Here is a 70,214-nt window from a genome sequence, read left to right as displayed (position 1 = left end):
TAGTGTAAGAGAGTGTAAGAGACAGTAGCAGAGTGTAATAGACAGTAACAGAGTGTAAGAGAGTGTTATAGACAGTAGCAGAGTTTAAGAGACAGTAACAGAGTGTAAGAGAGTAACAGAGTGTAAGAGGGTGTAAGAGACAGTAGCAGAGTGTAGGAGAGTGTAAGAGAGTGTAAGAGACAGTAACAGAGTGTAAGAGACAGTAACAGAGTGTAAGAGACAGCAGCAGAGTGTAAGAGAGTGTAAGAGACAGTAACAGAGTGTAAGAGAGTGAAACAGAGTGTAAGAGACAGTAACAGAGTGTACGAGACAGTAACAGAGTGTAAGAGACAGTAACAGAGCGTAAGAGACAGTAGCAGAGTGTAAGAGACAGAAGCAGAGTGAAACAGAGAGTAGCAGAGTGTAAGAGACAGTAGCAGAGTGTAAGAGACAGTAGCAGAGTGTAAGAGAGTGTAAGAGACAGTAACAAAGTGTAGGAGAGTGTAAGAGACAGTAACAGAGTGTAAGAGACAGTAACAGAGTGTAAGAGACAGTAACAGAGTGAAAGAGACAGTAGCAGAGTGAAATAAACAGTAGTAGAGTGTAGTAGAGTGTAGTAGAGTGTAAGAGAGTGTCACATGGCATGTACCGTCCTCTGGGATCACATAGTCCCGAATGATCTCAGCATACTGTGAACGTCTTTGGGGATCTCTTTGCGTAGACATCGAAAACCTGTGTAAGAGACAGTAGCAGAGAGTAAGAGACGGTAACAGAGTAAATGAGACAGTAGCAGAGTGTAAGAGAGTGTAACAGAGTATAGGAGACAGTAACAGAGTATAGGAGACAGTAACAGAGTGTAAGAGAATGTAAGAGACAGTAACAGAGTGTAAGAGAGTGTAACAGAGTGTAAGAGACAGTAACAGAGTGTAAGAGGGTGTAAGAGACAGTAGCAGAGTGTAGGAGAGTGTAAGAGAGTGTAAGAGACAGTAACAGAGTGTAAGAGACAGTAACAGAGTATATGAGACAGCAGCAGAGTGTAAGAGAGTGTAACAGAGTGTAAGAGACAGTAACAGAGTATAGGAGACAGTAACAGAGTGTAAGAGACAGTAACAGAGTGTACGAGACAGTAACAGAGTGTATGACAGTGTAGTAGAGTGTAAGAGACAGTAACAGAGCGTAAGAGATAGTAGCAGAGTGTAAGAGACAGTAGCAGAGTGAAAGAGACAGTAACAGAGTGTAGGAGACAGTAGCAGAGTGTAAGAGACAGTAGCAGAGTGTAAGAGAGTGTAAGAGACAGTAACAGTGTGTAAGAGGGTGTAACAGCGTGTAAGAGAGTGTAACAGAGTGTAAGTGAGTGTAAGAGACAGTAACAGAGTGTAAGAGGGTGTAAGAGACAGTAGCAGAGTGTAGGGGAGGGTAAGAGAGTGTAACAGAGTGTAAGAGACAGTAACAGAGTGTAAGAGACAGTAACAGAGTATCTGAGACAGCAGCAGAGTGTAAGTGAGTGTAACAGAGTATAGGAGACAGTAACAGAGTATAGGAGACAGTAACAGAGTGTAAGAGACAGTAACAGAGTGTACGAGACAGTAAAAGAGTGTAAGATACAGTAACAGAGTGTATGACAGTGTAGTAGAGTGTAAGAGACAGTAACAGAGCGTAGGAGATAGTAGCAGAGTGTAAGAGACAGTAACAGAGTGTAAGAGACAGTAGCAGAGTGTAAGAGACAGTAGCAGAGTGTAAGAGACAGTAACAGAATGTAAGAGACAGTAGCAGAGTGTAAGAGAGTGTAAGAGACAGTAACAGTGTGTAAGAGGGTGTAACAGCATGTAAGAGAGTGTAACAGCGTGTAAGAGAGTGTAACAGAGTGTAAGAGAGTGTAAGAGACAGTAACAGTGTGTAAGATGGTGTAACAGCGTGTAAGAGAGTGCAACAGAGTGTAAGAGAGTGTAAGAGACAGTAACAGAGTGTAAGAGGGTGTAAGAGACAGTAGCAGAGTGTAGGAGAGTGTAAGAGACAGTAACAGAGCGTAAGAGATAGTAGCAGAGTGTAAGAGACAGTAGCAGAGTGAAAGAGACAGTAACAGAGTGTAAGAGGGTGTAAGAGACAGTAGCAGAGTGTAGGAGAGTGTAAGAGAGTGTAAGAGACAGTAACAGAGTGTAAGAGACAGTAACAGAGTATATGAGACAGCAGCAGAGTGTAAGAGAGTGTAACAGAGTATAGGAGACAGTAAAAGAGTTAAAGAGACAGTAACAGAGTGTAAGAGACAGTAACAGAGTGTACGAGACAGTAACAGAGTGTATGACAGTGTAGTAGAGTGTAAGAGACAGTAACAGAACTTAAGAGATAGTAGCAGAGTGTAAGAGACAGTAGCAGAGTGAAAGAGACAGTAACAGAGTGTAGGAGACAGTAGCAGAGTGTAAGAGACAGTAACAGAGTGTAAGAGACAGTAGCAGAGTGTAAGAGAGTGTAAGAGACAGTAACAGTGTGTAAGAGGGTGTAACAGCGTGTAAGAGAGTGTAAGAGAGTGTAAGAGACAGTAACAGAGTGTAAGAGGGTGTAAGAGACAGTAGCAGAGTGTAGGAGAGTGTAAGAGAGTGTAAGAGAGTGTAAGAGACAGTAACAGAGTGTAAGAGACAGTAACAGAGTGTAAGAGACAGCAGCAGAGTGTAAGAGAGTGTAAGAGACAGTAACAGAGTGTAGGAGAGTGTAAGAGACAGTAACAGAGTGTAAGAGACAGTAACAGAGTGTAAGAGACAGCAGCAGAGTGTAAGAGAGTGTAACATAGTGTAAGAGAGTGTAAGAGAGTGTAAGAGACAGTAGCAGAGTGTAAGAGAGTGTAAGAGACAGTAACAGAGTGTAGGAGAGTGTAAGAGACAGTAACAGAGTGTAAGAGACAGTAACAGAGTGTAAGAGACAGCATCAGAGTGTAAGAGAGTGTAACATAGTATAAGAGAGTGTAAGAGACAGAAGCAGAGTGTAATAGACAGTAACAGAGTGTAAGAGAGTGTTATAGACAGTAGCAGAGTGTAAGAGACAGCAGCAAAGTGTAAGAGAGTGTAAGAGACAGTAACAGAGTGTAAGAGAGTGTAACAGAGTGTAAGAGACAGTAACAAAGTGTACGAGACAGTAACAGAGTGTACGAGACAGTAACAGAGTGTAAGAGACAGTAACAGAGTGTACGAGAGTGTAGTAGAGTGTAAGAGACAGTAACATAGCGTAAGAGACAGTAGCAGAGTGTAAGAGACAGAAGCAGGGTGAAACAGAGAATAGCAGAGTGTAAGAGACAGTAACAGAGTGTAAGAGAGTGTAACAGCGTGTAAGAGAGTGTAACAGAGTGTAAGAGAGTGTAAGAGACAGTAACAGAGTGTAACAGAGTTTAAGAGACAGTAACAGAGTGTAAGAGACAGTAACAGATTGTAAGAGACAGTAACAGAGTGTACGAGAGTGTAGTAGAGTGTAAGAGACAGTAACAGAGCATAAGAGACAGTTGCAGAGTGTAAGAGACAGAAGCAGAGTGAAACAGAGAGTAGCAGAGTGTAAGAGACAGTAACAGAGTGTAAGAGAGTGTAACAGCGTGTAAGAGAGTGTAACAGAGTGTAAGAGAGTGTAAGAGACAGTAACAGAGTGTAGGAGAGTGTGAGAGACAGTAACAGAGTGTCAGAGACAGTAACAGAGTGTAAGAGACAGCAGCAGAGTGTAAGAGAGTGTAACATAGTGTAAGATAGTGTAAGAGACAGTAGCAGAGTGTAATAGACAGTAACAGAGTGTAAGAGAGTGTAAGAGACAGTAGCAGAGTGTAATAGACAATAACAGAGTGTAAGAGAGTGTTATAGACAGTAGAAGAGTGTAAGAGACAGTAACAGAGTGTAAGAGACAGTAACAGAGTGTAAGAGACAGTAACAGAGTGTAAGAGACAGTAATAAAGTGAAAGAGACAGTAGCAGAGTGAAAGAAACAGTAGTAGTGTGTAGTAGAGTGTAGTAGAGTGTAAGAGAGTGTCACATGGCATGTACCGTCCTCTAGGATCACATAGTCCCGAATGATCTCAGTATACTGTGAACGTCTTTGGGGATCTCTTCGCGTAGACATCGTAAACCTGTGTAAGAGACAGTAGCAGAGAGTATGAGACGGTAACAGAGTATATGAGACAGTAGCAGAGTGTAAGAGAGTGTAACAGAGTATAGGAGACAGTAACAGAGTATAGGAGACAGTAACAGAGTGTAAGAGAATGTAAGAGACAGTAACAGAGTGTAAGAGAGTGTAACAGAGTGTAAGAGACAGTAACAGAGTGTAAGAGGGTGTAAGAGACAGTAGAAGAGTGTAGGAGAGTGTAAGAGAGTGTAAGAGAGTGTAAGAGACAGTAACAGAGTGTAAGAGACAGTAACAGAGTATATGAGACAGCAGCAGAGTGTAAGAGAGTGTAACAGAGTATAGGAGACAGTAACAGAGTATAGGAGACAGTAACAGAGTATAGGAGACAGTAACAGAGTGTAAGAGACAGTAACAGAGTGTACGAGACAGTAACAGAGTGTAAGATACAGTAACAGAGTGTATGACAGTGTAGTAGAGTGTAAGAGACAGTAACAGAGCGTAAGAGATAGTAGCAGAGTGTAAGAGACAGTAGCAGAGTGAAACAGACAGTAACAGAGTGTAAGAGACAGTAGCAGAGTGTAAGAGAGTGTAAGATACAGTAACAGTGTGTAAGAGGGTGTAACAGCGTGTAAGAGAGTGTAACAGCGTGTAAGCGAGTGTAACAGAGTGTAAGAGAGTGTAAGAGACAGTAACAGAGTGTAAGAGACAGTAACAGAGTATATGAGACAGCAGCAGAGTGTAAGAGAGTGTAACAGAGTATAGGAGACAGTAACAGATTATAGGAGACAGTAACAGAGTGTAAGAGACAGTAACAGAGTGTACGAGACAGTAACAGAGTGTATGACAGTGTAGTAGAGTGTAAGAGACAGTAACAGAGCGTAAGAGATAGTAGCAGAGTGTAAGAGACAGTAGCAGAGTGAAAGAGACAGTAACAGAGTGTAAGAGACAGTAGCAGAGTGTAAGAGACAGTAGCAGAGTGTAAGAGACAGTAGCAGAGTGTAAGAGACAGTAGCAGAGTGCAAGAGAGTGTAAGAGACAGTAACAGTGTGTAAGAGGGTGTAACAGCGTGTAAGAGACAGTAACAGAGTGTAAGAGACAGTAATAAAGTGAAAGAGACAGTAGCAGAGTGAAAGAAACAGTAGTAGTGTGTAGTAGAGTGTAGTAGAGTGTAAGAGAGTGTCACATGGCATGTACCGTCCTCTAGGATCACATAGTCCCGAATGATCTCAGTATACTGTGAACGTCTTTGGGGATCTCTTCGCGTAGACATCGTAAACCTGTGTAAGAGACAGTAGCAGAGAGTATGAGACGGTAACAGAGTATATGAGACAGTAGCAGAGTGTAAGAGAGTGTAACAGAGTATAGGAGACAGTAACAAAGTATAGGAGACAGTAACAGAGTGTAAGAGAATGTAAGAGAAAGTAACAGAGTGTAAGAGAGTGTAACAGAGTGTAAGAGACAGTAACAGAGTGTAAGAGGGTGTAAGAGACAGTAGAAGAGTGTAGGAGAGTGTAAGAGAGTGTAAGAGAGTGTAAGAGACAGTAACAGAGTGTAAGAGACAGTAACAGAGTATATGAGACAGCAGCAGAGTGTAAGAGAGTGTAACAGAGTATAGGAGACAGTAACAGAGTATAGGAGACAGTAACAGAGTATAGGAGACAGTAACAGAGTGTAAGAGACAGTAACAGAGCGTAAGAGATAGTAGCAGAGTGTAAGAGACAGTAGCAGAGTGAAACAGACAGTAACAGAGTGTAAGAGACAGTAGCAGAGTGTAAGAGACAGTAGCAGAGTGTAAGAGAGTGTAAGAGACAGTAACAGTGTGTAAGAGGGTGTAACAGCGTGTAAGAGAGTGTAACAGCGTGTAAGCGAGTGTAACAGAGTGTAAGAGAGTGTAAGAGACAGTAACAGAGTGTAAGAGACAGTAACAGAGTATATGAGACAGCAGCAGAGTGTAAGAGAGTGTAACAGCGTGTAAGAGACAGTAACAGAGTGTAAGAGACAGTAATAAAGTGAAAGAGACAGTAGCAGAGTGAAAGAAACAGTAGTAGTGTGTAGTAGAGTGTAGTAGAGTGTAGTAGAGTGTAAGAGAGTGTCACATGGCATGTACCGTCCTCTAGGATCACATAGTCCCGAATGATCTCAGTATACTGTGAACGTCTTTGGGGATCTCTTCGCGTAGACATCGTAAACCTGTGTAAGAGACAGTAGCAGAGAGTATGAGACGGTAACAGAGTATATGAGACAGTAGCAGAGTGTAAGAGAGTGTAACAGAGTATAGGAGACAGTAACAGAGTATAGGAGACAGTAACAGAGTGTAAGAGAATGTAAGAGACAGTAACAGAGTGTAAGAGAGTGTAACAGAGTGTAAGAGACAGTAACAGAGTGTAAGAGGGTGTAAGAGACAGTAGAAGAGTGTAGGAGAGTGTAAGAGAGTGTAAGAGAGTGTAAGAGACAGTAACAGAGTGTAAGAGACAGTAACAGAGTATATGAGACAGCAGCAGAGTGTAAGAGAGTGTAACAGAGTATAGGAGACAGTAACAGAGTATAGGAGACAGTAACAGAGTATAGGAGACAGTAACAGAGTGTAAGAGACAGTAACAGAGCGTAAGAGATAGTAGCAGAGTGTAAGAGACAGTAGCAGAGTGAAACAGACAGTAACAGAGTGTAAGAGACAGTAGCAGAGTGTAAGAGACAGTAGCAGAGTGTAAGAGAGTGTAAGAGACAGTAACAGTGTGTAAGAGGGTGTAACAGCGTGTAAGAGAGTGTAACAGCGTGTAAGCGAGTGTAACAGAGTGTAAGAGAGTGTAAGAGACAGTAACAGAGTGTAAGAGACAGTAACAGAGTATATGAGACAGCAGCAGAGTGTAAGAGAGTGTAACAGAGTATAGGAGACAGTAACAGAGTATAGGAGACAGTAACAGAGTGTAAGAGATAGTAACAGAGTGTACGAGACAGTAACAGAGTGTATGACAGTGTAGTAGAGTGTAAGAGACAGTAACAGAGCGTAAGAGATAGTAGCAGAGTGTAAGAGACAGTAGCAGAGTGAAAGAGACAGTAACAGAGTGTAAGAGACAGTAGCAGAGTGTAAGAGACAGTAGCAGAGTGTAAGAGACAGTAACAGAGTGTAAGAGACAGTAGCAGAGTGCAAGAGAGTGTAAGAGACAGTAACAGTGTGTAAGAGGGTGTAACAGCGTGTAAGAGAGTGTAACAGAGTGTAAGAGAGTGTAAGAGACAGTAACAGAGTGTAAGAGGGTGTAAGAGACAGTAGCAGAGTGTAGGAGAGTGTAAGAGAGTGTAAGAGACAGTAACAGAGTGTAAGAGATAGCAGCAGAGTGTAAGAGAGTGTAAGAGACAGTAACAGAGTGTAAGAGAGTGTAACAGAGTGTAAGAGACAGTAACAGAGTGTACGCGACACTAACAGAGTGTAAGAGACAGTAACAGAGTGTACGAGAGTGTAGTAGAGTATAAGAGACAGTAACAGAGCGTAAGAGACAGTAGCAGAGTGTAAGAGACAGAAGCAGAGTGAAAGAGAGAGTAGCAGAGTGTAAGAGACAGTAGCAGAGTGTAAGAGACAGTAGCAGAGTGTAAGAGAGTGTAAGAGACAGTAACAGAATGTAAGAGAGTGTAACAGCGTGTAAGAGAGTGTAAGAGAGTGTAAGAGACAGTAACAGAGTGTAGGAGAGTGTAAGAGACAGCAGCAGAGTGTAAGAGAGTGTAACATATTGTAAGAGAGCGTAAGAGACAGTAGCAGAGTGTAAGAGACAGAAGCAGAGTGAAAGAGAGAGTAGCAGAGTGTAAGAGACAGTAGCAGAGTGTAAGAGACAGTAGCAGAGTGTAAGAGAGTGTAAGAGACAGTAACAGAGTGTAGGAGAGTGTAAGAGATAGTAACAGAGTGTAAGAGACAGTAGCAGAGGGTAAGAGACAGCAGCAGAGTGTAAGAGAGTGTAACATAGTGTAAGAGAGTGTAAGAGACAGAAGCAGAGTGTAACAGACAGTAACAGAGTGTAAGAGAGTGTAAGAGACAGTTACAGAGTGGAAGAGAGTGGAAGAGACAGTAGCAGAGTGTAATAGACAGTAACAGAGTGTAAGAGAGTGTTATAGACAGTAACAGAGTGTAAGAGACAGTAACAGAGTGAAAGAGACAGTAGCAGAGTGAAAGAGACAGTAGCAGAGTGAAAGAAACAGCAGTAGAGTGCAGTAGAGTGTAGTAGAGTGTAAGAGAGTGTCACATGGCATATACCGACCTCTAGGATCACATAGTCCCGAATGATCTCAGTATACTGTGAACGTCTTTGGGGATCTCTTCGCGTAGACATCGTAAACCTGTGTAAGAGACAGTAGCAGAGAGTATGAGACGGTAACAGAGTATATGAGACAGTAGCAGAGTGTAAGAGAGTGTAACAGAGTATAGGAGACAGTAACAGAGTATAGGAGACAGTAACAGAGTGTAAGAGAATGTAAGAGACAGTAACAGAGTGTAAGAGAGTGTAACAGAGTGTAAGAGACAGTAACAGAGTGTACGCGACAGTAACAGAGTGTAAGAGACAGTAACAGAGTGTACGAGAGTGTAGTAGAGTGTAAGAGACAGTAACAGAGCGTAAGAGACAGTGGCAGAGTGTAAGACACAGAAGCAGAGTGAAAGAGAGAGTAGCAGAGTGTAAGAGACAGTAACAGAGTGTAAGAGACAGCAGCAGAGTGTAAGAGAGTGTAAGAGACAGTAACAGAGTGTAAGAGAGTGTAACAGAGTGTAAGAGACAGTAACAGAGTGTACGCGACAGTAACAGAGTATATGAGACAGCAGCAGAGTGTAAGAGAGTGTAACAGAGTATAGGAGACAGTAACAGAGTATAGGAGACAGTAACAGAGTGTAAGAGACAGTAACAGAGTGTACGAGACAGTAACAGAGTGTATGACAGTGTAGTAGAGTGTAAGAGACAGTAACAGAGCGTAAGAGATAGTAGCAGAGTGTAAGAGACAGTAGCAGAGTGAAAGAGACAGTAACAGAGTGTAGGAGACAGTAGCAGAGTGTATGACAGTGTAGTAGAGTGTAAGAGACAGTAACAGAGCGTAAGAGATAGTAGCAGAGTGTAAGAGACAGTAGCAGAGTGAAAGAGACAGTAACAGAGTGTAGGAGACAGTAGCAGAGTGTAAGAGACAGTAACAGAGTGTAAGAGACAGTAACAGTGTGTAAGAGGGTGTAACAGCGTGTAAGAGAGTGCAACAGAGTGTAAGAGAGTGTAAGAGACAGTAACAGAGTGTAAGAGGGTGTAATAGACAGTAGCAGAGTGTAGGAGAGTGTAAGAGAGTGTAAGAGACAGTAACAGAGTGTAAGAGACAGTAACAGAGTATATGAGACAGCAGCAGAGTGTAAGAGAGTGTAACAGAGTATAGGAGACAGTAACAGAGTATAGGAGACAGTAACAGAGTGTAAGAGACAGTAACATAGTGTACGAGACAGTAACAGAGTGTATGACAGTGTAGTAGAGTGTAAGAGACAGTAACAGAGCGTAAGAGATAGTAGCAGAGTGTAAGAGACAGTAGCAGAGTGAAAGAGACAGTAACAGAGTGTAGGAGACAGTAGCAGAGTGTAAGAGACAGTAGCAGAGTGTAAGAGTGTAAGAGACAGTAACAGTGTGTAAGAGGGTGTAACAGCGTGTAAGAGAGTGTAACAGAGTGTAAGAGAGTGTAAGAGACAGTAACAGAGTGTAAGAGGGTGTAAGAGACAGTAGCAGAGTGTAAGAGACAGTAACAGAGTGTAAGAGAGTGTAACAGAGTGTAAGAGACAGTAACAGAGTGTACGCGACAGTAACAGAGTGTAAGAGACAGTAGCAGAGTTTAAGAGACAGTAACAGAGTGTAAGAGAGTAACAGAGTGTAAGAGGGTGTAAGAGACAGTAGCAGAGTGTAAGAGAGTGTAAGAGACAGTAACAGAGTGTAAGAGACAGTAACAGAGTGTAAGAGACAGCAGCAGAGTGTAAGAGAGTGTAAGAGACAGTAACAGAGTGTAAGAGAGTGTAACAGAGTGTAAGAGACAGTAACAGAGTGTACGAGACAGTAACAGAGTGTAAGAGACAGTAACAGAGTGTAGGAGAGTGTAGTAGAGTGTAAGAGACAGTAACAGCGCGTAAGAGACAGTAGCAGAGTGTAAGAGACAGAAGCAGAGTGAAACAGAGAGTAGCAGAGTGTAAGAGACAGTGGCAGAGTGTGAGAGACAGTAGCAGAGTGTAAGAGAGTGTAAGAGACAGTAACAGAGTGTAAGAGAGTGTAACAGCATGTAAGAGAGTGTAACAGAGTGTAAGAGAGTGTAAGAGACAGTAACAGAGTGTAGGAGAGTGTAAGAGACAGTAACAGAGTGTAAGAGACAGCAGCAGAGTGTAAGAGAGTGTAACATAGTGTAAGAGAGTGTAAGAGACAGTAGCAGAGTGTAATAGACAGTAACAGAGTATAAGAGAGTGTAAGAGACAGTTACAGAGTGTAAGAGAATGTAAGAGACAGTAGCAGAGTGTAATAGACAGTAACAGAGTGTAAGAGAGTGTTATAAACAGTAGCAGAGTTTAAGAGACAATAGCAGAGTGTAAGAGACAGTAGCAGAGTGTAATAGACTGAAGCAGAGTGTAACATAGTGTAAGAGAGTGTAAGAGACAGTAGCAGAGTGTAATAGACAGTAACAGAGTGTAAGAGAGTGTTATAGACAGTAGCAGAGTTTAAGAGACAGTAACAGAGTGTAAGAGAGTAACAGAGTGTAAGAGGGTGTAAGAGACAGTAGCAGAGTGTAGGAGAGTGTAAGAGAGTGTAAGAGAAAGTAACAGAGTGTAAGAGACAGTAACAGAGTGTAAGAGACAGCAGCAGAGTGTAAGAGAGTGTAAGAGACAGTAACAGAGTGTAAGAGAGTGTAACAGAGTGTAAGAGACAGTAACAGAGTGTACGAGACAGTAACAGAGTGTAAGAGACAGTAACAGAGTGATGGAGAGTGTAGTAGAGTGTAAGAGACAGTAACAGAGCGTAAGAGACAGTAGCAGAGTGTAAGAGACAGAAGCAGAGTGAAACAGAGAGTAGCAGAGTGTAAGAGACAGTGGCAGAGTGTGAGAGACAGTAGCAGAGTGTAAGAGAGTGTAAGAGACAGTAACAGAGTGTAAGAGAGTGTAACAGCGTGTAAGAGAGTGTAACAGAGTGTAAGAGAGTGTAAGAGACAGTAACAGAGTGTAGGAGAGTGTAAGAGACAGTAACAGAGTGTAGGAGACAGTAACAGAGTGTAAGAGACAGCAGCAGAGTGTAAGAGAGTGTAACATAGTGTAAGAGAGTGTAAGAGACAGTAGCAGAGTGTAATAGACAGTAACAGAGTGTAATAAACAGTAACAGAGTGTAAGAGAGTTTTATAGACAGTAACAGAGTGTAAGAGACAGTAACAGAGTGTAAGAGACAGTAATAAAGTGAAAGAGACAGTAGCAGAGTGAAAGAAACAGTAGTAGTGTGTAGTAGAGTGTAGTAGAGTGTAAGAGAGTGTCACATGGCATGTACCGTCCTCTAGGATCACATAGTCCCGAATGATCTCAGTATACTGTGAACGTCTTTGGGGATCTCTTCGCGTAGACATCGTAAACCTGTGTAAGAGACAGTAGCAGAGAGTATGAGACGGTAACAGAGTATATGAGACAGTAGCAGAGTGTAAGAGAGTGTAACAGAGTATAGGAGACAGTAACAGAGTATAGGAGACAGTAACAGAGTGTAAGAGAAAGTAACAGAGTGTACGAGACAGTAACAGAGTGTAAGAGACAGTAGCAGAGTGTAAGAGAGTGTAAGAGACAGTAACAGTGTGTAAGAGGGTGTAACAGCGTGTAAGAGAGTGTAACAGTGTGTAAGAGAGTGTAACAGAGTGTAAGAGAGTGTAAGAGACAGTAACAGAGTGTAAGAGGGTATAAGAGACAGTAGCAGAGTGTAGGAGATTGTAAGAGAGTGTAAGAGACAGTAACAGAGTGTAAGAGACAGTAACAGAGTGTAAGAGACAGTAGCAGAGTGTAAGAGAGTGTAAGAGACAGTAACAGAGTGGAAGAGAGTGTAACAGAGTGTAAGAGACAGTAACAGAGTGTACAAGACAGTAACAGAGCGTACGAGACAGTAACAGAGTGTAGTAGAGTGTAGTAGAGTGTAAGAGACAGTAACAGAGCGTAAGAGACAGTAGCAGAGTGTAAGAGACAGAAGCAGAGTGAAACAGAGAGTAGCAGAGTGTAAGAGACAGTAGCAGAGTGTAAGAGACAGTAGCAGAGTGTAAGAGAGTGTAAGAGACAGTAACAGAGTGTAAGAGAGTGTAACAGCGTGTAAGAGAGTGTAAGAGAGTGTAAGAGAGTGTAAGAGAGTGTAAGAGACAGTAACAGAGTGTAGGAGAGTGTAAGAGACAGTAACAGAGTGTAAGAGACAGTAACAGAGTGTAAGAGACAGTAACAGAGTGTAAGAGACAGCAGCAGAGTGTAAGAGAGTGTAACATAGTGTAAGAGAGTGTAAGAGACAGTAGCAGAGTGCAATAGACAGTAACAGAGTGTAAGAGAGTGTTATAGACAGTAGCAGAGTTTAAGAGACAGTAACAGAGTGAAAGAGACAGTAGCAGAGTGAAATAAACAGTAGTAGAGTGTAGTAGAGTGTAGTAGAGTGTAAGAGAGTGTCACATGGCATGCACCGTCCTCTGGGATCACATAGTCCCGAATGATCTCAGTATACTGTGAACGTCTTTGGGGATCTCTTTGCGTAGACATCGAAAACCTGTGTAAGAGACAGTAGCAGAGAGTAAGAGACGGTAACAGAGTAAATGAGACAGTAGCAGAGTGTAAGAGAGTGTAACAGAGTATAGGAGACAGTAACAGAGTATAGGAGACAGTAACAGAGTGTAAGAGAATGTAAGAGACAGTAACAGAGTGTAAGAGAATGTAAGAGACAGTAACAGAGTGTAAGAGACAGTAACAGAGTGTAAGAGGGTGTAAGAGACAGTAGCAGAGTGTAGGTGAGTGTAAGAGAGTGTAAGAGAGTGTAAGAGACAGTAACAGAGTGTAAGAGACAGTAACAGAGTATATGAGACAGCAGCAGAGTGTAAGAGAGTGTAACAGAGTGTAAGAGACAGTAACAGAGTATAGGAGACAGTAACAGAGTGTAAGAGACAGTAACAGAGTGTACGAGACAGTAACAGAGTGTATGACAGTGTAGTAGAGTGTAAGAGACAGTAACAGAGCGTAAGAGATAGTAGCAGAGTGTAAGAGACAGTAGCAGAGTGAAAGAGACAGTAACAGAGTGTAGGAGACAGTAGCAGAGTGTAAGAGACAGTAGCAGAGTGTAAGAGAGTGTAAGAGACAGTAACAGTGTGTAAGAGGGTGTAACAGCGTGTAAGAGAGTGTAACAGAGTGTAAGAGAGTGTAAGAGACAGTAACAGAGTGTAAGAGGGTGTAAGAGACAGTAGCAGAGTGTAGGGGAGGGTAAGAGAGTGTAAGAGAGTGTAAGAGACAGTAACAGAGTGTAAGAGACAGTAACAGAGTATCTGAGACAGCAGCAGAGTGTAAGTGAGTGTAACAGAGTATAGGAGACAGTAACAGAGTGTAAGAGACAGTAACAGAGTGTACGAGACAGTAAAAGAGTGTAAGATACAGTAACAGAGTGTATGACAGTGTAGTAGAGTGTAAGAGACAGTAACAGAGCGTAGGAGATAGTAGCAGAGTGTAAGAGACAGTAACAGAGTGAAAGAGACAGTAACAGAGTGTAAGAGACAGTAGCAGAGTGTAAGAGACAGTAACAGAATGTAAGAGACAGTAGCAGAGTGTAAGAGAGTGTAAGAGACAGTAACAGTGTGTAAGAGGGTGTAACAGCATGTAAGAGAGTGTAACAGCGTGTAAGAGAGTGTAACAGAGTGTAAGAGAGTGTAAGAGACAGTAACAGTGTGTAAGAGGGTGTAACAGCGTGTAAGAGAGTGCAACAGAGTGTAAGAGAGTGTAAGAGACAGTAACAGAGTGTAAGAGGGTGTAAGAGACAGTAGCAGAGTGTAGGAGAGTGTAAGAGACAGTAACAGAGCGTAAGAGATAGTAGCAGAGTGTAAGAGACAGTAGCAGAGTGAAAGAGACAGTAACAGAGTGTAAGAGGGTGTAAGAGACAGTAGCAGAGTGTAGGAGAGTGTAAGAGAGTGTAAGAGACAGTAACAGAGTGTAAGAGACAGTAACAGAGTATATGAGACAGCAGCAGAGTGTAAGAGAGTGTAACAGAGTATAGGAGACAGTAAAAGAGTTAAAGAGACAGTAACAGAGTGTAAGAGACAGTAACAGAGTGTACGAGACAGTAACAGAGTGTATGACAGTGTATTAGAGTGTAAGAGACAGTAACAGAACTTAAGAGATAGTAGCAGAGTGTAAGAGACAGTAGCAGAGTGAAAGAGACAGTAACAGAGTGTAGGAGACAGTAGCAGAGTGTAAGAGACAGTAACAGAGTGTAAGAGACAGTAGCAGAGTGTAAGAGAGTGTAAGAGACAGTAACAGTGTGTAAGAGGGTGTAACAGCGTGTAAGAGAGTGTAAGAGAGTGTAAGAGACAGTAACAGAGTGTAAGAGGGTGTAAGAGACAGTAGCAGAGTGTAGGAGAGTGTAAGAGAGTGTAAGAGACAGTAACAGAGTGTAAGAGACAGTAACAGAGTATATGAGACAGCAGCAGAGTGTAAGAGAGTGTAACAGAGTATAGGAGACAGTAACAGAGTATAGGAGACAGTAACAGAGTGTAAGAGACAGTAACAGAGTGTACGAGACAGTAACAGAGTGTATGACAGTGTAGTAGAGTGTAAGAGACAGTAACAGAGCGTAAGAGATAGTAGCAGAGTGTAAGAGACAGTAGCAGAGTGAAAGAGACAGTAACAGAGTGTAGGAGACAGTAGCAGAGTGTAAGAGACAGTAACAGTGTGTAACAGGGTGTAACAGCGTGTAAGAGTGTAACAGAGTGTAAGAGAGTGTAAGAGACAGTAACAGAGTGTAAGAGGGTGTAAGAGACAGTAGCAGAGTGTAGGAGAGTGTAAGAGAGTGTAAGAGACAGTAACAGAGTGTAAGAGACAGCAGCAGAGTGTAAGAGAGTGTAAGAGACAGTAACAGAGTGTAAGAGAGTGTAACAGAGTGTAAGAGACAGTAACAGAGTGTACGCGACAGTAACAGAGTGTAAGAGACAGTAACAGAGTGTACGAGAGTGTAGAAGAGTGTAAGAGACAGTAACAGAGCGTAAGAGACAGAAGCAGAGTGAAAGAGAGAGTAGCAGAGTGTAAGAGACAGTAGCAGAGTGTAAGAGACAGTAGCAGAGTATAAGAGAGTGTAAGAGACAGTAACAGAGTGTAGGAGAGTGTAAGAGACAGTAACAGAGTGTAAGAGACAGTAACAGAGTGTAAGAGACAGCAGCAGAGTGTAAGAGAGTGTAAGAGACAGTAGCAGAGTGTAATAGACAGTAACAGAGTGTAAGAGAGTGTAAGAGACAGTAGCAGAGTGTAATAGACAGTAACAGAGTGTAAGAGAGTGTTATAGACAGTAGCAGAGTTTAAGAGACAGTAACAGAGTGTAAGAGAGTAACAGAGTGTAAGAGGGTGTAAGAGACAGTAGCAGAGTGTAAGAGAGTGTAAGAGACAGTAACAGAGTGTAAGAGACAGTAACAGAGTGTAAGAGACAGCAGCAGAGTGTAAGAGAGTGTAAGAGACAGTAACAGAGTGTAAGAGAGTGTAACAGAGTGTAAGAGACAGTAACAGAGTGTACGAGACAGTAACAGAGTGTAAGAGACAGTAACATAGTGTAGGAGAGTGTAGTAGAGTGTAAGAGACAGTAACAGAGCGTAAGAGACAGTAGCAGAGTGTAAGAGACAGAAGCAGAGTGAAACAGAGAGTAGCAGAGTGTAAGAGACAGTGGCAGAGTGTGAGAGACAGTAGCAGAGTGTAAGAGAGTGTAAGAGACAGTAACAAAGTGTAAGAGAGTGTAACAGCATGTAAGAGAGTGTAACAGAGTGTAAGAGAGTGTAAGAGACAGTAACAGAGTGTAGGAGAGTGTAAGAGACAGTAACAGAGTGTAAAAGACAGTAACAGAGTGTAAGAGACAGCAGCAGAGTGTAAGAGAGTGTAACATAGTGTAAGAGAGTGTAAGAGACAGTAACAGAGTGTAAGAGAGTGTAACAGAGTGTAAGAGACAGTAACAGAGTGTACGCGACAGTAACAGAGTGTAAGAGACAGTAACAGAGTGTACGAGAGTGTAGTAGAGTGTAAGAGACAGTAACAGAGCGTAAGAGACAGAAGCAGAGGGAAAGAGAGAGTAGCAGAGTGTAAGAGACAGTAGCAGAGTGTAAGAGACAGTAGCAGAGTATAAGAGAGTGTGAGAGACAGTAACAGAATGTAAGAGAGTGTAACAGCGTGTAAGAGAGTGTAACAGAGTGTAAGAGAGTGTAAGAGACAGTAACAGAGTGTAGGAGAGTGTAAGAGACAGTAACAGAGTGTAAGAGACAGTAACAGAGTGTAAGAGACAGCAGCAGAGTGTAAGAGAGTGTAACATAGTGTAAGAGAGTGTAAGAGACAGTAGCAGAGTGTAATAGACAGTAACAGAGTGTAAGAGAGTGTAAGAGACAGTAGCAGAGTGTAATAGACAGTAACAGAGTGTAAGAGAGTGTTATAGACAGTAGCAGAGTTTAAGAGACAGTAACAGAGTGTAAGAGAGTAACAGAGTGTAAGAGGGTGTAAGAGACAGTAGCAGAGTGTAAGAGAGTGTAAGAGACAGTAACAGAGTGTAAGAGACAGTAACAGAGTGTAAGAGAGTGTAACAGAGTGTAAGAGACAGTAACATAGTGTAGGAGAGTGTAGTAGAGTGTAAGAGACAGTAACAGAGCGTAAGAGACAGTAGCAGAGTGTAAGAGACAGAAGCAGAGTGAAACAGAGAGTAGCAGAGTGTAAGAGACAGTGGCAGAGTGTGAGAGACAGTAGGAGAGTGTAAGAGAGTGTAAGAGACAGTAACAAAGTGTAAGAGAGTGTAACAGCATGTAAGAGAGTGTAACAGAGTGTAAGAGAGTGTAAGAGACAGTAACAGAGTGTAGGAGAGTGTAAGAGACAGTAACAGAGTGTAAAAGACAGTAACAGAGTGTAAGAGACAGCAGTAGAGTGTAAGAGAGTGTAACATAGTGTAAGAGAGTGTAAGAGACAGTAGCAGAGTGTAATAGACAGTAACAGAGTGTAAGAGAGTGTAAGAGACAGTAGCAGAGTGCAATAGACAGTAACAGAGTGTAAGAGAGTGTTATAGACAGTAGCAGAGTGAAAGAGACAGTAACATAGTGTAAGAGACAGTAACAGAGTGAAAGAGACAGTAGCAGAGTGAAAGAAACAGTAGTAGAGTGTAGTAGAGTGTAGTAGAGTGTAAGAGAGTGTCACATGGCATATACCGTCCTCTAGGATCACATAGTCCCGAATGATCTCAGTATACTGTGAACGTCTTTGGGGATCTCTTCGCGTAGACATCGTAAACCTGTGTAAGAGACAGTAGCAGAGAGTGAGAGACGGTAACAGAGTATATGAGACAGTAGCAGAGTGTAAGAGAGTGTAACGGAGTATAGGAGACAGTAACGGAGTATAGGAGACAGTAACAGAGTATAGGAGACAGTAACAGAGTGTAAGAGAATGTAAGATACAGTAACAGAGTGTATGACAGTGTAGTAGAGTGTAAGAGACAGTAACAGAGCGTAAGAGATAGTAGCAGAGTGTAAGAGACAGTAGCAGAGTGAAAGAGACAGTAACAGAGTGTAAGAGACAGTAGCAGAGTGTAAGAGAGTGTAAGAGACAGTAACAGTGTGTAAGAGGGTGTAACAGCGTGTAAGAGAGTGTAACAGCGTGTAAGAGAGTGTAACAGCGTGTAAGAGAGTGTAAGAGACAGTAACAGAGTGTAAGGGACAGTAACAGAGTGTAAGAGACAGCAGCAGAGTGTAAGAGAGTGTAAGAGACAGTAACAGAGTGTAAGAGGGTGTAAGAGACAGTAGCAGAGTGTAGGAGAGTGTAAGAGAGTGTAAGAGAGTGTAAGAGACAGTAACAGAGTGTAAGGGACAGTAACAGAGTGTAAGAGACAGCAGCAGAGTGTAAGAGAGTGTAAGAGACAGTAACAGAGTGTAAGAGGGTGTAAGAGACAGTAGCAGAGTGTAGGAGAGTGTAAGAGACTGTAAGAGACAGTAACAGAGTGTGAGAGACAGTAACTGAGTGTAAGAGACAGCAGCAGAGTGTAAGAGAGTGTAAGAGACAGTGACAGAGTGTAAGAGAGTGTAACAGAGTGTAAGAGACAGTAACAGAGTGTAAGAGACAGTAACAGAGTGTAAGAGACAGTAACAGAGTGTACGAGAGTGTAGTAGAGTGTAAGAGACAGTAACAGAGCGTAAGAGACAGTAACAGAGCGTAAGAGACAGTAGCAGAGTGTAAGCGACAGAAGCAGAGTGTAAGAGAGTGTAAGAGACAGTAACAGAGTGTAGGAGAGTGTAAGAGACAGTAACAGAGTGTAAGAGACAGTAACAGAGTGTAAGAGACAGCAGCAGAGTGTAAGAGAGTGTAACATAGTGTAAGAGAGTGTTATGGACAGTAGCAGAGTGTAAGAGACAATAGCACAGTGTAAGATACAGTAGCAGAGTGTAAGAGACAGTAACAGAGTGTAAGAGACAGTAACAGAGTGTAAGAGACAGTAACAGAGTGTAAGAGACAGTAGTAGAGTGTAGTAGAGTGTCAAATGGCATATACCGTCCTCTAGGATCACATACTCCCGAATGATCTCAGTATACTGTGAACGTCTTTGGGGATCTCTTCGCGTAGACATCGTAAACCTGTGTAAGAGACTGTAGCAGAGAGTAAGAGACAGTAACAGAGTATATGGGACAGTAGCAGAGTGTAAGAGAGTGTAACAGAGTATAGGAGACATTATCAGAGTATAGGAGACAGTAACAGAGTGTAAGAGAGTGTAAGAGACAGTTACAGAGTGTAAGAGAGTGTAATAGACAGTAACAGAGTGTAAGAGAGTGTTATAGACAGTAGCAGAGTGTAAGAGACAATAGCAGAGTGTAAGAGACAGTAGCAGAGTGTACTAGACAGTAACAGAGTGTAAGAGAGTGTTATAGACAGTAGCAGAGTTTAAGAGACAGTAACAGAGTGTAGGAGAGTGTAAGAGAGTGTAAGAGAGTGTAAGAGACAGTAACATAGTGTAAGAGACAGTAACAGAGTATATGAGACAGCAGCAGAGTGTAAGAGAGTGTAACAGAGTGTAAGAGACAGTAACAGAGTATAGGAGACAGTAACGGAGTGTAAGAGACAGTAACAGAGTGTACGAGACAGTAACAGAGTGTATGACAGTGTAGTAGAGTGTAAGAGACAGTAACAGAGCGTAAGAGATAGTAGCAGAGTGTAAGAGACAGTAGCAGAGTGAAAGAGACAGTAACAGAGTGTAGGAGACAGTAGCAGAGTGTAAGAGACAGTAACAGAGTGTAAGAGACAGTAGCAGAGTGTAAGAGAGTGTAAGAGACAGTAACAGTGTGTAAGAGGGTGTAACAGCGTGTAAGAGAGTGTAACAGAGTGTAAGAGAGTGTAAGAGACAGTAACAGAGTGTAAGAGGGTGTAAGAGACAGTAGCAGAGTGTAGGGGAGGGTAAGAGAGTGTAAGAGAGTGTAAGAGACAGTAACAGAGTGTAAGAGACAGTAACAGAGTATCTGAGACAGCAGCAGAGTGTAAGAGAGTGTAACAAAGTATAGGAGACAGTAACAGAGTATAGGAGACAGTAACAGAGTGTAAGATACAGTAACAGAGTGTATGACAGTGTAGTAGAGTGTAAGAGACAGTAACAGAGCGTAGGAGATAGTAGCAGAGTGTAAGAGACAGTAGCAGAGTGAAAGAGACAGTAACAGAGTGTAAGAGACAGTAGCAGAGTGTAAGAGACAGTAACAGAATGTAAGAGACAGTAGCAGAGTGTAAGAGAGTGTAAGAGACAGTAACAGTGTGTAAGAGGGTGTAACAGCATGTAAGAGAGTGTAACAGCGTGTATGAGAGTGTAACAGCGTGTATGAGAGTGTAACAGAGTGTAAGAGAGTGTAAGAGACAGTAACAGAGTGTAAGAGACAGTAACAGAGTATATGAGACCGCAGCAGAGTGTAAGAGAGTGTAACAGAGTATAGGAGACAGTAACAGAGTATAGGAGACAGTAACAGAGTGTAAGAGACAGTAACAGAGTGTACGAGACAGTAACAGAGTGTATGACAGTGTAGTAGAGTGTAAGAGACAGTAACAGAGCGTAAGAGATAGTAGCAGAGTGTAAGAGACAGTAGCAGAGTGTAGGAGACAGTAACAGAGTGTAGGAGACAGTAGCAGAGTGTAAGAGTGTAAGAGACAGTAACAGTGTGTAAGAGGGTGTAACAGCGTGTAAGAGAGTGTAACAGAGTGTAAGAGACTGTAAGAGACAGTAACAGAGTGTAAGAGGGTGTAAGAGACAGTAGCAGAGTGTAGGAGAGTGTAAGAGAGTGTAAGAGACAGTAACAGAGTGTACGCGACAGTAACAGAGTATATGAGACAGCAGCAGAGTGTAAGAGAGTGTAACAGAGTATAGGAGACAGTAACAGAGTATAGGAGACAGTAACAGAGTGTAAGAGACAGTAACAGAGTGTACGAGACAGTAACAGAGTGTATGACAGTGTAGTAGAGTGTAAGAGACAGTAACAGAGCGTAAGAGATGGTAGCAGAGTGTAAGAGACAGTAGCAGAGTGAAAGAGACAGTAACAGAGTGTAGGAGACAGTAGCAGAGTGTAAGAGACAGTAACAGAGTGTAAGAGACAGTAGCAGAGTGTAAGAGAGTGTAAGAGACAGTAACAGTGTGTAAGAGGGTGTAACAGCGTGTAAGAGAGTGCAACAGAGTGTAAGAGAGTGTAAGAGACAGCAGCAGAGTGTAAGAGAGTGTAAGAGACAGTAGCAGAGTGTAGGAGAGTGTAAGAGAGTGTAAGAGACAGTAACAGAGTGTAAGAGACAGTAACAGAGTATATGAGACAGCAGCAGAGTGTAAGAGAGTGTAACAGAGTATAGGAGACAGTAACAGAGTATAGGAGACAGTAACAGAGTGTAAGAGACAGTAACAGAGTGTACGAGACAGTAACAGAGTGTATGACAGTGTAGTAGAGTGTAAGAGACAGTAACAGAGCGTAAGAGATAGTAGCAGAGTGTAAGAGACAGTAGCAGAGTGAAAGAGACAGTAACAGAGTGTAAGAGAAAGTAGCAGAGTGTAAGAGAGTGTAAGAGACAGTAACAGTGTGTAAGAGGGTGTAACAGCGTGTAAGAGAGTGTAACAGCGTGTAAGAGAGTGTAAGAGACAGTAACAGAGTGTAAGAGGGTGTAAGAGACAGTAGCAGAGTGTAGGAGAGTGTAAGAGAGTGTAAGAGAGTGTAAGAGACAGTAACAGAGTGTAAGAGACAGTAACAGAGTGTAAGAGACAGCAGCAGAGTGTAAGAGAGTGTAAGAGAGTGTAAGAGAGTGTAACAGAGTGTAAGAGACAGTAACAGAGTGTACGAGACAGTAACAGAGTGTAAGAGACAGTAACAGAGTGTACGAGAGTGTAGTAGAGTGTAAGAGACAGTAACAGAGCGTAAGAGACAGTAGCAGAGTGTAAGAGACAGAAGCGGAGTGTAAGAGACAGCAGCAAAGTGTAAGAGAGTGTAACATAGTGTAAGAGAGTGTAAGAGACAGTAGCAGAGTGTAGGAGAGTGTAAGAGACAGTAACAGAGTGTAAGAGACAGTAACAAAGTGTAAGAGACAGCAGCAGAGTGTAAGAGAGTGTAACATAGTGTAAGAGAGTGTAAGAGACAGTAGCAGAGTGTAATAGACAGTAACAGAGTGTAAGAGAGTGTAAGAGAGTGTAAGAGACAGTAACAGAGTGTACGCGACAGTAACAGAGTGTAAGAGACAGTAACAGAGTGTACGAGAGTGTAGTAGAGTGTAAGAGACAGTAACAGAGCGTAAGAGACAGTAGCAGAGTGTAAGAGACAGAAGCAGAGTGAAAGAGAGAGTAGCAGAGTGTAAGAGACAGTAGCAGAGTGTAAGAGACAGTAGCAGAGTGTAAGAGAGTGTAAGAGACAGTAACAGAGTGTAGGAGAGTGTAAGAGACAGTAACAGAGTGTAAGAGACAGTAACAGAGTGTAAGAGACAGCATCAGAGTGTAAGAGAGTGTAACATAGTGTAAGAGAGTGTAAGAGACAGAAGCAGAGTGTAATAGACAGTAACAGAGTGTAAGAGAGTGTTATAGACAGTAGCAGAGTGTAAGAGACAGCAGCAGAGTGTAAGAGAGTGTAAGAGACAGTAACAGAGTGTAAGAGAGTGTAACAGAGTGTAAGAGACAGTAACAGAGTGTACGAGACAGTAACAGAGTGTACGAGACAGTAACAGAGTGTAAGAGACAGTAACAGAGTGTACGAGAGTGTAGTAGAGTGTAAGAGACAGTAACAGAGCGTAAGAGACAGTAGCAGAGTGTAAGAGACAGAAGCAGAGTGAAACAGAGAGTAGCAGAGTGTAAGAGACAGTAACAGAGTGTAAGAGAGTGTAACAGCGTGTAAGAGAATGTAACAGAGTGTAAGAGAGTGTAAGAGACAGTAACAGAGTGTAGGAGAGTGTGAGAGACAGTAACAGAGTGTCAGAGACAGTAACAGAGTGTAAGAGACAGCAGCAGAGTGTAAGAGAGTGTAACATAGTGTAAGATAGTGTAAGAGACAGTAGCAGAGTGTAATAGACAGTAACAGAGTGTAAGAGAGTGTAAGAGACAGTAGCAGAGTGTAATAGACAATAACAGAGTGTAAGAGAGTGTTATAGACAGTAGAAGAGTTTAAGAGACAGTAACAGAGTGTAAGAGACAGTAACAGAGTGTAAGAGACAGTAATAAAGTGAAAGAGACAGTAGCAGAGTGAAAGAAACAGTAGTAGAGTGTAGTAGAGTGTAGTAGAGTGTAAGAGAGTGTCACATGGCATGTACCGTCCTCTAGGATCACATAGTCCCGAATGATCTCAGTATACTGTGAACGTCTTTTTGGATCTCTTCGCGTAGACATCGTAAACCTGTGTAAGAGACAGTAGCAGAGAGTAAGAGACGGTAACAGAGTATATGAGACAGTAGCAGAGTGTAAGAGAGTGTAACAGAGTATAGGAGACAGTAACAGAGTATAGGAGACAGTAACAGAGTGTAAGAGAATGTAAGAGACTGTAACAGAGTGTAAGAGAGTGTAACATAGTGTAAGAGACAGTAACAGAGTGTAAGAGGGTGTAAGAGACAGTAGAAGAGTGTAGGAGAGTGTAAGAGAGTGTAAGAGAGTGTAAGAGACAGTAACAGAGTGTAAGAGACAGTAACAGAGTATATGAGACAGCAGCAGAGTGTAAGAGAGTGTAACAGAGTATAGGAGACAGTAACAGAGTATAGGAGACAGTAACAGAGTATAGGAGACAGTAACAGAGTGTAAGAGACAGTAACAGAGTGTACGAGACAGTAACAGAGTGTAAGATACAGTAACAGAGTGTATGACAGTGTAGTAGAGTGTATGAGACAGTAACAGAGCGTAAGAGATAGTAGCAGAGTGTAAGAGACAGTAGCAGAGTGAAACAGACAGTAACAGAGTGTAAGAGACAGTAACAAAGTGTAAGAGACAGTAGCAGAGTGTAAGAGAGTGTAAGAGACAGTAACAGTGTGTAAGAGGGTGTAACAGCGTGTAAGAGAGTGTAACAGCGTGTAAGAGAGTGTAACAGAGTGTAAGAGAGTGTAAGAGACAGTAACAGAGTGTAAGAGACAGTAACAGAGTATATGAGACAGCAGCAGAGTGTAAGAGAGTGTAACAGAGTATAGGAGACAGTAACAGAGTATAGGAGACAGTAACACAGTGTAAGAGACAGTAACAGAGTGTACGAGACAGTAACAGAGTGTATGACAGTGTAGTAGAGTGTAAGAGACAGTAACAGAGCGTAAGAGATAGTAGCAGAGTGTAAGAGACAGTAGCAGAGTGAAAGAGACAGTAACAGAGTGTAAGAGACAGTAGCAGAGTGTAAGAGACAGTAGCAGAGTGTAAGAGACAGTAACAGAGTGTAAGAGACAATAGCAGAGTGCAAGAGAGTGTAAGAGACAGTAACAGTGTGTAAGAGGGTGTAACAGCGTGTAAGAGAGTGTAACAGAGTGTAAGAGAGTGTAAGAGACAGTAACAGAGTGTAAGAGGGTGTAAGAGACAGTAGCAGAGTGTAGGAGAGTGTAAGAGAGTGTAAGAGAGTGTAAGAGACAGTAACAGAGTGTAAGAGAGAGTAACAGAGCGTAAGAGACAGAAGCAGAGTGAAAGAGAGAGTAGCAGAGTGTAAGAGACAGTAGCAGAGTGTAAGAGACAGTAGCAGAGTGTAAGAGACAGTAGCAGAGTGTAAGAGAGTGTAAGAGACAGTAACAGAGTGTAGGAGAGTGTAAGAGACAGTAACAGAGTGTACGAGAGTGTAGTAGAGTGTAAGAGACAGTAACAGAGTGAGAGAGAGTAGCAGAGTGTAAGAGACAGTAGCAGAGTGTAAGAGACAGTAGCAGAGTGTAATAGAGTGTAAGAGACAGTAACAGAATGTAAGAGAGTGTAACAGCGTGTAAGAGAGTGTAACAGAGTGTAAGAGAGTGTAAGAGACAGTAACAGAGTGTAAGAGACAGTAACAGAGTGAAAGAGACAGTAGCAGAGTGAAAGAAACAGTAGTAGAGTGTAGTAGAGTGTAGTAGAGTGTAGTAGAGTGTAAGAGAGTGTCACATGGCATATACCGTCCTCTAGGATCACATAGTCCCGAATGATCTCAGTATACTGTGAACGTCTTTGGGGATCTCTTCGCGTAGACATCGTAAACCTGTGTAAGAGACAGTAGCAGAAAGTAAGAGACAGTAACAGAGTATATGAGACAGTAGCAGAGTGTAAGAGAGTGTAACAGAGTATAGGAGACAGTAACAGAGTATAAGAGACAGTAACAGAGTGTAAGAGAATGTAAGAGACAGTAACAGAGTGTAACAGAGTGCACAAGACAGTAACAGAGTGTAAGAGACAGTAACAGAGTATATGAGACAGCAGCAGAGTGTAAAAGAGTGTAACAGAGTATAGGAGACAGTAACAGAGTATAGGAGACAGTAACAGAGTGTAAGAGACAGTAACAGAGTGTACGAGACAGTAACAGAGTGTAAGATACAGTAACAGAGTGTATGACAGTGTAGTAGAGTGTAAGAGACAGTAACAGAGCGTAAGAGATAGTAGCAGAGTGTAAGAGACAGTAGCAGAGCGAAAGAGACAGTAACAGAGTGTAAGAGACAGTAGCAGAGTGTAAGAGAGTGTAAGAGACAGTAACAGTGTGTAAGAGGGTGTAACAGCGTGTAAGAGAGTGTAAGAGACAGTAACAGAGTGTAAGAGGGTGTAAGAGACAGTAGCAGAGTGTAGGAGAGTGTAAGAGAGTGTAAGAGACAGTAACAGAGTGTAAGAGAGAGTAACAGAGCGTAAGAGACAGAAGCAGAGTGAAAGAGAGAGTAGCAGAGTGTAAGAGACAGTAGCAGAGTGTAAGAGAGTGTAAGAGACAGTAACAGAGTGTAGGAGAGTGTAAGAGACAGTAACAGAGTGTAAGAGACAGCAGCAGAGTGTAAGAGAGTGTAACATAGTGTAAGAGAGTGTAAGAGACAGAAGCAGAGTGTAATAGACAGTAACAGAGTGTAAGAGAGTGTTATAGACAGTAGCAGAGTGTAAGAGACAATAGCAGAGTGTAAGATACAGTAGCAGAGTGTAAGAGACAGTAACAGAGTGTAAGAGACAGTAACAGAGTGTAAGAGACAGCAGCAGAGTGTAAGAGAGTGTAAGAGACAGTAACAGAGTGTAAGAGAGTGTAACAGAGTGTAAGAGACAGTAACAGAGTGTAAGAGACAGTAACAGAGTGTACGAGAGTGTAGGAGAGTGTAAGAGACAGTAACAGAGCGTAAGAGACAGTAGCAGAGTGTAAGAGACAGAAGCAGAGTGAAACAGAGAGTAGCAGAGTGTAAGAGACAGTAGCAGAGTGTAAGAGACAGTAGCAGATTGTAAGAGAGTATAAGAGACAGTAACAGAGTGTAAGAGAGTGTAACAGCGTGTAAGACAGTGTAACTGAGTGTAAGAGAGTGTAAGAGACAGTAACAGAGTGTAGGAGAGTGTAAGAGACAGTAACAGAGTGGAAGAGACAGCAGCAGAGTGTAAGAGAGTGTAACATAGTGTAAGAGAGTGTAAGAGACAGTTGCAAAGTGTAATAAACAGTAACAGAGTGTAAGAGAGTGTAAGAGACAGTAGCAGAGTGTAATAGACAGTAGCAGAGTGTAAGAGAGTGTTATAGACAGTAGCAGAGTTTAAGAGACAGTAACAGAGTATAAGAGACAGTAACAGAGTGTAAGAGACAGTAACAGAGTGAAAGAGACAGTAGCAGAGTGAAAGAAACATTAGTAGAGTGTAGTAGAGTGTAGTAGAGTGTAAGAGAGTGTCACATGGCATATACCGTCCTCTAGGATCACATAGTCCCGAATGATCTCAGTATACTGTGAACGTCTTTGGGGATCTCTTCGCGTAGACATCGTAAACCTGTGTAAGAGACAGTAGCAGAGAGTAAGAGATGGTAGCAGAGTATATGAGACAGTAGCAGAGTGTAAGAGAGTGTAACAGAGTATAGGAGACAGTAACAGAGTATAGGAGACAGTAACAGAGTGTAAGAGAATGTAAGAGACAGTAACAGAGTGTAAGAGAGTGTAACAGAGTGTAAGAGACAGTAACAGAGTGTAAGAGGGTGTAAGAGACAGTAGCAGAGTGTAAGAGAGTGTAAGAGAGTGTAAGAGACAGTAACAGAGTGTAAGAGACAGTAACAGAGTATATGAGACAGCAGCAGAGTGTAAGAGAGTGTAACAGAGTATAGGAGACAGTAACAGAGTATAGGAGACAGTAACAGAGTGTAAGAGACAGTAACAGAGTGTAAGAGACAGTAACAGAGTGTATGACAGTGTAGTAGAGTGTAAGAGACAGTAACAGAGCGTAAGAGATAGTAGCAGAGTGTAAGAGACAGTAGCAGAGTGAAAGAGACAGTAGCAGAGTGTAAGAGTTTAAGAGACAGTAACAGAGTGTAAGAGGGTGTAACAGCGTGTAAGAGAGTGTAACAGAGTGTAAGAGAGTGTAAGAGACAGTAACAGAGTGTAAGAGGGTGTAAGAGACAGTAGCAGAGTGTAGGAGAGTGTAAGAGAGTGTAAGAGACAGTAACAGAGTGTAAGAGACAGTAACAGAGTGTAAGAGACAGCAGCAGAGTGTAAGAGAGTGTAAGAGACAGTAACAGAGTGTAAGAGAGTGTAACAGAGTGTAAGAGACAGTAACAGAGTGTACGCGACAGTAACAGAGTATATGAGACAGCAGCAGAGCGTAAGAGAGTGTAACGGAGTATAGGAGACAGTAATAGAGTATAGGAGACAGTAACAGAGTGTAAGAGACAGTAACAGAGTGTACGAGACAGTAACAGAGTGTATGACAGTGTAGTAGAGTGGAAGAGACAGTAACAGAGCGTAAGAGACAGTAGCAGAGTGTAAGAGACAGAAGCAGAGTGAAAGAGACAGTAACAGAGTGTAGGAGACAGTAGCAGAATTTAAGAGACAGTAGCAGAGTGTAAGAGACAGTAACAGAGTGTAAGAGACAGTAGCAGAGTGTAAGAGAGTGTAAGAGACAGTAACAGTGTGTAAGAGGGTGTAACAGCATGTAAGAGAGTGTAACAGCGTGTAAGAGAGTGTAACAGCGTGTAAGAGAGTGTAAGAGACAGTAACAGAGTGTAAGAGGGTGTAAGAGACAGTAGCAGAGTGTAGGAGAGTGTAAGAGAGTGTAAGAGAGTGTAAGAGACAGTAACAGAGTGTAAGAGACAGTAACAGAGTGTAAGAGACAGCATCAGAGTGTAAGAGAGTGTAAGAGACAGTAACAGAGTGTAAGAGAGTGTAACAGAGTGTAAGAGACAGTAACAGAGTGTACGAGACAGTAACAGAGTGTAAGAGAGTGTAGTAGAGTGTAAGAGACAGTAACAGAGCGTAAGAGACAGAAGCAGAGTGAAAGAGAGAGTAGCAGAGTGTAAGAGACAGTAGCAGAGTGTAAGAGACAGTAGCAGAGTGTAAGAGAGTGTAAAAGACAGTAACAGAGTGTAGGAGAGTGTAAGAGACAGTAACAGAGTGTAAGAGACAGTAACAGAGTGTAAGAGACAGCAGCAGAGTGTACGAGAGTGTAACATAGTGTAAGAGAGTGTAAGAGACAGAAGCAGAGTGTAATAGACAGTAACAGAGTGTAAGAGAGTGTTATAGACAGTAGCAGAGTGTAAGAGACAATAGCAGAGTGTAAGATACAGTAGCAGAGTGTAAGAGACAGTAACAGAGTGTAAGAGACAGTAACAGAGTGTAAGAGACAGCAGCAGAGTGTAAGAGAGTGTAAGAGACAGTAACAGAGTGTAAGAGAGTGTAACAGAGTGTAAGAGACAGTAACAGAGTGTAAGAGACAGTAACAGAGTGTACGAGAGTGTAGGAGAGTGTAAGAGACAGTAACAGAGCGTAAGAGACAGTAGCAGAGTGTAAGAGACAGAAGCAGAGTGAAACAGAGAGTAGCAGAGTGTAAGAGACAGTAGCAGAGTGTAAGAGACAGTAGCAGATTGTAAGAGAGTATAAGAGACAGTAACAGAGTGTAAGAGAGTGTAACAGCGTGTAAGACAGTGTAACTGAGTGTAAGAGAGTGTAAGAGACAGTAACAGAGTGTAGGAGAGTGTAAGAGACAGTAACAGAGTGGAAGAGACAGCAGCAGAGTGTAAGAGAGTGTAACATAGTGTAAGAGAGTGTAAGAGACAGTTGCAAAGTGTAATAAACAGTAACAGAGTGTAAGAGAGTGTAAGAGACAGTAGCAGAGTGTAATAGACAGTAGCAGAGTGTAAGAGAGTGTTATAGACAGTAGCAGAGTTTAAGAGACAGTAACAGAGTATAAGAGACAGTAACAGAGTGTAAGAGACAGTAACAGAGTGAAAGAGACAGTAGCAGAGTGAAAGAAACATTAGTAGAGTGTAGTAGAGTGTAGTAGAGTGTAAGAGAGTGTCACATGGCATATACCGTCCTCTAGGATCACATAGTCCCGAATGATCTCAGTATACTGTGAACGTCTTTGGGGATCTCTTCGCGTAGACATCGTAAACCTGTGTAAGAGACAGTAGCAGAGAGTAAGAGATGGTAGCAGAGTATATGAGACAGTAGCAGAGTGTAAGAGAGTGTAACAGAGTATAGGAGACAGTAACAGAGTATAGGAGACAGTAACAGAGTGTAAGAGAATGTAAGAGACAGTAACAGAGTGTAAGAGAGTGTAACAGAGTGTAAGAGACAGTAACAGAGTGTAAGAGGGTGTAAGAGACAGTAGCAGAGTGTAAGAGAGTGTAAGAGAGTGTAAGAGACAGTAACAGAGTGTAAGAGACAGTAACAGAGTATATGAGACAGCAGCAGAGTGTAAGAGAGTGTAACAGAGTATAGGAGACAGTAACAGAGTATAGGAGACAGTAACAGAGTGTAAGAGACAGTAACAGAGTGTAAGAGACAGTAACAGAGTGTATGACAGTGTAGTAGAGTGTAAGAGACAGTAACAGAGCGTAAGAGATAGTAGCAGAGTGTAAGAGACAGTAGCAGAGTGAAAGAGACAGTAGCAGAGTGTAAGAGTTTAAGAGACAGTAACAGAGTGTAAGAGGGTGTAACAGCGTGTAAGAGAGTGTAACAGAGTGTAAGAGAGTGTAAGAGACAGTAACAGAGTGTAAGAGGGTGTAAGAGACAGTAGCAGAGTGTAGGAGAGTGTAAGAGAGTGTAAGAGACAGTAACAGAGTGTAAGAGACAGTAACAGAGTGTAAGAGACAGCAGCAGAGTGTAAGAGAGTGTAAGAGACAGTAACAGAGTGTAAGAGAGTGTAACAGAGTGTAAGAGACAGTAACAGAGTGTACGCGACAGTAACAGAGTATATGAGACAGCAGCAGAGCGTAAGAGAGTGTAACGGAGTATAGGAGACAGTAATAGAGTATAGGAGACAGTAACAGAGTGTAAGAGACAGTAACAGAGTGTACGAGACAGTAACAGAGTGTATGACAGTGTAGTAGAGTGGAAGAGACAGTAACAGAGCGTAAGAGACAGTAGCAGAGTGTAAGAGACAGAAGCAGAGTGAAAGAGACAGTAACAGAGTGTAGGAGACAGTAGCAGAATGTAAGAGACAGTAGCAGAGTGTAAGAGACAGTAACAGAGTGTAAGAGACAGTAGCAGAGTGTAAGAGAGTGTAAGAGACAGTAACAGTGTGTAAGAGGGTGTAACAGCATGTAAGAGAGTGTAACAGCGTGTAAGAGAGTGTAACAGCGTGTAAGAGAGTGTAAGAGACAGTAACAGAGTGTAAGAGGGTGTAAGAGACAGTAGCAGAGTGTAGGAGAGTGTAAGAGAGTGTAAGAGAGTGTAAGAGACAGTAACAGAGTGTAAGAGACAGTAACAGAGTGTAAGAGACAGCATCAGAGTGTAAGAGAGTGTAAGAGACAGTAACAGAGTGTAAGAGAGTGTAACAGAGTGTAAGAGACAGTAACAGAGTGTACGAGACAGTAACAGAGTGTAAGAGAGTGTAGTAGAGTGTAAGAGACAGTAACAGAGCGTAAGAGACAGAAGCAGAGTGAAAGAGAGAGTAGCAGAGTGTAAGAGACAGCAGCAAAGTGTAAGAGAGTGTAAGAGACAGTAACAGAGTGTAAGAGAGTGTAACAGAGTGTAAGAGACAGTAACAGAGTGTACGAGACAGTAACACAGTGTAAGAGACAGTAACAGAGTGTACGAGAGTGTAGTAGAGTGTAAGAGACAGTAACAGAGGGTAAGAGACAGTAGCAGAGTGTAAGAGACAGAAGCAGAGTGAAACAGAGAGTAGCAGAGTGTAAGAGACAGTGGCAGAGTGTGAGAGACAGTAGCAGAGTGTAAGAGAGTGTAAGAGACAGTAGCAGAGTGAAAGGGACAGTAGTAGAGTGTAGTGGAGTGTAGTAGAGCGTAAGAGAGTGTCACATGGCATATACCGTCCTCTAGGATCACATAGTCCCGAATGATCTCAGTATACTGTGAACGTCTTTGGGGATCTCTTCGCGTAGACATCGTAAACCTGTGTAAGAGACAGTAGCAGAGAGTAAGAGACAGTAACAGAGTACATGAGACAGTAGCAGAGTGTAAGAGAGTGTAACAGAGTATAGGAGGCAGTAACAGAGTATAGGAGACAGTAACAGAGTGTAAGAGAGTGTAAGAGACAGTTACAGAGTGTAAGAGAGTGTAAGAGACAGTAGCAGAGTGTAATAGACAGTAACAGAGTGTAAGAGAGTGTTATAGACAGTAGCAGAGTGTAAGAGACAATAGCAGAGTGTAAGAGACAGTAGCAGAGTGTAATAGACTGTAGCAGAGTGTAACATAGTGTAAGAGAGTGTAAGAGACAGTAGCAGAGTGTAATAGACAGTAACAGAGTGTAAGAGAGTGTTATAGACAGTAGCAGAGTTTAAGAGACAGTAACAGAGTGTAAGAGACAGTAACAGAGTGAAAGAGACAGTAGCAGAGTGAAAGAGAGTGTAACAGAGTATAGGAGACAGTAACAGAGTATAGGAGACAGTAACAGAGTATAGGAGACAGTAATAGAGTGTAAGAGACAGTAACAGAGTGTAAGATACAGTAACAGAGTGTATGACAGTGTAGTAGAGTGTAAGAGACAGTAACAGAGCGTAAGAGATAGTAGCAGAGTGTAAGAGACAGTAGCAGAGTGAAAGAGACAGTAACAGAGTGTAAGAGACAGTAGCAGAGTGTAATTGACAGTAACAGAATGTAAGAGACAGTAGCAGAGTGTAAGAGAGTGTAAGAGACAGTAACAGTGTATAAGAGGGTGTAACAGCGTGTAAGAGAGTGTAACAGAGTGTTAGAGAGTGTAAGAGACAGTAACAGAGTGTAAGAGGGTGTAAGAGACAGTAGCAGAGTGTAGGAGAGGGTAAGAGAGTGTAAGAGAGTGTAAGAGACAGTAACAGAGTGTAAGAGACAGTAACAGAGTATATGAGACAGCAGCAGAGTGTAAGAGAGTGTAACAGAGTATAGGAGACAGTAACAGAGTATAGGAGACAGTAACAGAGTGTAAGAGAATGTAAGAGACAGTAACAGAGTGTAAGAGAGTGTAACAGAGTGTAAGAGACAGTAACAGAGTGTAAGAGGGTGTAAGAGACAGTAGCAGAGTGTAGGAGAGTGTAAGAGAGTGTAAGAGACAGTAACAGAGTGTAAGAGACAGTAACAGAGTGTAAGAGACAGCAGCAAAGTGTAAGAGAGTGTAAGAGACAGTAACAGAGTGTAAGAGAGTGTAACAGAGTGTAAGAGACAGTAACAGAGTGTACGAGACAGTAACACAGTGTAAGAGACAGTAACAGAGTGTATGACAGTGTAGTAGAGTGTAAGAGACAGTAACAGAGCGTAAGAGATAGTAGCAGAGTGTAAGAGACAGTAACAGAGTGTAAGAGACAATAGCAGAGTGCAAGAGACAGTAACAGAGTGTTAGAGACAGTAGCAGAGTGTAAGAGAGTGTAAGAGACAGTAACAGTGTGTAAGAGGGTGTAACAGCGTCTAAGAGAGTGTAACAGCGTGTAAGAGAGTGTAACAGAGTGTAAGAGAGTGTAAGAGACAGTAACAGAGTGTAAGAGGGTGTAAGAGACTGTAGCAGAGTGTAGGAGAGTGTAAGAGAGTGTAAGAGAGTGTAAGAGACAGTAACAGAGTGTAAGAGACAGTAAAAGAGTATATGAGACAGCAGCAGAGTGTAAGAGAGTGTAACAGAGTATAGGAGACAGTAACAGAGTATAGGAGACAGTAACAGAGTATAGGAGACAGTAATAGAGTGTAAGAGACAGTAACAGAGTGTAAGATACAGTAACAGAGTGTATGACAGTGTAGTAGAGTGTAAGAGACAGTAACAGAGCGTAAGAGATAGTAGCAGAGTGTAAGAGACAGTAGCAGAGTGAAAGAGACAGTAACAGAGTGTAAGAGACAGTAGCAGAGTGTAATTGACAGTAACAGAATGTAAGAGACAGTAGCAGAGTGTAAGAGAGTGTAAGAGACAGTAACGGTGTATAAGAGGGTGTAACAGCGTGTAAGAGAGTGTAACAGAGTGTTAGAGAGTGTAAGAGACAGTAACAGAGTGTAAGAGGGTGTAAGAGACAGTAGCAGAGTGTAGGAGAGGGTAAGAGAGTGTAAGAGAGTGTAAGAGACAGTAACAGAGTGTAAGAGACAGTAACAGAGTATATGAGACAGCAGCAGAGTGTAAGAGAGTGTAACAGAGTATAGGAGACAGTAACAGAGTATAGGAGACAGTAACAGAGTGTAAGAGACAGTAACAGAGTGTACGAGACAGTAACAGAGTGTATGACAGTGTAGTAGAGTGTAAGAGACAGTAACAGAGCGTAAGAGATAGTAGCACAGTGTAAGAGACAGTAGCAGAGTGTAAGAGACAGTAGCAGAGTGAAAGAGACAGTAACAGAGTGTAGGAGACAGTAGCAGAGTGTAAGAGACAGTAGCAGAGTGTAAGAGTGTAAGAGACAGTAACAGTGTGTAAGAGGGTGTAACAGCGTGTAAGAGAGTGTAACAGAGTGTAAGAGAGTGTAAGAGACAGTAACAGAGTGTAAGAGGGTGTAAGAGACAGTAGCAGAGTGTAGGAGAGTGTAAGAGAGTGTAAGAGACAGTAACAGAGTGTAAGAGACAGTAACAGAGTGTAAGAGACAGCAGCAGAGTGTAAGAAAGTGTAAGAGACAGTAACAGAGTGTAAGAGAGTGTAACAGAGTGTAAGAGACAGTAACAGAGTGTACGCGACAGTAACAGAGTATATGAGACAGCAGCAGAGTGTAAGAGAGTGTAACAGAGTATAGGAGACAGTAACAGAGTATAGGAGACAGTAACAGAGTGTAAGAGACAGTAACAGAGTGTATGAGACAGTAACAGAGTGTATGACAGTGTAGTAGAGTGTAAGAGACAGTAACAGAGCGTAAGAGACAGTAGCAGAGTGTAAGAGACAGAAGCAGAGTGAAAGAGACAGTAACAGAGTGTAGGAGACAGTAGCAGAGTGTAAGAGACAGTAACAGAGTGTAAGAGACAGTAGCAGAGTGTAAGAGAGTGTAAGAGACAGTAACAGTGTGTAAGAGGGTGTAACAGCATGTAAGAGAGTGTAACAGCGTGTAAGAGAGTGTAACAGCGTGTAAGAGAGTGTAAGAGACAGTAACAGAGTGTAAGAGGGTGTACGAGACAGTAGCAGAGTGTAGGAGAGTGTAAGAGAGTGTAAGAGAGTGTAAGAGACAGTAACAGAGTGTAAGAGACAGTAACAGAGTGTAAGAGACAGCAGCAGAGTGTAAGAGAGTGTAAGAGACAGTAACAGAGTGTAAGAGAGTGTAACAGAGTGTAAGAGACAGTAACAGAGTGTACGAGACAGTAACAGAGTGTAAGAGACAGTAACAGAGTGTACGAGAGTGTAGTAGAGTGTAAGAGACAGTAACAGAGCGTAAGAGACAGAAGCAGAGTGAAAGAGAGAGTAGCAGAGTGTAAGAGACAGTAGCAGAGTGTAAGAGACAGTAGCAGAGTGTAAGAGAGTGTAAAAGACAGTAACAGTGTAGGAGAGTGTAAGAGACAGTAACAGAGTGTAAGAGACAGTAACAGAGTGTAAGAGACAGCAGCAGAGTGTACGAGAGTGTAACATAGTGTAAGAGAGTGTAAGAGACAGTAGCAGAGTGTAATAGACAGTAACAGAGTGTAAGAGAGTGTTATGGAAAGTAGCAGAGTGTAAGAGACAATAGCACAGTGTAAGATACAGTAGCAAAGTGTAAGAGACAGTAACAGAGTGTAAGAGACAGTAACAGAGTGTAAGAGACAGTAGCAGAGTGATAGAGACAGTAGTAGAGTGTAGTAGAGTGTAAGAGAGTGTCACATGGCATATACCGTCCTCTAGGACCACATACTCCCGAATGATATCAGTATACTGTGAACGTCTTTGGGGATCTCTTCGCGTAAACATCGTAAACATGTGTAAGAGACAGTAGCAGAGAGTAAGAGACAGTAACATTGTATATGGGACAGTAGCAGAGTGTAAGAGAGTGTAACAGAGTATAGGAGACAGTATCAGAGTATAGGAGACAGTAACAGAGTGTAAGAGAGTGTAAGAGACAGTTACAGAGTGTAAGAGAGTGTAATAGACAGTAACAGAGTGTAAGAGAGTGTTATAGACAGTAGCAGAGTGTAAGAGACAATAGCAGAGTGTAAGAGACAGTAGCAGAGTGTAATAGACAGTAACAGAGTGTAAGAGAGTGTTATAGACAGTAGCAGAGTTTAAGAGACAGTAACAGAGTGTAAGAGAGTAACAGAGTGTAAGAGGGTGTAAGAGACAGTAGCAGAGTGTAGGAGAGTGTAAGAGAGTGTAAGAGACAGTAACAGAGTGTAAGAGACAGTAACAGAGTGTAAGAGATAGCAGCAGAGTGTAAGAGAGTGTAAGAGACAGTAACAGAGTGTAAGAGAGTGTAACAGAGTGTAAGAGACAGTAACAGAGTGTACGAGACAGTAACAGAGTGTAAGAGACAGTAACAGAGTGTAGGAGAGTGTAGTAGAGTGTAAGAGACAGTAACAGCGCGTAAGAGACAGTAGCAGAGTGTAAGAGACAGAAGCAGAGTGAAACAGAGAGTAGCAGAGTGGAAGAGACAGTGGCAGAGTGTGAGAGACAGTAGCAGAGTGTAAGAGAGTGTAAGAGACAGTAACAGAGTGTAAGAGAGTGTAACAGCGTGTAAGAGAGTGTAACAGAGTGTAAGAGAGTGTAAGAGACAGTAACAGAGTGTAGGAGAGTGTAAGAGACAGTAACAGAGTGTAAGAGACAGCAGCAGAGTGTAAGAGAGTGTAACATAGTGTAAGAGAGTGTAAGAGACAGTAGCAGAGTGTAATAGACAGTAACAGAGTGTAAGAGAGTGTAAGAGACAGTTACAGAGTGTAAGAGAGTGTAAGAGACAGTAGCAGAGTGTAATAGACAGTAACAGAGTGTAAGAGAGTGTTATAGACAGTATCAGAGTGTAAGAGACAATAGCAGAGTGTAAGAGACAGTAGTAGAGTGTAATAGACTGTAGCAGAGTGTAACATAGTGTAAGAGAGTGTAAGAGACAGTAGCAGAGTGTAATAGACAGTAACAGAGTGTAAGAGAGTGTTATAGACAGTAGCAGAGTTTAAGAGACAGTAACAGAGTGTAAGAGACAGTAACAGAGTGAAAGAGACAGTAGCAGAGTGAAAGAAACAGTAGTAGAGTGTAGTAGAGTGTAGTAGAGTGTAAGAGAGTGTCACATGGCATGTACCGTCCTCTGGGATCACATAGTCCCGAATGATCTCAGTATACTGTGAACGTCTTTGGGGATCTCTTTGCGTAGACATCGAAAACCTGTGTAAGAGACAGTAGCAGAGAGTAAGAGACGGTAACAGAGTAAATGAGACAGTAGCAGAGTGTAAGAGAGTGTAACAGAGTATAGGAGACAGTAACAGAGTATAGGAGACAGTAACAGAGTGTAAGAGAATGTAAGAGACAGTAACAGAGTGTAAGAGAGTGTAACAGAGTGTAAGAGACAGTAACAGAGTGTAAGAGGGTGTAAGAGACAGTAGCAGAGTGTAGGAGAGTGTAAGAGAGTGTAAGAGACAGTAACAGAGTGTAAGAGACAGTAAAAGAGTATATGAGACAGCAGCAGAGTGTAAGAGAGTGTAACAGAGTATAGGAGACAGTAAAGGAGTATAGGAGAAAGTAACAGAGTGTAAGAGACAGTAACAGAGTGTACGAGACAGTAACAGAGTGTAAGATACAGTAACAGAGTGTATGACAGTGTAGTAGAGTGTAAAAGACAGTAACAGAGCGTAAGAGATAGTAGCAGAGTGTAAGAGACAGTAGCAGAGTGAAAGAGACAGTAACAGAGTGTAAGAGACAGTAGCAGAGTGTAAGTGACAGTAACAGAATGTAAGAGACAGTAGCAGAGTGTAAGAGAGTGTAAGAGACAGTAACAGTGTGTAAGAGGGTGTAACAGCGTGTAAGAGAGTGTAACAGAGTGTAAGAGACAGTAACAGAGTGTAAGAGGGTGTAAGAGACAGTAGCAGAGTGTAGGACAGGGTAAGAGAGTGTAAGAGACAGTAACAGAGTGTAAGAGACAGTAACAGAGTATATGAGACAGCAGCAGAGTGTAAGAGAGTGTAACAGAGTATAGGAGACAGTAACATAGTATAGGAGACAGTAACAGAGTGTAAGAGACAGTAACAGAGTGTACGAGACAGTAACAGAGTGTATGACAGTGTAGTAGAGTGTAAGAGACAGTAACAGAGCGTAAGAGATAGTAGCAGAGTGTAAGAGACAGTAGCAGAGTGAAAGAGACAGTAACAGAGTGTAAGAGACAGTAGCAGAGTGTAAGAGAGTGTAAGAGACAGTAACAGTGTGTAAGAGGGTGTAACAGCATGTAACTGAGTGTAACAGCGTGTAAGAGAGTGTAACAGCGTGTAAGAGAGTGTAAGAGACAGTAACAGAGTGTAAGAGGGTGTAAGAGACAGTAGCAGAGTGTAGGAGAGTGTAAGAGAGTGTAAGAGAGTGTAGGAGACAGTAACAGAGTGTAAGAGACAGTAACAAAGTGTAAGAGACAGCAGCAGAGTGTAAGAGAGTGTAGGAGACAGTAACAGAGTGTAAGAGAGTGTAAAAGAGTGTAAGAGACAGTAACAGAGTGTACGAGACAGTAACAGAGTGTAAGAGACAGTAACAGAGTGTACGAGAGTGTAGTAGAGTGTAAGAGACAGTAACAGAGCGTAAGAGACAGTAGCAGAGTGAAAGAGAGAGTAGCAGAGTGCAAGAGACAGTAGCAGAGTGTAAGAGACAGTAGCAGAGTGTAAGAGAGTGTAAGAGACAGTAACAGAGTGTAGGAGAGTGTAAGAGACAGTAACAGAGTGTAAGAGACAGTAACAGAGTGTAAGAGACAGTAACAGAGTGTAAGAGACAGCATCAGAGTGTAAGAGAGTGTAACATAGTGTAAGAGAGTGTAAGAGACAGAAGCAGAGTGTAATAGACAGTAACAGAGTGTAAGAGAGTGTTATAGACAGTAGCAGAGTGTAAGAGACAATAGCAGAGTGTAAGATACAGTAGCAGAGTGTAAGAGACAGTAGCAGAGTGTAGGACAGGGTAAGAGAGTGTAAGAGAGTGTAAGAGACAGTAACAGAGTGTAAGAGACAGTAACAGAGTATATGAGACAGCAGCAGAGTGTAAGAGAGTGTAACAGAGTATAGGAGACAGTAACATAGTATAGGAGACAGTAACAGAGTGTAAGAGACAGTAACAGAGTGTACGAGACAGTAACAGAGTGTATGACAGTGTAGTAGAGTGTAAGAGACAGTAACAGAGCGTAAGAGATAGTAGCAGAGTGTAAGAGACAGTAGCAGAGTGAAAGAGACAGTAACAGAGTGTAAGAGACAGTAGCAGAGTGTAAGAGAGTGTAAGAGACAGTAACAGTGTGTAAGAGGGTGTAACAGCATGTAACTGAGTGTAACAGCGTGTAAGAGAGTGTAACAGCGTGTAAGAGAGTGTAAGAGACAGTAACAGAGTGTAAGAGGGTGTAAGAGACAGTAGCAGAGTGTAGGAGAGTGTAAGAGAGTGTAAGAGAGTGTAGGAGACAGTAACAGAGTGTAAGAGACAGTAACAAAGTGTAAGAGACAGCAGCAGAGTGTAAGAGAGTGTAAGAGACAGTAACAGAGTGTAAGAGAGTGTAAAAGAGTGTAAGAGACAGTAACAGAGTGTACGAGACAGTAACAGAGTGTAAGAGACAGTAACAGAGTGTACGAGAGTGTAGTAGAGTGTAAGAGACAGTAACAGAGCGTAAGAGACAGTAGCAGAGTGTAAGAGACAGAAGCAGAGTGAAAGAGAGAGTAGCAGAGTGTAAGAGACAGCAGCAGAGTGTAAGAGACAGTAGCAGAGTGTAAGAGAGTGTAAGAGACAGTAACAGAGTGTAGGAGAGTGTAAGAGACAGTAACAGAGTGTAAGAGACAGTAACAGAGTGTAAGAGACAGTAACAGAGTGTAAGAGACAGCATCAGAGTGTAAGAGAGTGTAACATAGTGTAAGAGAGTGTAAGAGACAGAAGCAGAGTGTAATAGACAGTAACAGAGTGTAAGAGAGTGTTATAGACAGTAGCAGAGTGTAAGAGACAATAGCAGAGTGTAAGATACAGTAGCAGAGTGTAAGAGACAGTAACAGAGTGTAAGAGACAGTAGCAGAGTGTAAGAGACAGTAGCAGAGTGAAAGAGACAGTAGCAGAGTGAAAGAGACAGTAGTAGAGTGTAGTGGAGTGTAGTAGAGCGTAAGAGAGTGTCACATGGCATATACCGTCCTCTAGGATCACATAGTCCCGAATGATCTCAGTATACTGTGAACGTCTTTGGGGATCTCTTCGCGTAGACATCGTAAACCTGTGTAAGAGACAGTAGCAGAGAGTAAGAGACAGTAACAGAGTACATGAGACAGTAGCAGAGTGTAAGAGAGTGTAACAGAGTATAGGAGGCAGTAACAGAGTATAGGAGACAGTAACAGAGTGTAAGAGAGTGTAAGAGACAGTTACAGAGTGTAAGAGAGTGTAAGAGACAGTAGCAGAGTGTAATAGACAGTAACAGAGTGTAAGAGAGTGTTATAGACAGTAGCAGAGTGTAAGAGACAATAGCAGAGTGTAAGAGACAGTAGCAGAGTGTAATAGACTGTAGCAGAGTGTAACATAGTGTAAGAGAGTGTAAGAGACAGTAGCAGAGTGTAATAGACAGTAACAGAGTGTAAGAGAGTGTTATAGACAGTAGCAGAGTTTAAGAGACAGTAACAGAGTGTAAGAGACAGTAACAGAGTGAAAGAGACAGTAGCAGAGAGTAAGAGACGGTAACAGAGTATATGAGACAGTAGCAGAGTGTAAGAGAGTGTAACAGAGTATAGGAGAAAGTAACAGAGTATAGGAGACAGTAACAGAGTGTAAGAGAATGTAAGAGACAGTAACAGAGTGTAAGAGAGTGTAAAAGAGTGTAAGAGACAGTAACAGAGTGTAAGAGGGTGTAAGAGACAGTAGCAGAGTGTAGGAGAGTGTAAGAGAGTGTAAGAGAGTGTAAGAGACAGTAACAGAGTGTAAGAGACAGTAACAGAGTATATGAGACAGCAGCAGAGTGTAAGAGAGTGTAACAGAGTATAGGAGACAGTAACAGAGTATAGGAGACAGTAACAGAGTGTAAGAGACAGTTACAGAGTGTACGAGACAGTGACAGAGTGTATGACAGTGTAGTAGAGTGTAAGAGACAGTAACAGAGCGTAAGAGATAGTAGCAGAGTGTAAGAGACAGTAGCAGAGTGAAAGAGACAGTAACAGAGTGTAGGAGACATTAGCAGAGTGTAAGAGACAGTAACAGAGTGTAAGAGACAGTAGCAGAGTGTAAGAGAGTGTAAGAGACAGTAGCAGAGTGTAAGAGAGTGTAAGAGACAGTAACAGTGTGTACGAGGGTGTAACAGCGTGTAAGAGAGTGTAACAGAGTGTAAGAGAGTGTAAGAGACAGTAACAGAGTGTAAGAGAGTGTAACAGAGTGTAAGAGAGAGTAACAGAGTGTACGCGACAGTAACAGAGTGTAAGAGACAGTAACAGAGTGTACGAGAGTGTAGTAGAGTGTAAGAGACAGTAACAGAGCATAAGAGACAGAAGCAGAGTGAGAGAGAGTAGCAGAGTGTAAGAGACAGTAGCAGAGTGTAAGAGACAGTAGCAGAGTGTAATAGAGTGTAAGAGACAGTAACAGAATGTAAAAGAGTGTAACAGCGTGTAAGAGAGTGTAACAGAGTGTAAGAGAGTGTAAGAGACAGTAACAGAGTGTAGGAGAGTGTAAGAGACAGTAACAGAGTGTAAGAGACAGTAACAGAGTGTAAGAGACAGCAGCAGAGTGTAAGAGAGTGTAACATAGTGTAAGAGAGTGTAAGAGACAGTAGCAGAGTGTAATAGACAGTAACAGAGTGTAAGAGAGTGTAAGAGACAGTAGCAGAGTGCAATAGACAGTAACAGAGTGTAAGAGAGTGTTATAGACTGTAGCAGAGTTTAAGAGACAGTAACAGAGTGTAAGAGACAGTAACAGAGTGTAAGAGACAGTAACAGAGTGAAAGAGACAGTAGCAGAGTGAAAGAAACAGTAGTAGAGTGTAGTAGAGTGTAGTAGAGTGTAAGAGAGTGTCACATGGCATATACCGTCCTCTAGGATCACATAGTCCCGAATGATCTCAGTATACTGTGAACGTCTTTGGGGATCTCTTCGCGTAGACATCGTAAACCTGTGTAAGAGACAGTAGCAGAGAGTAAGAGACAGTAACAGAGTATATGAGACAGTAGCAGAGTGTAAGAGAGTGTAACAGAGTATAGGAGACAGTAACAGAGTATTGGAGACAGTAACAGAGTGTAAGAGACAGTTACAGAGTGTACGAGACAGTGACAGAGTGTATGACAGTGTAGTAGAGTGTCAGAGACAGTAACAGAGCGTAAGAGATAGTAGCAGAGTGTAAGAGACAGTAGCAGAGTGAAAGAGACAGTAACAGAGTGTAGGAGACATTAGCAGAGTGTAAGAGACAGTAACAGAGTGTAAGAGACAGTAGCAGAGTGTAAGAGAGTGTAAGAGACAGTAACAGTGTGTAAGAGGGTGTAACAGCGTGTAAGAGAGTGTAACAGAGTGTAAGAGAGTGTAAGAGACAGTAACAGAGTGTAAGAGGGTGTAAGAGACAGTAACAGAGTGTAAGAGAGTGTAACAGAGTGTAAGAGACAGTAACAGAGTGTACGCGACAGTAACAGAGTGTAAGAGACAGTAACAGAGTGTACGAGAGTGTAGTAGAGTGTAAGAGACAGTAACAGAGCATAAGAGACAGAAGCAGAGTGAGAGAGAGTAGCAGAGTGTAAGAGACAGTAGCAGAATGTAAGAGAGTGTAACAGCGTGTAAGAGAGTGTAACAGAGTGTAAGAGAGTGTAAGAGACAGTAACAGAGTGTAGGAGAGTGTAAGAGACAGTAACAGAGTGTAAGAGACAGTAACAGAGTGTAAGAGACAGCAGCAGAGTGTAAGAGAGTGTAACATAGTGTAAGAGAGTGTAAGAGACAGTAGCAGAGTGTAATAGACAGTAACAGAGTGTAAGAGAGTGTAAGAGACAGTAGCAGAGTGCAATAGACAGTAACAGAGTGTAAGAGAGTGTTATAGACTGTAGCAGAGTTTAAGAGACAGTAACAGAGTGTAAGAGACAGTAACAGAGTGTAAGAGACAGTAACAGAGTGAAAGAGACAGTAGTAGAGTGTAGTAGAGTGTAGTAGAGTGTAAGAGAGTGTCACATGGCATATACCGTCCTCTAGGATCACATAGTCCCGAATGATCTCAGTATACTGTGAACGTCTTTGGGGATCTCTTCGCGTAAACATCGTAAACCTGTGTAAGAGACAGTAGCAGAGAGTAAGAGACAGTAACAGAGTATATGAGACAGTAGCAGAGTGTAAGAGAGTGTAACAGAGTATAGGAGACAGTAACAGAGTATAAGAGACAGTAACAGAGTGTAAGAGAATGTAAGAGACAGTAACAGAGTGTAACAGAGTGTAAGAGACAGTAACAGAGTGTAAGAGACAGTAACAGAGTGTACGAGACAGTAACAGAGTGTAAGAGACAGTAACAGAGTGAAAGAGACAGTAGCAGAGTGAAAGAAACAGTAGTAGAGTGTAGTAGAGTGTAGTAGAGTGTAAGAGAGTGTCACATGGCATATACCGTCCTCTAGGATCACATAGTCCCGAATGATCTCAGTATACTGTGAACGTCTTTGGGGATCTCTTCGCGTAGACATCGTAAACCTGTGTAAGAGACAGTAGCAGAGAGTAAGAGACAGTAACAGAGTATATGAGACAGTAGCAGAGTGTAAGAGAGTGTAACAGAGTATAGGAGACAGTAACAGAGTATTGGAGACAGTAACAGAGTGTAAGAGACAGTTACAGAGTGTACGAGACAGTGACAGAGTGTATGACAGTGTAGTAGAGTGTCAGAGACAGTAACAGAGCGTAAGAGATAGTAGCAGAGTGTAAGAGACAGTAGCAGAGTGAAAGAGACAGTAACAGAGTGTAGGAGACATTAGCAGAGTGTAAGAGACAGTAACAGAGTGTAAGAGACAGTAGCAGAGTGTAAGAGAGTGTAAGAGACAGTAACAGTGTGTAAGAGGGTGTAACAGCGTGTAAGAGAGTGTAACAGAGTGTAAGAGAGTGTAAGAGACAGTAACAGAGTGTAAGAGGGTGTAAGAGACAGTAACAGAGTGTAAGAGAGTGTAACAGAGTGTAAGAGACAGTAACAGAGTGTACGCGACAGTAACAGAGTGTAAGAGACAGTAACAGAGTGTACGAGAGTGTAGTAGAGTGTAAGAGACAGTAACAGAGCATAAGAGACAGAAGCAGAGTGAGAGAGAGTAGCAGAGTGTAAGAGACAGTAGCAGAATGTAAGAGAGTGTAACAGCGTGTAAGAGAGTGTAACAGAGTGTAAGAGAGTGTAAGAGACAGTAACAGAGTGTAGGAGAGTGTAAGAGACAGTAACAGAGTGTAAGAGACAGTAACAGAGTGTAAGAGACAGCAGCAGAGTGTAAGAGAGTGTAACATAGTGTAAGAGAGTGTAAGAGACAGTAGCAGAGTGTAATAGACAGTAACAGAGTGTAAGAGAGTGTAAGAGACAGTAGCAGAGTGCAATAGACAGTAACAGAGTGTAAGAGAGTGTTATAGACTGTAGCAGAGTTTAAGAGACAGTAACAGAGTGTAAGAGACAGTAACAGAGTGTAAGAGACAGTAACAGAGTGAAAGAGACAGTAGCAGAGTGAAAGAAACAGTAGTAGAGTGTAGTAGAGTGTAGTAGAGTGTAAGAGAGTGTCACATGGCATATACCGTCCTCTAGGATCACATAGTCCCGAATGATCTCAGTATACTGTGAACGTCTTTGGGGATCTCTTCGCGTAGACATCGTAAACCTGTGTAAGAGACAGTAGCAGAGAGTAAGAGACAGTAACAGAGTATATGAGACAGTAGCAGAGTGTAAGAGAGTGTAACAGAGTATAGGAGACAGTAACAGAGTATAAGAGACAGTAACAGAGTGTAAGAGAATGTAAGAGACAGTAACAGAGTGTAACAGAGTGTAAGAGACAGTAACAGAGTGTAAGAGACAGTAACAGAGTGTACGAGACAGTAACAGAGTGTAAGATACAGTAACAGAGTGTATGACAGTGTAGTAGAGTGTAAGAGACAGTAACAGAGCGTAAGAGATAGTAGCAGAGTGTAAGAGACAGTAGCAGAGTGAAAGAGACAGTAACAGAGTGTAAGAGACAGTAGCAGAGTGTAAGAGAGTGTAAGAGACAGTAACAGTGTGTAAGAGGGTGTAACAGCGTGTAAGAGAGTGTAACAGCGTGTAAGAGAGTGTAAGAGACAGTAACAGAGTGTAAGAGGGTGTAAGAGACAGTAGCAGAGTGTAGGAGAGTGTAAGAGAGTGTAAGAGAGTGTAAGAGACAGTAACAGAGTGTAAGAGAGAGTAACAGAGCGTAAGAGACAGAAGCAGAGTGAAAGAGAGAGTAGCAGAGTGTAAGAGACAGTAGCAGAGTGTAAGAGACAGTAGCAGAGTGTAAGAGACAGTAGCAGAGTGTAAGAGAGTGTAAGAGACAGTAACAGAGTGTAGGAGAGTGTAAGAGACAGTAACAGAGTGTAAGAGACAGTAACAGAGTGTAAGAGACAGCAGCAGAGTGTAAGAGAATGTAACATAGTGTAAGAGAGTGTAAGAGACAGAAGCAGAGCGTAATAGACAGTAACAGAGTGTAAGAGAGTGTTATAGACAGTAGCAGAGTGTAAGAGACAATAGCAGAGTGTAAGATACAGTAGCAGAGTGTAAGAGACAGTAACAGAGTGTAAGAGACAGTAACAGAGTGTAAGAGACAGCAGCAGAGTGTAAGAGAGTGTAAGAGACAGTAACAGAGTGTAAGAGAGTGTAACAGAGTGTAAGAGATAGTAACAGAGTGTAAGAGACAGTAACAGAGTGTACGAGAGTGTAGTAGAGTGTAAGAGACAGTAACAGAGCGTAAGAGACAGTAGCAGAGTGTAAGAGACAGAAGCAGAGTGAAACAGAGAGTAGCAGAGTGTAAGAGACAGTAGCAGAGTGTAAGAGACAGTAGCAGATTGTAAGAGAGTGTAAGAGACAGTAACAGCGTGTAAGACAGTGTAACAGAGTGTAAGAGAGTGTAAGAGACAGTAACAGAGTGTAGGAGAGTGTCAGAGACAGTAACAGAGTGGAAGAGACAGCAGCAGAGTGTAAGAGAGTGTAACATAGTGTAAGAGAGTGTAAGAGACAGTTGCAAAGTGTAATAAACAGTAACAGAGTGTAAGAGAGTGTAAGAGACAGTAGCAGAGTGTAATAGACAGTAACAGAGTGTAAGAGAGTGTTATAGACAGTAGCAGAGTTTAAGAGACAGTAACAGAGTGTAAGAGACAGTAACAGAGTGTAAGAGACAGTAACAGAGTGAAAGAGACAGTAGCAGAGTGAAAGAAACATTAGTAGAGTGTAGTAGAGTGTAGTAGAGTGTAGGAGATTGTCACATGGTATATACCGTCCTCTAGGATCACATAGTCCCGAATGATCTCAGTATACTGTGAACGTCTTTGGGGATCTCTTCGCGTAGACATCGTAAACCTGTGTAAGAGACAGTAGCAGAGAGTAAGAGATGGTAACAGAGTATATGAGACAGTAGCAGAGTGTAAGAGAGTGTAACAGAGTATAGGAGACAGTAACAGAGTATAGGAGACAGTAACAGAGTGTAAGAGAATGTAAGAGACAGTAACAGAGTGTAAGAGAGTGTAACAGAGTGTAAGAGACAGTAACAGAGTGTAAGAGGGTGTAAGAGACAGTAGCAGAGTGTAGGAGAGTGTAAGAGAGTGTAAGAGAGTGTAAGAGACAGTAACAGAGTGTAAGAGACAGTAACAGAGTATATGAGACAGCAGCAGAGTGTAAGAGAGTGTAACAGAGTATAGGAGACAGTAACAGAGTATAGGAGACAGTAACAGAGTGTAAGAGACAGTAACAGAGTGTACGAGACAGTAACAGAGTGTATGACAGTGTAGTAGAGTGTAAGAGACAGTAACAGAGCGTAAGAGATAGTAGCAGAGTGTAAGAGACAGTAGCAGAGTGAAAGAGACAGTAACAGAGTGTAGGAGACAGTAGCAGAGTGTAAGAGACAGTAGCAGAGTGTAAGAGTGTAAGAGACAGTAACAGTGTGTAAGAGGGTGTAACAGCGTGTAAGAGAGTGTAACAGAGTGTAAGAGAGTGTAAGAGACAGTAACAGAGTGTAAGAGGGTGTAAGAGACAGTAGCAGAGTGTAGGAGAGTGTAAGAGAGTGTAAGAGACAGTAACAGAGTGTAAGAGACAGTAACAGAGTGTAAGAGACAGCAGCAGAGTGTAAGAAAGTGTAAGAGACAGTAACAGAGTGTAAGAGAGTGTAACAGAGTGTAAGAGACAGTAACAGAGTGTACGCGACAGTAACAGAGTATATGAGACAGCAGCAGAGTGTAAGAGAGTGTAACAGAGTATAGGAGACAGTAACAGAGTATAGGAGACAGTAACAGAGTGTAAGAGACAGTAACAGAGTGTACGAGACAGTAACAGAGTGTATGACAGTGGAGTAGAGTGTAAGAGACAGTAACAGAGCGTAAGAGACAGTAGCAGAGTGTAAGAGACAGAAGCAGAGTGAAAGAGACAGTAACAGAGTGTAGGAGACAGTAGCAGAGTGAAAGAGACAGTAACAGAGTGTAAGAGACAGTAGCAGAGTGTAGGAGAGTGTAGTAGAGTGTAAGAGACAGTTACAGCGCGTAAGAGACAGTAGCAGAGTGTAAGAGACAGAAGCAGAGTGAAACAGAGCGTAGCAGAGTGTAAGAGACAGTGGCAGAGTGTGAGAGACAGTAGCAGAGTGTAAGAGAGTGTAAGAGACAGTAACAGCGTGTAAGAGAGTGTAAGAGACAGTAACAGAGTGTAAGAGACAGCATCAGAGTGTAAGAGAGTGTAACATAGTGTAAGAGAGTGTAAGAGACAGAAGCAGAGTGTAATAGACAGTAACAGAGTGTAAGAGAGTGTTATAGACAGTAGCAGAGTGTAAGAGACAGCAGCAGAGTGTAAGAGAGTGTAAGAGACAGTAACAGAGTTTAAGAGAGTGTAACAGAGTGTAAGAGACAGTAACAGAGTGTACGAGACAGTAAAAGAGTGTACGAGACAGTAACAGAGTGTAAGAGACAGTAACAGAGTGTACGAGAGTGTAGTAGAGTGTAAGAGACAGTAACAGAGCGTAAGAGACAGTAGCAGAGTGTAAGAGACAGAAGCAGAGTGAAACAGAGAGTAGCAGAGTGTAAGAGACAGTAACAGAGTGTAAGAGAGTGTAACAGCGTGTAAGAGAGTGTAACAGAGTGTAAGAGAGTGTAAGAGACAGTAACAGAGTGTAACAGAGTTTAAGAGACAGCAACAGAGTGTAAGAGACAGTAACAGATTGTAAGAGACAGTAACAGAGTGGACGAGAGTGTAGAAGAGTGTAAGAGACAGTAACAGAGCATAAGAGACAGTAGCAGAGTGTAAGAGACAGAAGCAGAGTGAAACAGAGAGTAGCAGAGTGTAAGAGACAGTAACAGAGTGTAAGCGAGTGTAACAGCGTGTAAGAGAGTGTAACAGAGTATAGGAGACCGTAACAGAGTATAGGAGACAGTAACAGAGTGTAAGAGAAAGTAACAGAGTGTACGAGACAGTAACAGAGTGTAAGATACAGTAACAGAGTGTATGACAGTGTAGTAGAGTGTAAGAGACAGTAACAGAGCGTAAGAGATAGTAGCAGAGTGTAAGAGACAGTAGCAGAGTGAAAGAGACAGTAACAGAGTGTAAGAGACAGTAGCAGAGTGTAAGTGACAGTAACAGAATGTAAGAGACAGTAGCAATGTGTAAGAGAGTGTAAGAGACAGTAACAGTGTGTAAGAGGGTGTAACAGCGTGTAAGAGAGTGTAACAGAGTGTAAGAGACAGTAACAGAGTGTAAGAGGGTGTAAGAGACAGTAGCAGAGTGTAGGAGAGGGTAAGAGAGTGTAAGAGAGTGTAAGAGACAGTAACAGAGTGTAAGAGACAGTAACAGAGTATATGAGACAGCAGCAGAGTGTAAGAGAGTGTAACAGAGTATAGGAGACAGTAACATAGTATAGGAGACAGTAACAGAGTGTAAGAGACAGTAACAGAGTGTACGAGACAGTAACAGAGTGTAAGATACAGTAACAGAGTGTATGACAGTGTAGTAGAGTGTAAGAGACAGTAACAGAGCGTAAGAGATAGTAGCAGAGTGTAAGAGACAGTAGCAGAGTGAAAGAGACAGTAACAGAGTGTAAGAGACAGTAGCAGAGTGTAAGAGAGTGTAAGAGACAGTAACAGTGTGTAAGAGGGTGTAACAGCGTGTAAGAGAGTGTAACAGCGTGTAAGAGAGTGTAACAGCGTGTAAGAGAGTGTAAGAGACAGTAACAGAGTGTAAGAGGGTGTAAGAGACAGTAGCAGAGTGTAGGAGAGTGTAAGAGAGTGTAAGAGAGTGTAAGAGACAGTAACAGAGTGTAAGAGACAGCAGCAGAGTGTAAGAGACAGTAACAGAGTGTAAGAGAGTGTAACAGAGTGTAAGAGACAGTAACAGAGTGTACGAGACAGTAACAGAGTGTAAGAGACAGTAACAGAGTGTACGAGAGTGTAGTAGAGTGTAAGAGACAGTAACAGAGCGGAAGAGAAAGTAGCAGAGTGTAAGAGACAGAAGCAGAGTGAAAGAGAGAGAAGCAGAGTGAAAGAGAGAGTAGCAGAGTGTAAGAGACAGTAGCAGAGTGTAAGAGACAGTAGCAGAGTGTAAGAGAGTGTAAGAGACAGTAACAGAGTGTAGGAGAGTGTAAGAGACAGTAACAGAGTGTAATAGACAGTAACAGAGTGTAAGAGACAGCATCAGAGTGTAAGAGAGTGTAACATAGTGTAAGAGAGTGTAAGAGACAGAAGCAGAGTGTAATAGACAGTAACAGAGTGTAAGAGAGTGTATGAGACAGTAGCAGAGTGTAAGAGAGTGTAACAGAGTATAGGAGACAGTAACAGAGTATAGGAGACAGTAACAGAGTATAGGAGACAGTAACAGAGTGTAAGAGAATGTAAGAGACAGTAACAGAGTGTAAGAGAGTGTAACAGAGTGTAAGAGGGTGTAAGAGACAGTACCAGAGTGTAGGAGAGTGTAAGAGAGTGTAAGAGAGTGTAAGAGACAGTAACAGAGTGTAAGAGACAGTAACAGAGTGTAAGAGACAGCAGCAGAGTGTAAGAGAGTGTAAGAGACAGTAACAGAGTGTAAGAGAGTGTAAGAGAGTGTAAGAGACAGTAACAGAGTGTACAAGACAGTAACAGAGTGTAAGAGACAGTAACAGAGTGTACGAGAGTGTAGTAGAGTGTAAGAGACAGTAACAGAGCGTAAGAGACAGTAGCATAGTCTAAGAGACAGAAGCAGAGTGAAACAGAGAGTAGCAGAGTGTAAGAGACAGTAGCAGAGTGTAAGAGACAATAGCAGAGTGTAAGAGAGTGTAAGAGACAGGAACAGAGTGTAAGAGAGTGTAAGAGCGTGTAAGAGAGTGTAACAGAGTGTAAGAGAGTGTGAGAGACAGTAACAGAGTGTAGGAGAGTGTAAGAGACAGTAACAGAGTGTAAGAGACAGTAACAGAGTGTAAGAGACAGTAACAGAGTGTAAGAGACAGCAGCAGAGTGTAAGAGAATGTAACATAGTGTAAGAGAGTGTAAGAGACAGTAGCAGAGTGTAATAGACAGTAACAGAGTGTAAGAGAGTGTAAGAGACAGTTACAGAGTGTAAGAGAGTGTAACAGAGTGTAAGAGACAGTAACCGAGTGTACAAGACAGTAACAGAGTGTAAGATACAGTAACAGAGTGTATGACAGTGTAGTAGAGTGTAAGAGACAGTAACAGAGCGTAAGAGATAGTAGCAGAGTGTAAGAGACAGTAACAGAGTGTAAGAGACAATAGCAGAGTGCAAGAGACAGTAACAGAGTGTTAGAGACAGTAGCAGAGTGTAAGAGAGTGTAAGAGACAGTAACAGTGTGTAAGAGGGTGTAACAGCGTCTAAGAGAGTGTAACAGCGTGTAAGAGAGTGTAACAGAGTGTAAGAGAGTGTAAGAGACAGTAACAGAGTGTAAGAGGGTGTAAGAGACAGTAGCAGAGTGTAGGAGAGTGTAAGAGAGTGTAAGAGAGTGTAAGAGACAGTAACAGAGTGTAAGAGACAGTAAAAGAGTATATGAGACAGCAGCAGAGTGTAAGAGAGTGTAACAGAGTATAGGAGACAGTAACAGAGTATAGGAGACAGTAACAGAGTGTAAGAGACAGTAACAGAGTGTACGAGACAGTAACAGAGTGTAAGATACAGTAACAGAGTGTATGACATTGTAGTAGAGTGTAAGAGACAGTAACAGAGCGTAAGAGACAGTAGCAGAGTGAAAGAGACAGTAACAGAGCGTAAGAGACAGTAGCAGAGTGAAAGAGACAGTAACAGAGTGTAAGAGACAGTAGCAGAGTGTAAGTGACAGTAACAGAATGTAAGAGACAGTAGCAGAGTGTAAGAGAGTGTAAGAGACAGTAACAGTGTGTAAGAGGGTGTAACAGCGTGTAAGAGAGTGTAACAGAGTGTAAGAGACAGTAACAGAGTGTAATAGGGTGTAAGAGACAGTAGCAGAGTGTAGGAGAGGGTAAGAGAGTGTAAGAGAGTGTAAGAGACAGTAACAGAGTGTAAGAGACAGTAACAGAGTATATGAGACAGCAGCAGAGTGTAAGAGAGTGTAACAGAGTATAGGAGACAGTACCATAGTATAGGAGACAGTAACAGAGTGTAAGAGACAGTAACAGAGTGTACGAGACAGTAACAGAGTGTAAGATACAGTAACAGAGTGTATGACAGTGTAGTAGAGTGTAAGAGACAGTAACAGAGCGTAAGAGATAGTAGCAGAGTGTAAGAGACAGTAGCACAGTGAAAGAGACAGTAACAGAGTGTAAGAGACAGTAGCAGAGTGTAAGAGAGTGTAAGAGACAGTAACAGTGTGTAAGAGGGTGTAACAGCGTGTAAGAGAGTGTAACAGCATGTAAGAGAGTGTAACAGCGTGTAAGAGCGTGTAAGAGACAGTAACAGAGTGTAAGAGGGTGTAAGAGACAGTAGCAGAGTGTAGGAGAGTGTAAGAGAGTGTAAGAGAGTGTAAGAGACAGTAACAGAGTGTAAGAGACAGTAACAGAGTGTAAGAGACAGCAGCAGAGTGTAAGAGACAGTAACAGAGTGTAAGAGAGTGTAACAGAGTGTAAGAGACAGTAACAGAGTGTACGAGACAGTAACAGAGTGTAAGAGACAGTAACAGAGTGTACGAGAGTGTAGTAGAGTGTAAGAGACAGTAACAGAGCGTAAGAGACAGTAGCAGAGTGTAAGAGACAGAAGCAGAGTGAAAGAGAGAGTAGCAGAGTGTAAGAGACAGTAGCAGAGTGTAAGAGACAGTAGCAGAGTGTAAGAGAGTGTAAGAGACAGTAACAGAGTGTAGGAGAGTGTAAGAGACAGTAACAGAGTGTAAGAGACAGCATCAGAGTGTAAGAGAGTGTAACATAGTGTAAGAGAGTGTAAGAGACAGAAGCAGAGTGTAATAGACAGTAACAGAGTGTAAGAGAGTGTTATAGACAGTAGCAGAGTCTAAGAGACAATAGCAGAGTGTAAGATACAGTAGCAGAGTGTAAGAGACAGTAACAGAGTGTAAGAGACAGTAGCAGAGTGAAAGAGACAGTAGTAGAGTGTAGTAGAGTGTAGTAGAGTGTAGTAGAGTGTAAGAGAGTGTCACATGGCATATACCGTCCTCTAGGATCACATAGTCCCGAATGATCTCAGTATACTGTGAACGTCTTTGGGGATCTCTTCGCATAGACATCGTAAACCTGTGTAAGAGACAGTAGCAGAGAGTAAGAGACAGTAACAGAGTATATGAGACAGTAGCAGAGTGTAAGAGAGTGTAACAGAGTATAGGAGACAGTAACAAAGTATAGGAGACAGTAACAGAGTGTAAGAGAGTGTAAGAGACAGTTACAGAGTGTAAGAGAGTGTAACAGAGTGTAAGAGACAGTAACAGAGTGTACAAGACAGTAACAGAGTGTAAGATACAGTAACAGAGGGTATGACAGTGTAGTAGAGTGTAAGAGACAGTAACAGAGCTTAAGAGATAGTAGCAGAGTGTAAGAGACAGTAACAGAGTGTAAGAGACAATAGCAGAGTGCAAGAGACAGTAACAGAGTGTTAGAGACAGTAGCAGAGTGTAAGAGAGTGTAAGAGACAGTAACAGTGTGTAAGAGGGTGTAACAGCGTCTAAGAGAGTGTAACAGCGTGTAAGAGAGAGTAACAGAGTGTAAGAGAGTGTAAGAGACAGTAACAGAGTGTAAGAGGGTGTAAGAGACAGTAGCAGAGTGTAGGAGAGTGTAAGAGAGTGTAAGAGACAGTAACAGAGTGTGAGAGACAGTAACTGAGTGTAAGAGACAGTAACAGAGTATATGAGACAGCAGCAGAGTGTAAGAGAGTGTAACAGAGTATAGGAGACAGTACCATAGTATAGGAGACAGTAACAGAGTGTAAGAGACAGTAACAGAGTGTACGAGACAGTAACAGAGTGTAAGATACAGTAACAGAGTGTATGACAGTGTAGTAGAGTGTAAGAGACAGTAACAGAGCGTAAGAGATAGTAGCAGAGTGTAAGAGACAGTAGCACAGTGAAAGAGACAGTAACAGAGTGTAAGAGACAGTAGCAGAGTGTAAGAGAGTGTAAGAGACAGTAACAGTGTGTAAGAGGGTGTAACAGCGTGTAAGAGAGTGTAACAGCGTGTAAGAGAGTGTAACAGCGTGTAAGAGCGTGTAAGAGACAGTAACAGAGTGTAAGAGGGTGTAAGAGACAGTAGCAGAGTGTAGGAGAGTGTAAGAGAGTGTAAGAGAGTGTAAGAGACAGTAACAGAGTGTAAGAGACAGTAACAGAGTGTAAGAGACAGCAGCAGAGTGTAAGAGACAGTAACAGAGTGTAAGAGACAGTAACAGAGTGTAAGAGACAGTAACAGAGTGTAAGAGACAGTAACAGAGTGTACGAGAGTGTAGTAGAGTGTAAGAGACAGTAACAGAGCGTAAGAGACAGTAGCAGAGTGTATGCGACAGAAGCAGAGTGTAAGAGAGTGTAAAAGACAGTAACAGAGTGTAGGAGAGTGTAAGAGACAGTAACAGAGTGTAAGAGACAGTAACAGAGTGTAAGAGACAGCAGCAGAGTGTAAGAGAGTGTAACATAGTGTAAGAGAGTGTAAGAGACAGTAGCAGAGTGTAATAGACAGTAACAGAGTGTATGAGAGTGTTATGGACAGTAGCAGAGTGTAAGAGACAATAGCACAGTGTAAGATACAGTAGCAGAGTGTAAGAGACAGTAACAGAGTGTAAGAGACAGTAACAGAGTGTAAGAGACAGTAGCAGAGTGAAAGAGACAGTAGCAGAGTGAAAGAGACAGTAGTAGAGTGTAGTAGAGTGTAGTAGAGTGTCAAATGGCATATACCGTCCTCTAGGATCACATACTCCCGAATGATCTCAGTATACTGTGAACGTCATTGGGGATCTCTTCGCGTAGACATCGTAAACCTGTGTAAGAGACAGTAGCAGAGAGTAAGAGACAGTAACAGAGTATATGGGACAGTAGCAGAGTGTAAGAGAGTGTAACAGAGTATAGGAGACAGTATCAGAGTATAGGAGACAGTAACAGAGTGTAAGAGAGTGTAAGAGACAGTTACAGAGTGTAAGAGAGTGTAATAGACAGTAACAGAGTGTAAGAGAGTGTTATAGACAGTAGCAGAGTGTAAGAGACAATAGCAGAGTGTAAGAGACAGTAGCAGAGTGTAATAGACAGTAACAGAGTGTAAGAGAGTGTTATAGACAGTAGCAGAGTTTAAGAGACAGTAACAGAGTGTAAGAGAGTAACAGAGTGTAAGAGGGTGTAAGAGACAGTAGCAGACTGTAGGAGAGTGTAAGAGAGTGTAAGAGAGTGTAAGAGACAGTAACAGAGTGTAAGAGACAGTAACAGAGTATATGAGACAGCAGCAGAGTGTAAGAGAGTGTAACAGAGTGTAAGAGACAGTAACAGAGTATAGGAGACAGTAACAGAGTGTAAGAGACAGTAACAGAGTGTACGAGACAGTAACAGAGTGTATGACAGTGTAGTAGAGTGTAAGAGACAGTAACAGAGCGTAAGAGATAGTAGCAGAGTGTAAGAGACAGTAGCAGAGTGAAAGAGACAGTAACAGAGTGTAGGAGACAGTAGCAGAGTGTAAGAGACAGTAACAGAGTGTAAGAGACAGTAGCAGAGTGTAAGAGAGTGTAAGAGACAGTAACAGTGTGTAAGAGGGTGTAACAGCGTGTAAGAGAGTGTAACAGAGTGTAAGAGAGTGTAAGAGACAGTAACAGAGTGTAAGAGGGTGTAAGAGACAGTAGCAGAGTGTAGGGGAGGGTAAGAGAGTGTAAGAGAGTGTAAGAGACAGTAACAGAGTGTAAGAGACAGTAACAGAGTATCTGAGACAGCAGCAGAGTGTGAGAGAGTGTAACAAAGTATAGGAGACAGTAACAGAGTATAGGAGACAGTAACAGAGTGTAAGAGACAGTAACAGAGTGTACGAGACAGTAAAAGAGTGTAAGATACAGTAACAGAGTGTATGACAGTGTAGTAGAGTGTAAGAGACAGTAACAGAGCGTAGGAGATAGTAGCAGAGTGTAAGAGACAGTAGCAGAGTGAAAGAGACAGTAACAGAGTGTAAGAGACAGTAGCAGAGTGTAAGAGACAGTAACAGAATGTAAGAGAAAGTAGCAGAGTGTAAGAGAGTGTAAGAGACAGTAACAGTGTGTAAGAGGGTGTAACAGCATATAAGAGAGTGTAACAGCGTGTATGAGAGTGTAACAGAGTGTAAGAGAGTGTAAGAGACAGTAACAGAGTGTAAGACACAGTAACAGAGTATATGAGACCGCAGCAGAGTGTAAGAGAGTGTAACAGAGTATAGGAGACAGTAACAGAGTATAGGAGACAGTAACAGAGTGTAAGAGACAGTAACAGAGTGTACGAGACAGTAACAGAGTGTATGACAGTGTAGTAGAGTGTAAGAGACAGTAACAGAGCGTAAGAGATAGTAGCAGAGTGTAAGAGACAGTAGCAGAGTGTAGGAGACAGTAACAGAGTGTAGGAGACAGTAGCAGAGTGTAAGAGACAGTAACAGAGTGTAGGAGACAGTAGCAGAGTGTAAGAGTGTAAGAGACAGTAACAGTGTGTAAGAGGGTGTAACAGCGTGTAAGAGAGTGTAACAGAGTGTAAGAGACTGTAAGAGACAGTAACAGAGTGTAAGAGGGTGTAAGAGACAGTAGCAGAGTGTAGGAGAGTGTAAGAGAGTGTAAGAGACAGTAACAGAGTGTACGCGACAGTAACAGAGTATATGAGACAGCAGCAGAGTGTAAGAGAGTGTAACAGAGTATAGGAGACAGTAACAGAGTATAGGAGACAGTAACAGAGTGTAAGAGACAGTAACAGAGTGTACGAGACAGTAACAGAGTGTATGACAGTGTAGTAGAGTGTAAGAGACAGTAACAGAGCGTAAGAGATGGTAGCAGAGTGTAAGAGACAGTAGCAGAGTGAAAGAGACAGTAACAGAGTGTAGGAGACAGTAGCAGAGTGTAAGAGACAGTAACAGAGTGTAAGAGACAGTAGCAGAGTGTAAGAGAGTGTAAGAGACAGTAACAGTGTGTAAGAGGGTGTAACAGCGTGTAAGAGAGTGCAACAGAGTGTAAGAGAGTGTAAGAGACAGTAACAGAGTGTAAGAGGGTGTAAGAGATAGTAGCAGAGTGTAGGAGAGTGTAAGAGAGTGTAAGAGACAGTAACAGAGTGTAAGAGACAGTAACAGAGTGTAAGAGACAGCAGCAGAGTGTAAGAGAGTGTAAGAGACAGTAACAGAGTGTAAGAGAGTGTAACAGAATGTAAGAGACAGTAACAGAGTGTACGAGACAGTAACAGAGTGTAGGAGAGTGTAGTAGAGTGTAAGAGACAGTTACAGCGCGTAAGAGACAGTAGCAGAGTGTAAGAGACAGAAGCAGAGTGAAACAGAGCGTAGCAGAGTGTAAGAGACAGTGGCAGAGTGTGAGAGACAGTAGCAGAGTGTAAGAGAGTGTAAGAGACAGTAACAGCGTGTAAGAGAGTGTAAGAGACAGTAACAGAGTGTAAGAGACAGTAACAGAGTGTAAGAGACAGCATCAGAGTGTAAGAGAGTGTAACATAGTGTAAGAGAGTGTAAGAGACAGAAGCAGAGTGTAATAGACAGTAACAGAGTGTAAGAGAGTGTTATAGACAGTAGCAGAGTGTAAGAGACAGCAGCAGAGTGTAAGAGAGTGTAAGAGACAGTAACAGAGTGTAACAGAGTGTAACAGAGTGTAAGAGACAGTAACAGAGTGTACGAGACAGTAACAGAGTGTACGAGACAGTAACAGAGTGTAAGAGACAGTAACAGAGTGTACGAGAGTGTAGTAGAGTGTAAGAGACAGTAACAGAGCGTAAGAGACAGTAGCAGAGTGTAAGAGACAGAAGCAGAGTGAAACAGAGAGTAGCAGAGTGTAAGAGACAGTAACAGAGTGTAAGAGAGTGTAACAGCGTGTAAGAGAGTGTAACAGAGTGTAAGAGAGTGTAAGAGACAGTAACAGAGTGTAACAGAGTTTAAGAGACAGTAACAGAGTGTAAGAGACAGTAACAGATTGTAAGAGACAGTAACAGAGTGGACGAGAGTGTAGAAGAGTGTAAGAGACAGTAACAGAGCATAAGAGACAGTAGCAGAGTGTAAGAGACAGAAGCAGAGTGAAACAGAGAGTAGCAGAGTGTAAGAGACAGTAACAGAGTGTAAGCGAGTGTAACAGCGTGTAAGAGAGTGTAACAGAGTATAGGAGACCGTAACAGAGTATAGGAGACAGTAACAGAGTGTAAGAGAAAGTAACAGAGTGTACGAGACAGTAACAGAGTGTAAGATACAGTAACAGAGTGTATGACAGTGTAGTAGAGTGTAAGAGACAGTAACAGAGCGTAAGAGATAGTAGCAGAGTGTAAGAGACAGTAGCAGAGTGAAAGAGACAGTAACAGAGTGTAGGAGACAGTAGCAGAGTGTAAGAGTGTAAGAGACAGTAACAGTGTGTAAGAGGGTGTAACAGCGTGTAAGAGAGTGTAACAGAGTGTAAGAGAGTGTAAGAGACAGTAACAGAGTGTAAGAGGGTGTAAGAGACAGTAGCAGAGTGTAGGAGAGTGTAAGAGAGTGTAAGAGACAGTAACAGAGTGTAAGAGACAGTAACAGAGTGTAAGAGACAGCAGCAGAGTGTAAGAAAGTGTAAGAGACAGTAACAGAGTGTAAGAGAGTGTAACAGAGTGTAAGAGACAGTAACAGAGTGTACGCGACAGTAAACCTGTGTAAGAGACAGTAGCAGAGAGTAAGAGACAGTAACAGAGTATATGGGACAGTAGCAGAGTGTAAGAGAGTGTAACAGAGTATAGGAGACAGTAACAAAGTATAGGAGACAGTAACAGAGTGTAAGAGAGTGTAAGAGATAGTTACAGAGTGTAAGAGAGTGTAACAGAGTGTAAGAGACAGTAACAGAGTGTACAAGACAGTAACAGAGTGTAAGATACAGTAACAGAGTGTATGACAGTGTAGTAGAGTGTAAGAGACAGTAACAGAGCGTAAGAGATAGTAGCAGAGTGTAAGAGACAGTAACAGAGTGTAAGAGACAATAGCAGAGTGCAAGAGACAGTAACAGAGTGTTAGAGACAGTAGCAGAGTGTAAGAGAGTGTAAGAGACAGTAACAGTGTGTAAGAGGGTGTAACAGCGTCTAAGAGAGTGTAACAGCGTGTAAGAGAGTGTAACAGAGTGTAAGAGAGTGTAAGAGACAGTAACAGAGTGTAAGAGGGTGTAAGAGACAGTAGCAGAGTGTAGGAGAGTGTAAGAGAGTGTAAGAGAGTGTAAGAGACAGTAACAGAGTGTAAGAGACAGTAAAAGAGTATATGAGACAGCAGCAGAGTGTAAGAGAGTGTAACAGAGTATAGGAGACAGTAACAGAGTATAGGAGACAGTAACAGAGTATAGGAGACAGTAACAGAGTGTAAGAGACAGTAACAGAGTGTACGAGACAGTAACAGAGTGTAAGATACAGTAACAGAGTGTATGACAGTGTAGTAGAGTGTAAGAGACAGTAACAGAGCGTAAGAGATAATAGCAGAGTGTAAGAGACAGTAGCAGAGTGAAAGAGACAGTAACAGTGTGTAAGAGACAGTAGCAGAGTGTAATTGACAGTAACAGAATGTAAGAGACAGTAGCAGAGTGTAAGAGAGTGTAAGAGACAGTAACAGTGTGTAAGAGGGTGTAACAGCGTGTAAGAGAGTGTAACAGAGTGTAAGAGACAGTAACAGAGTGTAAGAGAGTGTTATAGACAGTAGCAGAGTGTAAGAGACAATAGCAGAGTGTAAGATACAGTAGCAGAGTGTAAGAGACAGTAACAGAGTGTAAGAGACAGTAACAGAGTGTAAGAGACAGTAGCAGAGTGAAAGAGACAGTAGTAGAGTGTAGTAGAGTGTAGTAGAGTGTAAGAGAGTGTCACATGGCATATACCGTCCTCTAGGATCACATAGTCCCGAATGATCTCAGTATACTGTGAACGTCTTTGGGGATCTCTTCGCATAGACATCGTAAACCTGTGTAAGAGACAGTAGCAGAGAGTAAGAGACAGTAACAGAGTATATGAGACAGTAGCAGAGTGTAAGAGAGTGTAACAGAGTATAGGAGACAGTAACAAAGTATAGGAGACAGTAACAGAGTGTAAGAGAGTGTAAGAGACAGTTACAGAGTGTAAGAGAGTGTAACAGAGTGTAAGAGACAGTAACAGAGTGTACAAGACAGTAACAGAGTGTAAGATACAGTAACAGAGTGTATGACAGTGTAGTAGAGTGTAAGAGACAGTAACAGAGCGTAAGAGATAGTAGCAGAGTGTAAGAGACAGTAACAGAGTGTAAGAGACAATAGCAGAGTGCAAGAGACAGTAACAGAGTGTTAGAGACAGTAGCAGAGTGTAAGAGAGTGTAAGAGACAGTAACAGTGTGTAAGAGGGTGTAACAGCGTCTAAGAGAGTGTAACAGCGTGTAAGAGAGTGTAACAGAGTGTAAGAGAGTGTAAGAGACAGTAACAGAGTGTAAGAGGGTGTAAGAGACAGTAGCAGAGTGTAGGAGAGTGTAAGAGAGTGTAAGAGAGTGTAAGAGACAGTAACAGAGTGTAAGAGACAGTAAAAGAGTATATGAGACAGCAGCAGAGTGTAAGAGAGTGTAACAGAGTATAGGAGACAGTAACAGAGTATAGGAGACAGTAACAGAGTGTAAGAGACAGTAACAGAGTGTACGAGACAGTAACAGAGTGTAAGATACAGTAACAGAGTGTATGACAGTGTAGTAGAGTGTAAGAGACAGTAACAGAGCGTAAGAGATAGTAGCAGAGTGTAAGAGACAGTAGCAGATTGAAAGAGACAGTAACAGAGTGTAAGAGACAGTAGCAGAGTGTAAGAGAGTGTAAGAGACAGTAACAGTGTGTAAGAGGGTGTAACAGCGTGTAAGAGAGTGTAACAGCGTGTAAGAGAGTGTAACAGCGTGTAAGAGAGTGTAAGAGACAGTAACAGAGTGTAAGAGGGTGTAAGAGACAGTAGCAGAGTATAGGAGAGTGTAAGAGAGTGTAAGAGAGTGTAAGAGACAGTAACAGAGTGAAAGAGACAGCAGCAGAGTGTAAGAGAGTGTAAGAGACAGTAACAGAGTGTAAGAGAGTGTAACAGAGTGTAAGAGACAGTAACAGAGTGTACGAGACAGTAACAGAGTGTAAGAGACAGTAACAGAGTGTACGAGAGTGTAGTAGAGTGTAAGAGACAGTAACAGAGCGGAAGAGAAAGTAGCAGAGTGTAAGAGACAGAAGCAGAGTGAAAGAGAGAGTAGCAGAGTGTAAGAGACAGTAGCAGAGTGTAAGAGACAGTAGCAGAGTGTAAGAGAGTGTAAGAGACAGTAACAGAGTGTAGGAGAGTGTAAGAGACAGTAACAGAGTGTAAGAGACAGTAACAGAGTGTAAGAGAAAGCATCAGAGTGTAAGAGAGTGTAACATAGTGTAAGAGAGTGTAAGAGACAGAAGCAGAGTGTAATAGACAGTAACAGAGTGTAAGAGAGTGTATGAGACAGTAGCAGAGTGTAAGAGAGTGTAACAGAGTATAGGAGACAGTAACAGAGTATAGGAGACAGTAACAGAGTATAGGAGACAGTAACAGAGTGTAAGAGAATGTAAGAGACAGTAACAGAGTGTAAGAGAGTGTAACAGAGTGTAAGAGGGTGTAAGAGACAGTACCAGAGTGTAGGAGAGTGTAAGAGAGTGTAAGAGAGTGTAAGAGACAGTAACAGAGTGTAAGAGACAGTAACAGAGTGTAAGAGACAGCAGCAGAGTGTAAGAGAGTGTAAGAGACAGTAACAGAGTGTAAGAGAGTGTAAGAGAGTGTAAGAGACAGTAACAGAGTGTACAAGACAGTAACAGAGTGTAAGAGACAGTAACAGAGTGTACGAGAGTGTAGTAGAGTGTAAGAGACAGTAACAGAGCGTAAGAGACAGTAGCATAGTCTAAGAGACAGAAGCAGAGTGAAACAGAGAGTAGCAGAGTGTAAGAGACAGTAGCAGAGTGTAAGAGACAGTAGCAGAGTGTAAGAGAGTGTAAGAGACAGGAACAGAGTGTAAGAGAGTGTAAGAGCGTGTAAGAGAGTGTAACAGAGTGTAAGAGAGTGTGAGAGACAGTAACAGAGTGTAGGAGAGTGTAAGAGACAGTAACAGAGTGTAAGAGACAGTAACAGAGTGTAAGAGACAGCAGCAGAGTGTAAGAGAATGTAACATAGTGTAAGAGAGTGTAAGAGACAGTAGCAGAGTGTAATAGACAGTAACAGAGTGTAAGAGAGTGTAAGAGACAGTAGCAGAGTGTAATAGACAGTAACAGAGTGTAAGAGAGTGTTATAGACAGTAGCAGAGTTTAAGAGACAGTAACAGAGTGTATGAGACAGTAACAGAGTGTAAGAGACAGTAACAGAGTGAAAGAGACAGTAGCAGAGTGAAAGAAACAGTAGTAGAGTGTCGTAGAGTGTCGTAGAGTGTAAGAGAGTGTCACATGGAATATACCGTCCTCTAGGATCACATAGTCCCGAATGATCTCAGTATACTGAGAACGCCTTTGGGGATCTCTTCGCGTAGACATCGTAAACCTGTGTAAGAGACAGTAGCAGAGAGTAAGAGACGGTAACAGAGTATATGAGACAGTAGCAGAGTTTAAGAGAGTGTAACAGAGTATAGGAGACAGTAACAGAGTATAGGAGACAGTAACAGAGTCTAAGAGAATGTAAGAGACAGTAACAGAGTGTAAGAGACAGTAGCAGAGTGTACGAGAGTGTAACAGAGTATAGGAGACAGTAACAGAGTATAGGAGACAGTAACAGAGTGTAAGAGACAGTAACAGAGTGTAAGAGAGTGTTATAGACAGTAGCAGAGTGTAAGAGACAATAGCAGAGTGTAAGATACAGTAGCAGAGTGTAAGAGACAGTAACAGAGTGTAAGAGACAGTAACAGAGTGTAAGAGACAGTAGCAGAGTGAAAGAGACAGTAGTAGAGTGTAGTACAGTGTAGTAGAGTGTAAGAGAGTGTCACATGGTATATACCGTCCTCTAGGATCACAAAGTCCCGAATGATCTCAGTATACTGTGAACGTCTTTGGGGATCTCTTCGCGTAGACATCGTAAACCTGTGTAAGAGACAGTAGCAGAGAGTAAGAGACGGTAACAGAGTATAGGAGACAGTAACAGAGTGTAAGAGAATGAAAGAGACAGTAACAGAGTGTAAGAGAGTGTAACAGAGTGTAAGAGACAGTAACAGAGTGTAAGAGGGTGTAAGAGACAGTAGCAGAGTGTAGGAGAGTGTAAGAGAGTGTAAGAGACAGTAACAGAGTGTAAGAGACAGTAACAGAGTATATGAGACAGCAGCAGAGTGTAAGAGAGTGTAACAGAGTATAGGAGACAGTAACAGAGTTAAAGAGACAGTAACAGAGTGTAAGAGACAGTAACAGAGTGTACGAGACAGTAACAGAGTGTATGACAGTGTAGTAGAGTGTAAGAGACAGTAACAGAACTTAAGAGATAGTAGCAGAGTGTAAGAGACAGTAGCAGAGTGAAAGAGACAGTAACAGAGTGTAAGAGACAGTAACAGAGTGTAAGAGACAGTAGCAGAGTGTAAGAGAGTGTAAGAGACAGTAAGAGAGTGTAAGAGACAGTAACAGTGTGTAAGAGGGTGTAACAGCGTGTAAGAGAGTGTAAGAGACAGTAACAGAGTGTAAGAGGGTGTAAGAGACAGTAGCAGAGTGTAGGAGAGTGTAAGAGAGTGTAAGAGAGTGTAAGAGACAGTAACAGAGTGTAAGAGACAGTAACAGAGTGTAAGAGACAGCAGCAGAGTGGAAGAGAGTGTAAGAGACAGTAACAGAGTGTAAGAGAGTGTAAGAGAGTGTAAGAGACAGTAACAGAGTGTACGAGACAGTAACAGAGTGTAAGAGACAGTAACAGAGTGTACGAGAGTGTAGTAGAGTGTAAGAGACAGTAACAGAGCGTAAGAGACAGTAGCAGAGTGTAAGAGACAGAAGCAGAGTGTAAGAGACAGCAGCAAAGTGTAAGAGAGTGTAACATAGTGTAAGAGAGTGTAAGAGACAGTAGCAGAGTGTAAGAGACAGTAGCAGAGTGTAGGAGAGTGTAAGAGACAGTAACAGAGTGTAAGAGACAGTAACAGAGTGTAAGAGACAGCAGCAGAGTGTAAGAGAGTGTAACATAGTGTAAGAGAGTGTAAGAGACAGTAGCAGAGTGTAATAGACAGTAACAGAGTGTAAGAGACAGTAACAGAGTGTACGAGAGTGTAGTAGAGTGTAAGAGACAGTAACAGAGCGTAAGAGACAGTAGCAGAGTGTAAGAGACAGAAGCAGAGTGAAAGAGAGAGTAGCAGAGTGTAAGAGACAGTAGCAGAGTGTAAGAGACAGTAGCAGAGTATAAGAGAGTGTAAGAGACAGTAACAGAATGCAAGAGTGTGTAACAGCGTGTAAGAGAGTGTAACAGAGTGTAAGAGAGTGTAAGAGACAGTAACAGAGTGTAGGAGAGTGTAAGAGACAGTAACAGAGTGTAAGAGACAGTAACAGAGTGTAAGAGACAGCAGCAGAGTGTAAGAGAGTGTAACATAGTGTAAGAGAGTGTAAGAGACAGTAGCAGAGTGTAATAGACAGTAACATAGTGTAAGAGAGTGTAAGAGACAGTAGCAGAGTGTAATAGACAGTAACAGAGTGTAAGAGAGTGTTATAGACAGTAGCAGAGTTTAAGAGACAGTAACAGAGTGTAAGAGAGTAACAGAGTGTAAGAGGGTGTAAGAGACAGTAGCAGAGTGTAGGAGAGTGTAAGACTGTGTAAGAGACAGTAACAGAGTGTAAGAGACAGTAACAGAGTGTAAGAGACAGCAGCAGAGTGTAAGAGAGTGTAAGAGACAGTAACAGAGTGTAAGAGAGTGAAACAGAGTGTAAGAGACAGTAACAGAGTGTACGAGACAGTAACAGAGTGTAAGAGACAGTAACAGAGCGTAAGAGACAGTAGCAGAGTGTAAGAGACAGAAGCAGAGTGAAACAGAGAGTAGCAGAGTGTAAGAGACAGTAGCAGAGTGTAAGAGACAGTAGCAGAGTGTAAGAGAGTGTAAGAGACAGTAACAAAGTGTAGGAGAGTGTAAGAGACAGTAACAGAGTGTAAGAGACAGTAACAGAGTGTAAGAGACAGTAACAGAGTGAAAGAGACAGTAGCAGAGTGAAAGAAACAGTAGTAGAGTGTAGTAGAGTGTAGTAGAGTGTAAGAGAGTGTCACATGGCATGTACCGTCCTCTGGGATCACATAGTCCCGAATGATCTCAGTATACTGTGAACGTCTTTGGGGATCTCTTTGCGTAGACATCGAAAACCTGTGTAAGAGACAGTAGCAGAGAGTAAGAGACGGTAACAGAGTAAATGAGACAGTAGCAGAGTGTAAGAGAGTGTAACAGAGTATAGGAGACAGTAACAGAGTATAGGAGACAGTAACAGAGTGTAAGAGAATGTAAGAGACAGTAACAGAGTGTAAGAGAGTGTAACAGAGTGTAAGAGACAGTAACAGAGTGTAAGAGGGTGTAAGAGACAGTAACAGAGTGTAAGAGGGTGTAAGAGACAGTAGCAGAGTGTAAGAGACAGTAAAATAGTATATGAGACAGCAGCAGAGTGTAAGAGAGTGTAACAGAGTATAGGAGACAGTAACAGAGTATAGGAGACAGTAACAGAGTGTAAGAGAATGTAAGAGACAGTAACAGAGTGTAAGAGAGTGTAACAGAGTGTAAGAGACAGTAACAGAGTGTAAGAGGGTGTAAGAGACAGTAGCAGAGTGTAGGAGAGTGTAAGAGAGTGTTAGAGACAGTAACAGAGTGTAAGAGACAGTAAAAGAGTATATGAGACAGCAGCAGAGTGTAAGAGAGTGTAACAGAGTATAGGAGACAGTAACAGAGTATAGGAGACAGTAACAGAGTGTACGAGACAGTAACAGAGTGTAAGATACAGTAACAGAGTGTATGACAGTGTAGTAGAGTGTAAGAGACAGTAACAGAGCGTAAGAGATAGTAGCAGAGTGTAAGAGACAGTAGCAGAGTGAAAGAGACAGTAACAGAGTGTAAGAGACAGTAGCAGAGTGTAAGAGAGTGTAAGAGACAGTAACAGTGTGTAAGAGGGTGTAACAGCGTGTAAGAGAGTGTAACAGCGTGTAAGAGAGTGTAACAGCGTGTAAGAGAGTGTAAGAGACAGTAACAGAGTGTAAGAGGGTGTAAGAGACAGTAGCAGAGTGTAGGAGAGTGTAAGAGAGTGTAAGAGAGTGTAAGAGACAGTAACAGAGTGTAAGAGAGCGTAACAGAGCGTAAGAGACAGAAGCAGAGTGAAAGAGACAGTAGCAGAGTGTAAGAGACAGTTGCAGAGTGTAAGAGAGTGTAAGAGACAGTAACAGAGTGTAGGAGAGTGTAAGAGACAGTAACAGAGTGTAAGAGACAGTAACAGAGTGTAAGAGACAGCAGCAGAGTGTAAGAGAGTGTAACATAGTGTAAGAGAGTGTAAGAGACAGAAGCAGAGTGTAATAGACAGTAACAGAGTGTAAGAGAGTGTTATAGACAGTAGCAGAGTGTAAGAGACAATAGCAGAGTGTAAGATACAGTAGCAGAGTGTAAGAGACAGTAACAGAGTGTAAGAGACAGTAACAGAGTGTAAGAGACAGCAGCAGAGTGTAAGAGAGTGTAAGAGACAGTAACAGAGTGTAAGAGAGTGTAACAGAGTGTAAGAGACAGTAACAGAGTGTAAGAGACAGTAACAGAGTGTACGAGAGTGTAGTAGAGTGTAAGAGACAGTAACAGAGCGTAAGAGACAGTAGCAGAGTGTAAGAGACAGAAGCAGAGTGAAACAGAGAGTAGCAGAGTGTAAGAGACAGTAGCAGAGTGTAAGAGACAGTAGCAGATTGTAAGAGAGTGTAAGAGACAGTAACAGAGTGTAAGAGAGTGTAACAGCGTGTAAGACAGTGTAACAGAGTGTAAGAGAGTGTAAGAGACAGTAACAGAGTGTAGGAGAGTGTAAGAGACAGTAGCAGAGTGTAATAGACAGTAACAGAGTGTAAGAGAGTGTAAGAGACAGTGGCAGAGTGTAATAGACAGTAACAGAGTGTAAGAGAGTGTAAGAGACAGTTACAGAGTGTAAGAGAGTGTAAGAGACAGTAGCAGAGTGTAATAGACTGTAGCAGAGTGTAACATAGTGTAAGAGAGTGTAAGAGACAGTAGCAGAATGTCATAGACAGTAACAGAGTGTAAGAGAGTGTTATAGACAGTAGCAGAGTTTAAGAGACAGTAACAGGGTGTAAGAGACAGTAACAGAGTGAAAGAGACAGTAGCAGAGTGAAAGAAACAGTAGTAGAGTGTAGTAGAGTGTAGTAGAGTGTAAGAGAGTGTCACATGGCATGTACCGTCCTCTGGGATCACATAGTCCCGAATGATCTCAGTATACTGTGAACGTCTTTGGGGATCTCTTTGCGTAGACATCGAAAACCTGTGTAAGAGACAGTAGCAGAGAGTAAGAGACGGTAACAGAGTAAATGAGACAGTAGCAGAGTGTAAGAGAGTGTAACAGAGTATAGGAGACAGTAACAGAGTGTAAGAGAATGTAAGAGACAGTAACAGAGTGTAAGAGAGTGTAACAGAGTGTAAGAGACAGTAACAGAGTGTAAGAGGGTGTAAGAGACAGTAGCAGAGTGTAGGAGAGTGTAAGAGAGTGTAAGAGACAGTAACAGAGTGTAAGAGACAGTAAAAGAGTATATGAGACAGCAGCAGAGTGTAAGAGAGTGTAACAGAGTATAGGAGACAGTAACAGAGTATAGGAGACAGTAACAGAGTGTACGAGACAGTAACAGAGTGTAAGATACAGTAACAGAGTGTATGACAGTGTAGTAGAGTGTAAGAGACAGTAACAGAGCGTAAGAGATAGTAGCAGAGTGTAAGAGACAGTAGCAGAGTGAAAGAGACAGTAACAGAGTGTAAGAGACAGTAGCAGAGTGTAAGAGAGTGTAAGAGACAGTAACAGTGTGTAAGAGGGTGTAACAGCGTGTAAGAGAGTGTAACAGCGTGTAAGAGAGTGTAACAGCGTGTAAGAGAGTGTAAGAGGGTGTAAGAGACAGTAGCAGAGTGTAGGAGAGTGTAAGAGAGTGTAAGAGAGTGTAAGAGACAGTAACAGAGTGTAAGAGAGAGTAACAGAGCGTAATAGACAGAAGCAGAGTGAAAGAGACAGTAGCAGAGTGTAAGAGACAGTAGCAGAGTGTAAGAGAGTGTAAGAGACAGTAACAGAGTGTATGAGAGTGTAAGAGACAGTAACAGAGTGTAAGAGACAGTAACAGAGTGTAAGAGACAGCAGCAGAGTGTAAGAGAGTGTAACATAGTGTAAGAGAGTGTAAGAGACAGAAGCAGAGTGTAATAGACAGTAACAGAGTGTAAGAGAGTGTTATAGACAGTAGCAGAGTGTAAGAGACAATAGCAGAGTGTAAGATACAGTAGCAGAGTGTAAGAGACAGTAACAGAGTGTAAGAGACAGTAACAGAGTGTAAGAGACAGCAGCAGAGTGTAAGAGAGTGTAAGAGACAGTAACAGAGTGTAAGAGAGTGTAACAGAGTGTAAGAGACAGTAACAGAGTGTAAGAGACAGTAACAGAGTGTACGAGAGTGTAGTAGAGTGTAAGAGACAGTAACAGAGCGTAAGAGACAGTAGCAGAGTGTAAGAGACAGAAGCAGAGTGAAACAGAAAGTAGCAGAGTGTAAGAGACAGTAGCAGAGTGTAAGAGACAGTAGCAGATTGTAAGAGAGTGTAAGAGACAGTAACAGAGTGTAAGAGAGTGTAACAGCGTGTAAGACAGTGTAACAGAGTGTAAGAGAGTGTAAGAGACAGTAACAGAGTGTAGGAGAGTGTAAGAGACAGTAACAGAGTGGAAGAGACAGCAGCAGAGTGTAAGAGAGTGTAACATAGTGTAAGAGAGTGTAAGAGACAGTTGCAAAGTGTAATAAACAGTAACAGAGTGTAAGAGAGTGTAAGAGACAGTAGCAGAGTGTAATAGACAGTAACAGAGTGTAAGAGAGTGTTATAGACAGTAGCAGAGTTTAAGAGACAGTAACAGAGTGTAAGAGACAGTAACAGAGTGTAAGAGACAGTAACAGAGTGAAAGAGACAGTAGCAGAGTGAAAGAAACATTAGTAGAGTGTAGTAGAGTGTAGTAGAGTGTAAGAGAGTGTCACATGGCATATACCGTCCTCTAGGATCACATAGTCCTGAATGATCTCAGTATACTGTGAACGTCTTTGGGGATCTCTTCGCGTAGACATCGTAAACCTGTGTAAGAGACAGTAGCAGAGAGTAAGAGATGGTAACAGAGTATATGAGACAGTAGCAGAGTGTAAGAGAGTGTAACAGAGTATAGGAGACAGTAACAGAGTATAGGAGACAGTAACAGAGTGTAAGAGAATGTAAGAGACAGTAACAGAGTGTAAGAGAGTGTAACAGAGTGTAAGAGACAGTAACAGAGTGTAAGAGGGTGTAAGAGACAGTAGCAGAGTGTAGGAGAGTGTAAGAGAGTGTAAGAGAGTGTAAGAGACAGTAACAGAGTGTAAGAGACAGTAACAGAGTATATGAGACAGCAGCAGAGTGTAAGAGAGTGTAACAGAGTATAGGAGACAGTAACAGAGTATAGGAGACAGTAACAGAGTGTAAGAGACAGTAACAGAGTGTACGAGACAGTAACAGAGTGTATGACAGTGTAGTAGAGTGTAAGAGACAGTAACAGAGCGTAAGAGATAGTAGCAGAGTGTAAGAGACAGTAGCAGAGTGAAAGAGACAGTAACAGAGTGTAGGAGACAGTAGCAGAGTGTAAGAGACAGTAGCAGAGTGTAAGAGTGTAAGAGACAGGAACAGTGTGTAAGAGGGTGTAACAGCGTGTAAGAGAGTGTAACAGAGTGTAAGAGAGTGTAAGAGACAGTAACAGAGTGTAAGAGGGTGTAAGAGACAGTAGCAGAGTGTAGGAGAGTGTAATAGAGTGTAAGAGACAGTAACAGAGTGTAAGAGACAGTAACAGAGTGTAAGAGACAGTAACAGAGTGTAAGAGACAACAGCAGAGTGTAAGAGAGTGTAAGAGACAGTAACAGAGTGTAAGAGAGTGTAACAGAGTGTAAGAGACAGTAACAGAGTGTACGCGACAGTAACAGAGTATATGAGACAGCAGCAGAGTGTAAGAGAGTGTAACAGAGTATAGGAGACAGTAACAGAGTATAGGAGACAGTAACAGAGTGTAAGAGACAGTAACAGAGTGTATGAGACAGTAACAGAGTGTATGACAGTGTAGTAGAGTGTAAGAGACAGTAACAGAGCGTAAGAGACAGTAGCAGAGTGTAAGAGACAGAAGCAGAGTGAAAGAGACAGTAACAGAGTGTAGGAGACAGTAGCAGAGTGTAAGAGACAGTAACAGAGTGTAAGAGACAGCAGCAGAGTGTAAGAGAGTGTAAGAGACAGTAACAGAGTGTAAGAGAGTGTAACAGAGTGTAAGAGACAGTAACAGAGTGTACGAGACAGTAACAGAGTGTACGAGAGTGTAGTAGAGTGTAAGAGACAGTAACAGAGCGTAAGAGACAGTAGCAGAGTGTAAGAGACAGAAGCAGAGTGAAAGAGAGAGTAGCAGAGTGTAAGAGACAGTAGCAGAGTGTAAGAGAGTGTAAGAGACAGTAACAAAGTGTAGGAGAGTGTAAGAGACAGTAACAGAGTGTAAGAGACGGTAACAGAGTGTAAGAGACAGCAGCAGAGTGTAAGAGAGTGTAACATAGTGTAAGAGAGTGTAAGAGACAGAAGCAGAGTGCAATAGACAGTAACAGAGTGTAAGAGAGTGTTATAGACAGTAGCAGAGTGTAAGAGACAATAGCAGAGTGTAAGATACAGTAGCAGAGTGTAAGAGACAGTAACAGAGTGTAAGAGACAGTAACAGAGTGTAAGAGACAGTAGCAGAGTGAAAGAGACAGTAGTAGAGTGTAGTAGAGTGTAGTAGAGTGTAAGAGAGTGTCACATGGCATATACCGTCCTCTAGGATCACATAGTCCTGAATGATCTCAGTATACTGTGAACGTCTTTGGGGATCTCTTCGCGTAGACATCGTAAACCTGTGTAAGAGACAGTAGCAGAGAGTAAGAGACAGTAACAGAGTATATGAGACAGTAGCAGAGTGTAAGAGAGTGTAACAGAGTATA

The sequence above is a fragment of the Spea bombifrons genome, chromosome 4, assembly GCF_027358695.1.
Source record: "Spea bombifrons isolate aSpeBom1 chromosome 4, aSpeBom1.2.pri, whole genome shotgun sequence".
Lineage (NCBI taxonomy): Eukaryota > Metazoa > Chordata > Amphibia > Anura > Pelobatidae > Spea > Spea bombifrons.
The sequence above is the reverse complement of the archived record's forward strand: the minus strand, read 5'-3'. Positions refer to the sequence as shown.